The following is a 72089-nucleotide window of genomic DNA, read 5'->3' on the forward strand; positions in this document are numbered from 1 at the left end:
GTGTGGGCGGGACCCGTATCTCATTGGGCGGGGCCCATTATATGAGTGTGGGTGGGGCCCGTATCTCGTTGGACGGCGCTCGTTATCCGAGTGTGGGCGGGGCCCGTATCTCAATATTATTATCTGAGTGTGGGAGGGGCCCATAGAAAGGGTGTGGCGCGTGTCGCGATCTGGCACACACCTTTCTCCCCACGGCTTGCCACCAGATGCTAACAACTGGCTGCATTACGCCCAACGTAATTAGGAGTACGCCCAATGTACTGGCCTCCTGGAAGCCTATAAATAGAACACAAATTTCACCCATTTCTTCAGACCTCTTCATTCTAATCTCTCCCAAACCCTCAAGGTCCCTAGGCCTTGTTCTAGCACTTAATAAGGGTTAGTAGCGTAGCTACGGAGTGTCAGAAAGTCATGAGAAGAAGAGCTTTCAATTTAGAAGTTCTGCCCATGCAAGGTCTAATTTTTCGCTAAACCACATGTATGTTAAGTTAAACTTACCGTGCTTTAAGTATAACTTACGTTTAAGTTCATTATCGTTATTATGAACCTATAAACAAGATTTATCAGTGATTCCAAGTCGTTATACTGATTGATCTACTTATATGGATGATGACAAGGCTAGATTTAGTTAGGTATTTAAAGTGGGCTTTCCAAACAGTATACTTTGTATACCAAACGGACTCTACCTCCGATATGATCTTACATGGTTGTCCCTTATGAAATATAGATCAGTAGACTTTGAATTAATGATGAATCTAGACAAATAACTAGTCACAAGAAATATTAGACTAAGACTTAGTGATAATGATACTAGGTTACGTCAAAGGAACAAAGAGTTGCTAGAAGCGAAACGCTATCCAGGTTTCGAGTCGTCGCTTTAACAAGTGAGTGCATAGTTACTTTCATCTTACACATATATATGAAGTATTTAAGATAAATTACATGATATATGTGCCCGTTATCTGTGTTCCTGATATCTATGTTGGATGAACGATTTATACATGTTTTACTTGATTTAAACTGTATATGTATTTTTTACCTATAAATATGTTGGGTAATGATGGATAGATGAAAGATGATATAGATGATTAAAGATGAAAGATGAGATAAATGATGAGAGGCATTGACTTTAAAGATGATCTAGTCGTCTAGCGGAGTATAGATGACGACCACAGACTATTCTAGACACAACCTGTAGGTGTTTTTGAAATAGGTGTTCATTAGGTGCACTCCATCCTCCCCCCCCCCCCCCAATGGCTGCCTTACGGATATATATATATATATATATATATATATATATATATATATATATATATATATATATATATATATATATATATATATATATATATATATTGCTAAGCAATCCCTAAGCATTATTGTTTATACCAAAGATAATCCTTAGGATAGGTCCCATGAATTAGATGCTTTAGGGACATAAAGTAAGGATAACGGGAATGGGTAAACAGGTTGAATGATTTGATGAAAATAAAGAATTTAATTATTATGGTTGAAAACCCTATGTACTCACCAGGCTCCCAAGCCTGACCCACTGAATTTCTTGTATTTATAAGTAGTGGCACAAGAGCACCGGTGTGACGAACAAATGAGAGATTTATGGATTATAGGCCAGTAGAATAATAGATATTTGTAAGGCATGCAGTATTTCCGTTTATGCTTATGTATTGTATTGACGATAACATCCCAACGTTTTAATATAATTAAAATACATTTCTTTGGAAATGCTTTGATAATATCTTTATCATATTTTGGGAGCAAATTCCGCAATATTATTCTTCAATAGGATACTCTGATTTTAAATAAAGCATAAACAAATCGGTCTTTTCTTGCCGTGAAATTAGGGATGTCACCGTTGGTATCGGAGCATTAGTTTAAGCGAACTAGGAATTCAAAGGATTTCTAGACTTAAACTTAGAATGCTAAGAGATGATTGTGAGGTGAGTGTCTGCTATATTCGGGAAGTATTCCTGAATAGACACAAGCACTAGCTTATTTAGGGAAGATGCCTAAATTGATTTCATGTGATAAATGATTTATGCTATAAGATTCCTTATATGCTTTATGATGTTATCAGATCTATGGTCTATTACCGACCAGATCTGGAAATTTTATGTGTTCAGATTTCTAAACATTTAACTACGATATTAGAACTGGCATCTAACTTTTCAGAGTGATAAGGAGATTTATACGTATATCGTAAATAAAGCTTTCCCTATCTTAATTCTCGTCACTGTACACTAAACATATACGTTGGTGTATAGATCGACATGGTGATAACTCAAAGTGGATTGGGAAATGGTAATCAGTAGCCTGAGCCACGAGTGATTGAGTGTGTACCATAGGTAGCAGCTGCACCCGAGGGAATCACTTTGGCAGGAGTCCAAATAATGATTCGGATTATGATGGCCAAACAAAGGGAGGAAATGAGACAAATATTGCGTAATAATAGTGATAAACCTACTATACATGTTGTGCAACTTGAGTATAACGAAGGACAGTCTGAGGAGGGAAACTATAGCTATACTATTAGCCAAGCTGAGCCAAGAATGGTTAGAAGGAACCAACCAAATGAAGGAGATGATGGATGTGGATGCAAATACAAGGATTTCATGGAATCCAGTCCACCAAGTCTTTCTAGAAGCCAAACACCGGTGGAAATCATGGATTGGATCTCCAAGATGAAGATGAGGTTTGAGAGTTGTGACTATAGCAACAAGCAGAAGACTGTTATCGCGGTCAGACATTTGAATATTGGGGTATTAAGCCGACGGAAGTTACTAGCCGATACCATGCCCAAAGGAGAAGCTAGTAAGATGTCTTGGGAATACTTTTTGGTGCAACTGAAAATGTAGTTTTGCTCTGAGCAGGATCTTTTGGAGATCAACAACGAATTCCAGAACCTGATGAAAGGAAAAATGAGCATCAACGAGTCTGCTGCAAGTTTTACGGAGAAAATGAAGCTTGTTCCTTACTTGGTTCCAACTGAACTCTCCAAGGTTAACAAGTTTGCTAATGGATTTTCAATGGACTTTGTTCCAATGGTCAAATAAGAAACCACCTTGAAAGCCGCTATTTAGGCAGCTAAGAATGTTGAGACCCAATTAAGGGAATGGGAATAAAGTCTAAGAGGAATTGTTGCCCATTGAATTGAACAGTTTCGACATAGTATTAGGAATGGATTGGCTTAGTGAAAACGATGTCGAGATACTATGTATAAAGAAGACGATGAGAGAAAACCCACCCGGAAAAGAGTCGTTTATGGTGTGCGTGGACCAACGTAGAGTAAATTCTGGAATCATCTCCCTGATGAAAGCCAAAAACTGTTTGTCCAAAGGATGTACACCATACTTGGAATTTGTGATCGAAGCAAAGAAGGAGAAGAAGGAGATGCAAAGAATACCGGTGGTGTGTGACTATCTGGAAGTCTTTCTCGAAGATCTTCGTGGATTGCCCCCTGAAAGACAAGTATAGTTTTGATTAGACTTGCTGCCAGGATCCACACCGATAACGAAATCACCATACCGATTAGCACCGATAGAGATGAAGAAGATTATGATTTAACTTCAGGTTCTGTTGGACAAAGTTTTCATTAGACCTAGTTCTTCACCCTGGGGAGCTCCAATATTAGTCGTGAAGAATAAGGATGGGAATATGAGGATGAGCATAGACTATAGAGAGATAGACAAGGAAACAGTGAAGAACAAGTACCCATTTCAAAGGATTGACGAACTGTTTGATCAGTTGCAGGGTGCGCACTATTTCTCAAAGATCAATCTTAGGTCAGGATATCATCAGCTGAAGGTGAGAGAGAAAGATATCGAGAAGACCGCATTCAGAACGAAATATGGACACTGTGAGTTCTTGGTTATGTCATTTTTACTAACTAATGCTCCAACAGTATTTATGGATCTAAATAACAGGGTTGTAAACCATTCCTCGATAAATCTATAATAGTGTTCATAGATGACATTCCTCGATAAATCTATAATAGTGTTCAGGAGGACGCTTTGGAGAAAAGTGACCGAAAGGAAGAACGTTTAGGCAAAACGTTGGTATTCGGTACAAATAGTCAAGGATTGAAGGTATTCCAAAATAGGATTTGGGTACATAAGATGGGAGGATGAGAGATCTTCTCATGGAAGAAGCTCACAAGACCATGTACTCGATTCATACCAGCAGCACTAAAATGTATAGGGATCTGAAACCTTACTACTGGTGGCCGACGATGAAGCTCGATGTTGCAAAGTATGTGGCAAAGTGTATAACATGTGCAAGAGTTAAAGCACAACATTAAAAACCGTATGGGAGTTTGGAGCCCTTACATATACCCATGGGTATGTGGGAAGACAACACCATGGATTTTGTGACTAAACTACCCAAGACGAAAAATGGTCATGACATGATTTGGGTAATCGTGGATCGATTCACAAAGAGTGCACACTTTATAGCAACCAATGAGAGATGGTCTATGGATAAGATTGCAAATGCCTACGTAAAAGAAATAGTAAGACTTCACAGTGTTCCCTTAACTATTGTGTTGAATCGTGACAGTCGTTTCACATCCTGGTTTTGGAAGAGCCTACAAGAAGAAATGGGTAGGAAGTTGTATTTAAGTACAACCTACCATCAAAAGATTGATGGTCAGAGTGGAAGGACAACTCAAACACTGGATGATATGTTGAGAGCATGTACCTTATAACTCAAAGGTAACTGGGATGAGCATCTGCCCTTGGTAGAATTTTCCTACCACAATAGTTACCATTCGAGCATAAATATGGCACCTTAGAAAGCCTTCTACGGATAGATGTGTCGCACATCGTCTTGTTGGCTTGAGGCTGGAGAAAAGTAGTTTATGGGTATCAGAATAGTCCATCAGACCACTGAAAAGCTAAAGGTGATTAGAGAAAGGATGTTAGCAGCTCAAGATCGCCAAATGAGTTATGCTGACAAGAAGCGATGACCAATGGCTTTTGAAGTTATAGATTCGGTGTTGCTCAAAGTCTCACCGTGGAAGGGACTTATAAGATTTTGAAAGAGAGGAAAGTTGAGTCCAAGATTTATTGGGCCATTCAAGGTTCTTTGGAGGATTGGGAACCAAGCTTACAAGCTGGAATTGCCAGAAGAACTGGATGGTATTCATAATACTTTCCATGTGTGTTATTTGAGGAAGTTCATGGGAGAAGTTCCCGATATAATTACACTTTTGGAGTTAAGGATTGATAAAGATAAGAGGTTAATCGAAGAGCCCGAAGCGATTTTTGACCGTAAGATAAAGAAGATGCGACGTAAGATGGTCGAACTAGTGCTAGTGCGATGGAAACATTCGAATGGGATGAACCTCGCCTGGGAGACAAATAGTGACATAATGAGTTGCTATCCACATCTATTTGCTGCTGCATGATTCCGGGATGGAATCACCCTAAGGAGTAGAGAATTCTAACTCCTACGTTTCTCGCTAAACATTAATAAGATGATGTAATATTTAGGGTCAACAATTGTAACCTATTTGATGTAATGAAGGAAGAAATATTTGAGTACTATGTAATTTATGTGTAAATTATGTGCAATATACATGCTTATAACTATATAATAAAATAGGAATAAAATACACATCTAAAATAAAATAATAATTGGACCTAATATATTTGAAGAATGTTGAAGTAGTCGTATACACATCTAAAATAAAATAATAATTGGACCTAATATATTTGAAGAATGTTGAAGTAGTCGTGACAAGGATTCCAGAGATATAAGGAACGCTTTAATCCGACTTATAACGAAGAAGTTATGACACGTTGAAGGTTCGCGATTAAACCAGTACGGCTCTGCATATCGTAAAAGTAAATTTTTGATAAATTACTTTTTAGCCTTAGTGATCTAAACGAAAGTCGTAGTAGTCGTTAAACCGGGAGTGTGCATATAGAGAACGTCTAAATCTGAATTCATTATAGGAAGTTATGATTTTTATCTAATATTCAGTGTAACAATGTACATCTTAGAAATCGAATTTTAGATCAGTCGATTTTCAGCCGAAACAATCTAAAAAAATTTTATGATCTCGTTAATAGGAGTTCAACAATATAAAGACAGTCCAAAACGGACGTCGGATGACAAAGTCATGAATTTTTAATGGACTTTAACAGTCTAAGTGTGTTAAAATATAACTTTAAAAATAAAATCAAAATTAGCCAATGGAGTCTAAAGGAAAGTTTTAGATCTCATCGATAGCTATGCATTGATATATATAATGAACGTCAAAATTGGAGTTCGTATGCGAAAGTTATGAATTTTACAAGATAATTAACTTTTTGATTAACAAGGGTGCGACACGTGTCGCGATCTGGCACATACCTTTCTCCCCATGGCTTGCCACCAGATGCTGACACCTGGCCCCATTACACCCAACGTAATTAGGAGTACGCCCAGTGTACTGGCCTCCTGACATCCTATAAATAGAACACGAATTTCACCCATTTCTTCACACCTCTTGATTCCAATCTCTCCCAAACCCCCAAGGTCCCTAGGCCTTATTCTAGCACTTCCTAAGGGTTAGTAGCGAAGCTACAGAGTGCCAGAAAGGCCCTAGAAGTAGAGCTATTAGTCTAGAAGTTATGCCCATGCAAAGTCCGATTTTTCGCTACACCACCTGTAAGTTAAGTTATGCTTACCGTGCTTTAAGTATAACTTATGTTTAAGTTCATTATCGTTATTATGAACCTATAAACAAGATTTATCAGTGATCCAAGTCGTTATATATATTGATCTACCTATGGGGGCAATGATAAGGCTAGATTTAGTGAGGTGTTTAAAGTGGGTTTTCGAAACAGTATACTCTATATACCAAACGGACCTTACCTCTGATATGATCTTACCTTGTTGTCCCTTATTAGATATAGATCAATATACTTTGGATTAACTATGAATCTAGACTAATAATTAGTCGCAGGAAATATTAGACTAAGATTCAATGATAATGATACTAGGTTACGTCAAAGGAAAAGAGAGTTGCTAGAAGCGAAGTGTTATCCGAGTTTCGAGTCATCACTTTAGCAAGTGAGTGCATCGTTACTTTCATCTTACACATAGATATGAAGTATTTATGATAAATTACATGCTATGTGTGTCTATTCTCTGTGTTCCTGATATCTATGTTGGATGAACGATGTATACATGTTTTACTTGATTTAAAATATATATGTATTTTATACCTATAAATATGTTGGGTAAAGATGGGTAGACGAAAGATGAAAGATGAGACAAATGACGAGAGGCCTTGACTTTAAATATGATTCGGTCGTCTAGAAGAGTATAGATGATGACCACACTATTCTAGATAGTCTAGTGGAACGCTACCAGACTCGCAACCTATAGGTGTTTTTGAACTAAGTGTTAACTAGGTGTACTCCACCCACCGCCCATGTTTTCCTTATGAATTTATATCGACAAGGAATCCCCTAAGCATTATTTTCTATCCCAAAGATAATCCTTAGGATAGGTCCCTTGAATTAGATGCTTTAGGGACATAAAGTGAGGATAACGGGAATGGGTAATCGGGTTGAATGATTTGATGAAAATAAAGAATTTAATTATTGTGGGCTGAAAACCCTATGTGCTCAAGAGGCTCCCAAGCCTAACCCACTCAGTTTCTTGTATTACACGTAGTGGCACAAGAGCACAGGTGTGACGAACAAATGAGAGATTTATGGATTATAGGCAAGTAGAATAACAGATGGTTGTAAGACATGTACTATTTCCATTTATGCTTATGTACTGTATTGACGATGACATTCTAATGTTTTTTATATAATTAAAATACATTTCTTTGGAAATGCTTTGATAATATATTTATCATATCTTGGGAACACGTTCCGCAATATTATTCTTCAAAAGGATACTCTGATTTTAAATAAAACATAAACAAATTGGTCTTTTATGGCCGTGAAATTGGGGATGTCACACTCTATGATCCTGCGATTGAAAATGAAGCAAAAAGGTTAAATAAAGTAGCCAAACAAGAAAAACAACAACTTGTTTAAGCTTCTTCTTCTTCTCCATTAATCAACATAGAAGACCAAGTTCATACTTTAGGTGATACCGACACCGAGTTGAGTTCTCTAATTACTGGTCATTTCTTGAAGATGTTCCATTTGACAACTACATAGCCATGAATCACACTCCACCGCATCATCCCAACCTAAACCCAAACAATGAAGATGCCAATACCCCACCCGAACAACCAAGACAACAACAACACCAAGAACCTCTCATATATATGCCACCCTGGAATCAACCCCCTCCTCACACAAATCAACCCAATTATCAACAACCACAACCACAAAACCAAAACCTCCACCAAAACAACCAACCTAAAGCCAATGTTCTTCAAGTTTAACAACATAAATTCCAGCACCAACAACAACCCATTTACCAACAACCTCTAATGTACCAATATCCTATGTACCCATAACAACAATTTCTTTACAACCAATATCCTAACTATCAACCTTATCCACCATAAATGTACAATTACTAAAAATACCCATACCCACATTACCATCAACCTCACAGTTTCATGCAACAAAATCCCAATCCACCCAATCCCCCTCAAAAGTTGACACTTAGACAATTGATGAAGACGGATGTTACTCACACACCTTTTGGTATTGTTTATCCTGCAAACCGTTGAGGGATTAAGTTGAAGTCAAGTTTCATACATCAACTCACCAAGTTCCATGGTTTCGATAGAGAAGATCCTCAAAGGAATTTCAATGCTTTTCACATGATATGTGTTAGTGTGTTGCCCAAACATGTGACATTGGATGATTTCACGTTAAACACCTTCCCACTCAACTTGGAAGATAAAGCTAGAGAGTGGTTATTCAACTTACCACCGGGCTCTATTCACACATGAGAGGAGTTATTCATAGCCTTTAATAGAAAGTTCTATCCCACCTCTCAAATATCAAGTCAAAGGAGTAACATTTTGGGTATTTGTCAAGGGGAAAATGAGAATTTTCATGATTTTTTGTAGCGGTTCAATAGCTTGTGCACAAGCTGTCCTCAACACAATATACCTGAACAACTACTTCTTCAAAAGTTTTATGAGGATATGTGTTAAGGAAAACAGGCGATACTTGTCAAGACTCATAAACAATATAATGCCACTTGCCAAGTCCTTATGACCCTTGTTAGGAAGTAATGCGGATAACAAGAAAAACTATAAGCACACAAAGACACAGTATTTACAAGGTTCGGTCAAGGTGACCCATATCCAATGGGTAAGAAGGGAGTATTCTTTATTTCAGAGTTCTCAAACAGAGGTTACAAGTACAATTCACCAGAGATTCATCCTAATCACTAAGGATAAAAGATACAAGACACAATACACTTCAAATGACTCTGCATGCATCCCTATTTATACTTGAGGGGTCAGACCTAAAACCCTAATGGGCAAAGCCCATTGGCCAATAGGCCCATGAAAGGTGTCAACCAATCACAATCTGCCATGCATCATATTCTAGAACATTCTTCCATGTCATACAACCCATGAGCATTAGCAACACTCATGATGGAGCACCTTGTGCCATAGTGGAGCATCATGATTTACAAGTGGCGCATCAGGAACACTAATGGCCCAACATCCATCATGGTGGCACAACATGGTGTAATCCTTGAGAACTACCAACTTCTGAGCATCGTTGAAAGATCTTGAGAACCATAGAGGACTTCATAGAATACTTGGCTCATCAAGGACCAAGATGGTCTAATTTGCACCATGATGGCGGAACAAGTGTATGGATGGCGCAACAGGCTTCAAGTGTGGCACAAGAACATCAAGATTGGAGCAACAACACCACCTTAGCACATCATGAACATACATGGAGCAAAAAGGCCATGCATGGGGCAAGAGCATACTCCATGGCTCAAAAAGAGTAGCCCATGGTGAAAGAGGGATCCTCATGGAGCAAGAGGAACCCCTCATGGCGCAAGACGAAGCATAATGGCGCAAGAAGGAATGCGCTTGGCGCAACAACATCCTTCTTGGCCCATCCCTTCAACATATGGCGCAACAAGGTTCCTTTGGCACTTGATCCGTTTCTTTGTCAGATGATCCATTCCTTTCTCAGATAATTCGTTCCTTTGTCACGTGCTCCATGAATCCCAAGTGCTCCATTGAGATCCAAGTGCTCCAAATGCTCCATGAACATGATACAAATGCTCCATGAACATGATCCAAATGCTCGAGTCACATTTAACAATCTCCACCTTAATTTGAGCATCCTATGAACTCCACCTCAAACAAGAACTTCCTCTCCCATCCTGCCATCAAGCCCTAAAGGGTCTTACCTCCTGCAAACATCAATCAAGTCCAAACAAAGCTTGACCTTCTCTCTGGGAAACGTCCTTGTCACCATGTATTCCAGATTCTCATTGGCACCAGACTTTTGAATGCATAACCTGTCATAGAACATGATAGGTTTCTCCACCTTCAAAAGAAGAATCTGAACAAGACTAACTTCCAATGATCTTCTTATCTCCAAATCACTTTCATGGTACAAGTCTATCAATCCAACCAAGTCCATATGTCGTGCATTTGCACCATACACCAGAAAAACATCAAGCGTTCCCTTTAAGTGTCGCCATATCCACTTGATCACTTTCCAATGAGCTTTTCACCGATTTCTTCGAACCACCAAAGAAGAACCAACAAGTTTTGACTGATAAAAATAGAACAACCACAAGACTTTATCAAAGAAATAAGAAATGTATAAACATCCTGCTCTTCTATAACTCCGAATCTCCATCCTTATTATCTTCTTTTCAGATCCTAAATCATTCATCACAAACCCATTCTCCAGAAGATTCTTCAAGTTGACTTTATCGACATCAGCATCACCAGACAGTTCTATGTTGTTCCATGCCACCCTGTTGTCCCTCATTTATCACAAAACTATGTGGGGTTTCTGTTTCAAACTCCACCTTCTGGCTAGCATCCTGATCGTTCCCCGCTACACTTGTACCACCTCCTCTCTCGTTACACATAGCAGATTCAAAGGTCATATCTCTTCTAATAACAAATTTTGGAGTTTTTTTTTCTTCTATACACCACAGATGATGACCTTTCCCTCCAGATTCATATCCTAGAAATATGCACTTCATTTCCATGCACTCCAGTTTACCATCATTCACATGAACATAAGCAGAGCATCCAAACATTCGTAAACCAGTTTTCTCAGAGGGTTTCCCATACCACACCTCTTAAGGAATCTTACAATCAATAGTAGTTGATGGAGATCTATTCGCCAGATAGCAAGCAGTATTAACTGCTTCCGCCCAAAATTGCTCTGATAAATTAACAGATAATCGCATGCACTGAGCATGCTCTACCCGTGTTTGGTTAATCTGTTCCGCCACTCCGCTTTGCTGTGGTGTTCGTCGTACAGTGTAATGCCTCACTGTACCTTCTATTTTGCAGAAGTTTTCAAACAAATCCTTGTAGAACTCCAACCCATTTTTCATTCTAAGTGACTTGACATGGTTCCCGGTTTGTTTCTCAACCATCGTCTTCCACTCCTTGGACCTCCCAAACACTTCATCTTCATCCTTTGTCTTCAAATAATACACCCAAGTCTTCCTTGAGTAATCATCGATAAAAGTCACGAAGTATTGACATCCACCGTGAGAATTCACATAAGAGGGACCCCATAGATATGAGTGAACACACTCGAGAAGCTTCTTGCTTGAGTGTTGAACCGAACTGAACTTCACCCTGCTTTGTATCTCTTAAACACAAGCTTCATCAGGTTTAGCTTTTCTAGTTGCATCTCCACCAAACAAACCCTTCTTACTCACATGCCCCAACTTATGATGCCACAACTTCCTTTCTTCATCATACTGATCCAAGGATTGGGATACAGTCACCGTTCCCCAATCGTACAACCATCTAGAAGATAAATTCCATGAGGATTTATCCTTCCCTTCATAACTACAAGAGAACCCTTAGAGACTCTTAACCAGTCACCCTCTCCGGAATATTTCAGTTCATCCTTCGCCAAAGTTCCAAGAGAAATCAAATTCTTTCGAAGTTTTGGGACAAACCAACAATCCAGTTTCCTGACCATACCATTATGCATCTTGATCTGCATCGTGTCACTACCCTTGATACTACTCACCCAATCATCACCCATCTTGACTGTGCCATTCCACTCTTTGAAGGAGTTAAATCAGTCACGATTGCATGTCATATGATAGGATGCTCCAGAGTCCAAGACCCAAGAATCAGCAAAACTATATGTACAAACTGTCAAAACTTCACCGTCGTCCTCTTCATTAGAATTTCCTTGAACCACGACAACATTGTTGTTGCTTGGTCCAACACCATTATTCCCTTTCTTCAACAATGGACAATCCTTTCTGAAGTGCCTCTTTTCCTTGCACTTATAACATTTAATGTTGGCTTTAGATTTGGAAGTTGACTTCCCTTTGTTACCTCTACCTCTATCCGATGTTCTTCCTATGCCTACGAACAAACCGGAACGGGAAACTTCTTCTCCAACTGAAACGTTTCTTTTCAGTTCCTTGGATAACAAAGAATGCTTCACATCATTCACAGTGATCGTTGTCCTACCATACAACATGGTATCAACGAAATTCTCATAAGAATTCGGCAGTGAACATAAGAGGATAAGTGCTTGATCTTCATCTTCAATCTTTACATTCACACCTTGTAAGTCCAAGATGATCCTATTGAAGTTGTCCAGATGATCCTTCACTTGGGTGCTTTTCGACATCCGAAGAGTATATAAATGTTGCTTGTGGTATAGCTTGTGTAAGGTTCTGAAAAGGATCTTTACCAATGATCAAGCAGCAAACAATCACAATAGAAGTAGAAGAAGAAAAGAAATCAAGCTTGCACACGTTTATATCATAAAAACGTCAGGTACAACTCGATGGAATAATCTGTAAACACTATGGCATCAACAACTAGACAAATACCTACACCTCCACTATATATACCCGTCTGGGCCGCAAACTGGGTTTACGGCCGTAAACGTGTTTACGGCCGTAAACTCACTTCCTGACCGTAAACACCTATACAACTCACAAAATGCATTAAATACTCATAGTGAACTATTACAATGTAAGCCTAGACCAAACCATTAACTGGGCCCTTCAATCTCCCCCTTGGTTTGGTGCTAGCTTGGACTCAGTCTTTGTTGACCACCAGCACATCAGACTTTCCCATAGCTCCCTTCCACATCTCTTTCTCGATAATCTCAGCAACCATTGAAGTGTACTCCTTTGCAGCGGACTCAAAAAGGTCTTCAGCCACCATGATCTGATGAATGGAGAGCTGATGTATATCCCACTTACCAAATTGAAGCAAATCCCTCTTGTCATACAAGCGGATACAATCGTCTTTAAGCTTGATGACAGCAGAAGCTGTAGATTCATCAAACACCCAGTATAACATGGATGCGAGAGATCCATCTGGATAATTTTGAAGAACGGGAATCTGCTTTACTTGAGCAGTAGCGGGCCACATCACTGCCCGAAGGGGCTGACTTGTTTTGGGATCAAAGACGCTAGGGTAAATCTTGATGATAGACTCTGCAGTCTTCATTGAAGGGAAGCCCTTAGCCACTTGATCTTCCAAAAATGCCTTGAATTGAGTCGCCCTGGGATTGTTTGATGGATTTGAGAAAGGAGCATTAGACAGTTCCGTAAGATCAATCCTAGTGAAGGAGTGAAAATCGTGAGCATCTTTGTACATTTCAGTATTGCCGCTCTTTCTTCTCACCATCCACATGTTCATAGTGTCATGGAATCCCCACGAAATGATTCCTGACCTATCACCATAAACGTCTCTGAAACAATGTTCTCCCAGATCCGTAACGGTGATCTTTGATTGATCCAGGGAGCATTATGATCTGTGCTCCTTTTGAATAGAAGTTGACCCTTTTCAGCTGACTTGGCCAATATAGCACGTTTCAATGCCATTACACTCGGAGCCTGAGCCGGTTCCTTGTCAAAACGGTTAACAACGGTGGTTGTTCTTGTAGGTTGTGGAGCTATGGGAGTATCTTGATCAGGAAGATAGATCTTTGGCTCACCAACAGATGACTTGAATTTGTCGCCAAAATTTTCTTCCAGCTTCTTCTTAAGATCGTAGTAGCTGGCGGTTAACAAGCCGAAATGTGTCTGAAGATCAGTAATTTGCTTTGAATTTAGAGCTTTATGTTCGATGAGTTCGGCAACTTGAATATTGAGCTTTGCATTTTCGGTCTGAAGGTTTGCAACCTTGATATCCAGCTCAATATTTTTCTGATCTAAATCAATATTTTTCTGATTCAGAGCATCGATCTCCTTCTGAATTCCAAGTATTGAAGGATTCTCTTCTCCTGAGCTGCCACCCCCAATAGAAATTCCTTTGCCACGGGAGGGAGGCGTTGTGAATTGTTCTTCAGCAAAAAACCTGGCTAGCCTCACAGAAGCAGCATCATGGTCTGGCCTGGGAGGAGAGAAATCTGTGGGGAAGGAAGAGCCACCAACTTCATAGAAGGTACTAGGACCTTCACTGACGGGTTCAGATGAAACGATAACAGGAGTTATTGTTGGTGGAGTTGTAAAGCTTTGAATTACACCCGAAACAGGAATTCCATGTCTAGGGTCAAGTCTTCGCCTTTTTGTTGGAGGTTGAGAGGCTTGTGAAGTTGTGCGATCACTTTCCAATGGCTCAGATGTAGGTAAAACAACATCAAGGGGAGGAATCCCTGACACTGTCACCATAGGAATTGCTATTTCCGCCATTGGATTGGTAAGAGGAGGCGTAGCTTCGAGAACGTCTTTATTTTCCCTTATCTCCGTTGTCGGATGAGCAACTTCATCGATATTGTCAAGCAACGTGTTGAGGCTTTCCCCAGTCATGAAGTCTTCATTACTACCAAAATTCAAAGGAATTTCATCCTTGTCGAACCCTGTGAGATCGAGGTCTTCATACAAATCAGTCTCCGTTCCGCCTTTTGAAGACCCCTCATCATAATCTCCTTGGACCTGAACAAATGTCAGTTCATGTTCCTCAGCTACTTGTGCATTAGCAGCTGGAGTTTCTTCTTCATCAGCACGATCTGACACTGTAATAACATCATCTTCCGAAATGACTCTCTCAGAAGAAGTGGGCTCAGATGACATTTTTTCTGACGTTCCATGAGATTCGGAGGATTCATTTATCTCAGCAAATTTTCCGAATTTCACAAGAGGATGTAATCCTTGGAAGATGACCTTGCCCTTTCGATTCTGCTTAATGAGACCAATCGTGTGTGGGCCTAACGACTTTATATCCAGTGTGTCTCCATCTTTGACCATCTCCGAAAATTGGTTGTCAATGAACAGCTGAATAAACCTAGGATACAGTAAGAAAGAATCTCTGGTCTCCCGGCTTATAGCGTTGATGTTTACCAAGAACTCATCCAATATGAACTTCGAGAAGTTGAATTTGATGCCAGCAGCCAGTGAAACAATTGCCCCTGTGTTCCTGATTGAGATTTCATCAGCACCTGATCTTCTTCCCGAGATACAACTCACGAACACATGCGCCAAAAATCTCCAGTATTGTGGCAGAAGCTTTTTCACCGTGGGAGGGTAGATGCCTTCATACCCCATCTTCTTGAGAATCTTTTGCACATCTTCAATCCCGATTTCAGTAGGAAAATCGGGTTGATCATTGATCAGCAATGTTTATCTGATATACTGCTCAGTGATCATAATCTTGCATCCTTTAACCACAGCTTCAACGGTAATCTCTCCATTGACTTTTGACATCTTAGCAGTCTGCTAGAACTCCCTGATAATCTTCTGATAGATGACTGAATTCACAGTAACGGAAAGGGCCAGGCAGCATTCTCTCAGTCTGTATATCATCGACCTGAAATCTCCATGAGCAACAGGAGGGTCATCCAGTACAATTGCCAGGTTATGCATGTCAGCAAACTTAAGACTTGGCATTGATCTGCACTAAACCAGGCCAAGTAAGAAAACAAAGTATTTAAACAATTAAAGCTTTAAGTTTTCTTAATCAATTTTATTTTGGCCTTAAAAAGAATTTTGATCAAGATTTTGGAGTTTACGGTCAAACATGGTCAAAGTTGGGTTTACGGTCAAAATGGTCAAAATTGGGTTTATGGCCGTAAACCTTGCAGTGGTCTCCTGACCGTAAACTGAGTTTACGGTCGTAAGCTCAAAAGGGAGTTTACGGTCGTAAGCTCCAAAAGGAGTTTACGGTCGTAAGCTTCTAGACCATAAGCTCAGACCGTTTACGGTCGTAAGCCATCCCTAAACCGTAAACGCCGACGAACACAAAAACCTCGATTAATCCTCCAGTTTCAGTCGAATCGATGAACAAACCACATATCCTCAGTCGGTTTTAGCATACCTTTGCTGTGGACTAGACGATTTCGCAAAATCTCACAAAAAATTTCGAGGATGAGAGAGAGTGGAGAGAGTTTGCGACCGAAAAGATGAGAGAGAGTGTAGAAGGATGAACAGTGAGGTGGAAAGAGTTTACAGCAGTAAACCCCACCTTTTATACCCCATTAGAATTTTACCTGTCTCCCACACAGTATAAGGCACAGTCCAAATCCCGATTAAATTTTCAAAAATAAAACCTTTTGAGGATTTTAAAATTAAAGTAAAATTAAAATTAAACTAAAAAATAAAATAAAATAATTTCTAAAATTTAAGAATTTAAAAATTTAAAACAATTAAACTTTGACAATTATAAAAATAAAATAAAATAAAAATAAAAATAAAAATGAGATAAAATAAATACAGACAAAAATTTATTTCAAAAATCACTGAAAATAATCTTGTGATATTGGGATCAAAGTTGTTAGACAGCCTTACTCCACTTGTCGGTACCTTTTATCTTCATGTCTTTGTCTGGTCGATCGCGGGTATTGTGGTCCACTTAAACACGAAAAATTGTGACAGAATTAGGACATACCATTAGTTACAAGACAAAGTGATCTTAAGTTCCTAGATAATATTTCTTAAGGACCATTTAGCTGACGACGACCAGGGATATTGTTGTCCACCTAAATTGAGCAGCAAGATCTATAGACAATCTGTAAGTGTTCAATTTTTAATTGTACTAGAACATGGTTCCCGCTTCCTGATATGCTCCAGTAATCAAGGACTTCCAGAATACTCCTTACATCGGGTGAGCAAACAATTATTAAGAGAGAAGATAGATTTAGAATGCATATGCTATACACCCAGGTCGGATCTCTTCCAATCACACAGAGGGTGAAACATATGACTAACTGAAGTTTAAGAGGGATTGAGAAAAAGAATGATGCATATACTGTGTACCAGGTCGGATTGTGAGTCACGCAAAGGAGACAGTATATGGCTAACAGATAGAAAGAATTGCATAGATAGAGGATACAGAGAAATAGAGTTGCATATGTTGCAGTCCAGGTCGGATGTATTTCAATCACGCAGAGGAGGCAACATATGACTAACAGACAGATAGAGAGAAAACAATTTTCTACAGACCTAATTTATCGGAATTCACCAGTCGCCCCATCAATACCGGAATTAAGGACAGAATCTGCACATCGAGGAAAAGTTAATCCACGGTTCCAGATACAGGTTTTTTTAATGTGACTAGTAGATTCCCATATTTATCTCCCTGCTCAACCTATCCAAGCGTCATATTGTCAGGCTAAACGGATCTAACTAGGTCAAGATTTGTCAAGTCTATGAATTTCTTAAGTTCAACTCTGCCTAGTCAAGTCCTTTTAGAATCTTTCGTGCCTACCGGCGCATCAAACACAGAGCATAGACACTTTAATTTTGGGTACGTTACGTAGACTCAGATTGCCTGTTATCACTTGATAATATCACTTCCCAGTACTACCTCTACAAGCAAAACTGTAAGCGACAATATTTTTGATTTTTCTGAATTTTTAATGTTTTTGGATTTTTTTTTTGAATATTTTCTGAAAAAATAAAACAGAAACAAAATGTTTTTGGATTTTATTTTAATTTTTCAATTTTTGTTTGGTTTTTCTTTATTTCTCCCCCTAAATTTGTGCATGGGTGAGAATGAAATTACTAAAATGCGCAAATTTAAACTAATCTAACCAAAAAAAAAAATTTAATCCTCAAAACGAATCATTTTTAAAAATCCTACAAGCACATCGAATCGAGCTTTGTTAAAAGGCTTGGTGAACAGATCCGCCACATTATTGGCAGTGGGAACCTGTTCTAGCCATATGAGCGAGCGCTCATAACAATCTCTGATAAAATAAATTTTGATATCAATGTGCTTGGTTTTGGAATGTTGGACAGGATTTTTTGTAATCTGAATCGCGGCCTCATTATCACAGTGAATGGGGGTTTCTAGATAATTCAAATCGTAGTCCAACAGCTGATGTTGGATCCAGATAACTTGAGAACAGCAAGAAGATGCAGCAACGTATTCCGCTTCTACTGTTGAGGTAGAGACGGTATGCTGTTTCTTGCACTGCCACGACACCAGCCTATCTCCAAGGAATTGGCACCCTCCTGAAGTAGATTTCCTGTCAAGCTCACAACCTCCATAACTGTCAGCAAAAGCATATAAATCAAATTCAAAATTCTTCGGATACCAAAGACCCAATTTTGGGCTGCCTTTGATATACCGAAAAATCCTTTTGACAACAATAAGATGAGAAAGTTTAGGATTAGCCTGATAGCGAGCACATTGACAAATTGTAAACATGATGTCGGGACAGCTTGCAGTAAGATACATCAACGATCCGATCATCGATCTGTAGTGTGTCTGATCTACGGATTCGCCATCAATATCTGGATTCAGCAGGGGTCTTTCAGCCATTGGTGTCGATGCAGGTTTTGCGTCTTGAAGCCGGAACTTCTCAAGAATATCCTCCACATACTTAGTTTGATGCAGCAGGATTCCGGTTGAATTTTGTTTGACCTGAAGCCCCAGAAACATGGTCATTTCACCCAGTGAACTCATCTCAAACCGCTTTTTCATAACGCCTTCAAACTCCTTGCAAAGCTGTGGACTGGTAGATCCGAAGATAATGTCGTCAACGTAGATCTGAACTAGAATCTGATCATTACCAACATGCTTGATGAATAAAGTTTGATCAATAGTGCAGCGAGAGTATCCATGCTCGAGCAAGTGTTTTGTTAGAGTCGCATACCATGCTCGAGGAGCTTGATGTAACCCATACAACGCCTTGTCCAACTTGTAGACATGATTAGGAAACTATGAGTTAAAGAACCCAGGGGGCTGATCAACGTAGATTTCTTCCTTCACCTTGCCATACAAGAAGGCAGTCTTGACATCCATTTGGTAAACCGTGAATTTCATGTAGGAAGCATATGCAAGGAAGATACGAATAGCCTCCAAGCGAACCACCAACCTTGCTTTATTGCGCACTATTACACCAGAATCATCCTGCTTGTTTCGATAGACCCAGCGTGTGTCAAGAGACCTTTTACCCTTTGGTAACTCAACCAATTTCCAAACCCCGAGCTTTTCAAACTGATTTAGCTCTTCATGCATCGCATCTACCCAGCTGGGCTCATTCAAAGCCATTTCAACGTTCTTGGGTTCTGTTTGAGATATAAAGCAAGAATAGAGACATGCGTTGACATCTCCACTCTGACTTCTGGTTTTAACTCCATCACCCAGCTGGCCAATGACGTTATCGATCGGATGATCGCGTTGAATTCTTGAAGGTATGTCTTGGCTGATATCATTGAGTGAAACCGGAAGAGTGTGAATGTTGAAACCTCCATCATTTGCTGATTGAACCACATTAGATGAATCTGCTACAAACTCATTAGCAATTTCTTCAGGAAAGAGTAGTTCCATAAAAGTTGGAGTGACAGCGGAAGCATCTCTAGACATGAACTCTCTTTCAACAGGGGTAAAAGATGTAGCATCAGCATCAGGAGTTCCAGTTTGAACTTTAGACTCTGGACTATTAAGTCGATCAGATGACTCCCCCTCAGATGGAGCAGAGGACTCCCCCTCAGATGGAGCAGAGGACTCCCCATCAACCGTTGGAGGTCTGTAAACAACTTCTTCGTCTTCGTCTTCAGAAACAATCTTCGAACCAGAAGAGGATCCATTTGAGCCATCTGAAGACACATTTAAGGATTTGAAAAGCGATGTGTAATCAAATCACCAGTCAGGACCCACTCGAGCGTCTGTTTCATTCTCCTCCAACCAGCGCACGCCATAGGATTCGACAATCTGCTTAGTCTTCTTGTTGTAAACCCTATACGCGGTGCGCGCAACATATCCTATGAAATAACAATCATCGGCTTTGGCATTGAACTTAGGGTTGGATTCCAAGTGAAGAAGGGTGCAAGGGCAGCCAAATACACGGAAATGGCTGACTGAAGGCTTGTGTCCAAAGAGAATCTCGTACGGTGTCTTCATCTGTGCTTTGTTGATTAGAACACGATTATGCACGTAGCAAGCAGTGTTAATCGCCTCGGCCCAAAAGAAAACAGGTAATTTTGAATCACAAAGCATTGTCCTTGCAGCGTCTTTTAAAGTTCTATTTCTCCTTTCAGCAACACCGTTTTGTTGAGGTGTGTGAGCAGAGCTGTATTGACGCACGATCCCCCTTTCTGCGCAAAAATGGTCAAGAACCGCATTCTTGAACTCAGTGCCATTGTCAGTACGAAGCACCTTCACCTGGTTGTTGGTTTGTTTCTCAATCATCACAACGAACTTCTTTATCAGATCAGCAACCCCAACTTTGTTGGATAAGAAGAAGACCCACGTAAAATGAGAGAAATCATCGATCACAACTAGACAGTACGAACTTCTGTTGATGCTCAGGACGTTGACCGGACCAAATAAGTCCATATGCAATAATTGAAGCACCTGACTAATTGAGTTGACTTGCTTTGGCAGGTGTGGTTTTCTATGATGTTTTCCTTGGGCACAGGACACACACTTCTCAAATGTAATAAAGTCTCTGACAGGTAAGCCTCGGACCATTTCATTCTTAGCAAGGCGATTCAGGTTTTTCGCGTTAGCATGACCGAGTCGTCGGTGCCATAGCATTGCATTTTGTTCGGACACTTTTGAAAATAGGGAAGTGACTTGTTCAGGTATGTTACTATTCATGTCAATAATGTAAGCATTCCCATCCCGCTTAGATTTGACGAGAATCCACTCTTCCGGGATGATAATGCCTGGCTTGAGAATCATGCATTCTTTATCGGTAAAATGGGTAGAATAGCCTTTGTCGCAAATTTGGGAAACACTCAACAAGCTATGTTTTAACTCGGGAGCAAAGTTGACATTTTCAAAGCTTAGCACTCCATTTGTAACGGTTCCTCTCTGAGTGATCTTGCAACCATCTCCGCCCGCGAAGGAAACATACCCCCCATTAAAAGATTAAATGTCGCTCAATTGGGAGATGTCTCCTGTCATATGTCGGGAGCAGCCGCTGTCGACGTACCAAGGACGGACGACATTCCTCCGTAACTATCCCTGCAAAATGAGCGGGATCATTTAGATTTGGGAACTCAGGTCATCACTGTCCTGGGTTTCCTTTTCGCTTTCTCTGATTTATCTTTTAATGTTTTCAATTTAGGATCCTCATTTCTAATCACTTCAGAAGATGATGATGATGGATTGGAAATTGATTTGGGCATCCAATGATATTTAGGTTTAATAACATTCTCAGGTGGTTTTGAAATAGGTTTCTTATTAGTTTGCACTGAGCCTTTGGATGTTCTACTAGAAGTGGTTGAAGATCCAGAACTGCTTTTTGACGAAACCGATCTTGGCGGAGCCTTGTTCGGTTTTGGCAAACTATTTGGAGCTTTGTTATGAAAAACCTTTTTATTCTTTTGAAAAACAGCCCTTTTTCTGCTTCGATCATCTTTCCAATCATCATTTCGAGAACGAGTTCTTGAGGATTTTCTAATTAAAGACCTTCCTCGAGATTCGTTCTCTCCTCTTGGTGACATATAGTTCACAAAGATCCTATTTTGACAATTTCTAGCTATATGACCACCTACACCACAATTAAAACAAATCTGTTTATTGTTTGAACTTGTACTGCATTTCTCAGATTTATTTTCTTGACAGACACTCTTACTCTTCTCAGAAGAACATGCATGAAAAATAGGTTGTGAGATAAGTGAGGGTGCCTCAGATGGTGTGACTTGTGGAATTGATGGGTTTTCATGAGAATCACAAGCATCAGAATTACCAAACAATTCATCAAACATATCAAAGAAATTAAGTTCAACAGTAGCAGATGTGGAAACATCACACGAAACATTATCAGTCTTAACATCAGAAACAAAAACTTTTTCATTTGAAACAAAAATATCATAATCAGAAACAGAAACAGATTCTCCAACTTCACGCTTGGCCTGATCTAAAGGTTGATCTGCAGGGGAAGTAGAAATGTTAGTACTTTCAACATTAATAAATCCGCCTGAAACGAAACCAGATGGCTTGCCATAAACCATAAATGGTTCGTTGGCAATCTCATCCTTGGATAGGGGTTGATACTGATATGTATGATTATAAGGTAGAGGTACACTATCATATCCTAAACCCTTTGACTGATTTCGTTTGAACTGTATGCAGTGATCAATCATGTTGGCAACTACCTCGCTTGATCCATCAAATTTTTGAAAAGCAAAATTTGAAGTATCAAATTCTCTCTTTAATGTATCAAGCTCAGTAATTAACTGATCATTTTGTCTCTTAACATAATCATAAAGTTCACATTTTTCACTGTATTCTGTTTGAATTCTTTTAAAATCTTTTATTTTTGTTTCTAACTGGGCCTTAAGGGGTTTTTGTCCTTTCCTGAGTTGATAGCCCTCATATCTAAGGTCCTCTACTTCTCTACGTAATAATTGAATTTCATCATGGAGAAGTTTAACATATTCATTACATGCCTAAGAACAAGACTGTAGATTTACCTCACTCTTCCTGGGCTCGGAAGTAGAAGACACCATCAGAGCAAATTGCAGCTCCATCATTTCTGCTTCAGGATCAGCTGCATCATTCTTCAGAGAAGCATCATCAATTTGAGCTAGGTGAGCGTTTTCTGGCCCTGAAATGTTCAAAGCCAGAATCTGGTCCTCCCAGTCGAAAGACTGAGCGACCATAGCAGTCTCACCATTAACCGTAGCACCTGCACGGTTGTTTCCCACTGCAACCATTGTCCTGTTGTTGTTCGTCCTACGATCTGGTTTTGGACACTCACGAGCAAAGTGACATGGCTCGTGGCAGTTGAAACATCGCAACATGCCCTTGTTGAATCCCACCTTCTTGTCAGCATTCATGCCCCAGTTGCTCTTCCCTGTCTTCTTAGCAAACTGATTGGCCCTAAAAACAGCCACATCAATCTTCCATGTAATGTCCATCTCTTCCACGTCTTCTGGATGAATCTGATCCAGGTCAGCAAATGACAGCAGAGGTGGAAGCTCTCCAGCTACAAAGGCATTGTAGCAGTTAACAAGCCCAGTGGCTAGAGCCAGATTTTCATCAGTGTCTTTCGTGTTTGAGGAAAAGGCTACAACTAACACATTTGGAGGGGGAACAACTTGTGGAGTGACAAATGGCTGGCTTTGAGAATAAGGAATGGATGATGCAGCAGCGAAGGTCTGAATCTGAGGTTGTTGAGCAGCAAAAGCTTGACCTGAGGAAGACATGATTGAGGAGAGAGCATTGTTGGATGAAATTCCAAGATTTGCAGTAGAGTACGAGTTCACATGGTTAATTTCTCTCTGTTTGTCATCAATGTCACAAGCTTTGATGATCGCCATGATTTCAGCAAGAGTGAGGCGATTTAGATCCTTGGTATTCTTAATCACAGCAACATTCATATCCCATGATCTGGGAAGAGCATTCAGAAGCTTCTTGTTAATCTCTGACTTGGTCAAGAAAATTCCATATATATTCATGTCAGTGGTGAGAGTTGTGAACCGTTGCAGCTGTGCCTCAAGAGTCTCTCCGGGAATGTAGTTGAACATATTGAACTTTTGTCTCAACATGTCCTGGCGACTCTCCTTCATATCTTCATTGCCCTCATATACCTCAATTAGGTCTTCCCACAAATCTTTAGCTGAAGTATACTCTCGGAAACCTTGAGCAATATCAGGAGATAATGCCATGGTTAGAGTGGCTAAAGCCCTTTCCTGTTCTTCCACCTTTTCAAACTCTTCATCTGTGTAGTTTTCAACAGCCTTGTCAATCACTTGTCCTCCAACTGTCATAGTGATTCCAACTAGGCCTCTAAGAATGCTTCTCCAAACCTTAAAGTCCTTCATTTTAATGCATTTTTCAATTCTGTACTTCCACTCAGGAAAACCATCTGCAGACATTAATCTTGGAATACGCGTAGTTGTGCCCATGACAGTATCAAGTTCGTGAAAATGAGTTTGACTTTGATATTCCATTTGAAATTAAAGCATATTAAATTCAGAAAAGATTTTACGGTTGATGATGATGAAATTACGACCGTAAACTGTGTTTACGGTTAATGAGTTTACGACCGTAAGCTTGGTTTACGGTTGAAGTGTTCACGACCGTAAACTGGGTTTACGGTTGAGGTGTTTATGACCGTAAACTATGTTTACGGTTTGGATGATTACGGTTTGTACGTTTACGGTTTAAGCGTTTACGGTTATTGAAGCTTAGATTACGGTTAATGAAGATTCATAGTTTACGGTTGTTCAAGTTCTTGAGTTTACAACCGTAAACAGGGTTTACGGTCAACAGTAAGCTCCCAGAAGTTCTTCAAAAACGCGTTTTTGCAGTAGATTCAGTCCCTTTAACCACGAAAACACTAAAATCAAACTCGAACAATGAAGAATGTCAGTCTGAACAGCCGAAAACTCGATTGAATGAAGCTTTGACACCGGTTTTTTGCTCCGATACCAATTGTAAGGTCCTGAAAAGGATCTTTACCAATGATCAAGCAACAAACAATCACAATAGAAGTAGAAGAAGAAAAGAAATCAAGCTTGCACACGTTTATATCATAAAAACGTCAGGTACAACTCGATGGAATAATCTGTAAACACTATGGCATCAACAACTACACAAAGACCTACACCTCCACTATATATACCTGCCTGGGCCGCAAACTAGGTTTACGGCTGTAAACGTGTTTGCGGCCGTAAACTCACTTCCTGACCGTAAACACCTAAACAACTCACAAAATGCATTAAAGACTCATACTGAACTATTACAATGTAAGCCTAGACCAAACCATTAACTGGACCCTTCAGCTTGTTCGTCATAGAATTGTTCTGATACTTGGCACACAATTTCTCCCAAATCCCAGATGCACTCGTTTGATCCACGACCTCTCTCAGTACTTCGTCTATCAAACTCAATAGAAAAACGTTCTGTGCTCTTGCAAGAATATCCACCTTCCTTTAAGCCGCCATGTCTTTTGGCAGTTTTGTTTCTCCTTCCAGTGCAGTTGCACATCTTTGTTGAACTAGAAGAGCCTTCATCTTCACCTTCCACAAAGTGAAATCATTCGAACCATTGAACTTCGCCAAATCGAACTTCTAAGATGTCATCTTCAATCGTCAGAACACCAACCGCAGCTCTGATACCACTTGTTAAGGAAAACAAGTGATACTTGTCAAGACTCAGAAAAAATCTTATGTCATTTGCCAAGTTCTGATAACCCTTGTTAGGAAGTAATGTTGTCACAACTGGCATTTTAGCCAGGAAATTCTGTGATCATGTAAATGTCATCTATGATAATATTTGTAACTCTAACTTGTTATCATACACTATGTTCATTCTATGACAACAAACTTAGTCAGGATCCACAATTGTAGTTCAAAACTTTATGCAAAACATTTCAGAAAGTCAATTGGGAGTTGAAAACCCTAAAAATCCCGGTTCAAGTTCTTTATGGACTAGGATTTTCGTATTGGGCCTAATGGACCAATAAGCATTCAATTCGACTATATTGGGCTTAGAAACCCTATTTGGATTCTAAATGGACCAAATTCATAAATCCATAACATTTTGGACCATTTGGGCCTAGAATGATACATTCTAACCCTAATAGGCCTTATTGGGCCATAAATGGATTAATTAGCCCTAATAGACCATAAATCCATTCCTTTATACCACAATGGGCCGTGAACCACCTTAAGAGCCCAATGGACCGAAAAATATTATTGTGCCTAGGCAATTCGAACAAAGCCAAGAAATTGAGCCCAACACCATTTTTATTCATTCCATTATGCCCATTCTCGGCCCATAGAAAAAACAATATAATAAAAGCCATAAAAGGGGATGAATTAGAATGGTGACAACACATAATTATCTAGCAAACATCTAGACAATCACATGTATCAATGAGATTATTACCCTCCATGCAAAACTTTCCCTCCATTTCTCTTTATCACTCTCGGCCGAGAACACACACACCACCACCATCTTCATTTTTCCTCAAACTCTTACAAGAAATCTCTCAAGAACTCTCCTCATTCTCTCTAAATTTTCGAGATTTGGTGTGTGTCTTCAAGAGGTTCTCATCTAGATCATCTTTGTTGGTAAGTTATCATCATGCACTACTTGTTATCCTCCATTCCTATGCTAAAACTTCATACTTACAAAGCTTCATTTCGTGGTCATGTTTCCTAGAAACATTCAAGTTCGAAAACTTCTTCAAGGAAGCAACCAAGGCCAAAAACACCTTCAAACTTCCTTCATCTCTTCATCAAAACCGATCCAAACCCCAAAGTGAGTTCATACCCCCTTGTTTTCGGTTTTACATGTTTGTGGGGGGGGGGGGGAGAATACAAGTGTTTATGTGTAGATCTATGTATTTATGCATTGTATGTGTGATTTTCTTGGTTTATGTTGTGATTATGTGATAAAACTTGGTGAATCTCGAATACTCTAACAAAATGGGTGAGATTCATAAACTAAAACACTCTAAACATCATACTACAAGGATAAAAGTGTTATACATGCCTAAGATGTGAAAAACAAAACAAAAATCTTGTATAAGGATCATTTTTGACAAATAAACAAAAGATTGGGAAAATGTTGCCACTTACGATTTTGTAAGGATCAAAAGGGTCAAATTTGTATAAAAATGAGTTTTTATAACAACTATACCTTCCAAAGGACCAAAAGTGTAATATTTTGCATTATGGGCCTTAATTTGGGCCTTACGGCTTTTTGGGCCCAAATTGCAAAAATATAAATTTTTATGGACAAAATTGTTATTTGATCAAAACTTGAGTCAAAAATGAAAACTTACAAAGTTAGGGGTTGAAAATGACACTTATTTCAAAATTGGGCTAAAAATGTAAATTTTATAAAGTTTGGGCCGAAAACGTCATTTTATTCAAATAAGGGCTGAAAATGTAAATTTTCTGCAAAGATGGGCTGAAAATGTCAATAAATGTATTTTTGGGCCAAACCCGTCAATTACTAAACATTTGGGGTGAAAATATAAATTTTTATAAATTTATGGGCTAAAATGTTATTTTTAATTAAAATAGACCAAAAATGACATTTTATGTAAAAATAAGCCTTTAAATGTTCAAATTAGTTCTTAAGGGACCTAAAATGTAATTTTTAACAAACACGGGTTCAAATTATAAAATTTTGACGTATGGAACTAAAAATATCGTTATAACAAAACACTAGACTTTTTATAACATTATGGATAAATGTTTCGACTAAATTAATACTATCACAAACAAACGAAATACAACAACGGTACGACTATTGGGCCTAGTACTCACTATACATGCTTATTGGGTCTTCGTGATCCATATGCATGTTTATTGAGCCCAATATAATCATTTCATGTCGATTGGGCCTTCGTGATCCAATTAAATGCTTTATGGGCGTAAATTAGCCTTTACATGTTATTGGGCCTTAGTGGCCCATTTACATGCTAATTTAGCCTGAAATAATTCATCATATGCTTAATGGGCTTTTGTATGTCCATTGCATACTTAACAAGCCTGGAAATAACTTACATGTCTAATGGGCCACAGTTGTCTTTTCTTCATGTTTGTTGGTCCTTATCCTTTCACGTTCATGTATCATCTGGTGTTCGTAATTTTAAATACATATAACATTATACATATTCATGTGGCAATAATTGGGATCTAGTGAGACTTGTCGGCTGACACCATTAAGTGTATGGTCGTAGCCTGTAGTTATAATCAGAGTCTCCTGGCGGGAGAGCGAGAGTTTGTGTATAGATCTATACGGGGGTGACACCCACACACCTGAACTGTTCGCTACAGTTAGACTAGGCCAGTCTAGGGGTGACAAAACCTTGATCAAAATCCGGCGTTTGGAAAAATGCCAAGACAGGCGAATCAGTCACTATCATGCATGGTTATAACGACTCATACAGAGATTCATTACCATAACAACATTACGGAAATCAAAACTCGTAAATCATATTGATACCAAACAAGTCATACGATAATGCAAGGACTGCAACATTTTTATAAATCAGAAAATATCAGATTTTCTGGAGAAACACTATTATTCAATTACCTTCTACTTACAATAGAAAGAATACAAAGAAATTTTGACTGCATATTTATACATGCTTTTACTATGAAATTCACACATGCAACTATACTCGATTTTCACATCATTTTTCAGACTTTTTACAGAAAATATCGGATTTTCTGGGTTTTACAAACAATACAAAATCTTTCATTCAAACATGCTTACGAACTCACCAACATTATATATGTTGACCGTTTTCAAAATAACTTGTATTCTCAGGTAACCGTTAAGCAGAAGAACCTTCAAGTGTGTGGATTTATTTTGTGTAATGTCGATCACCGTACAATTAATATTTTGAGAACAAGTAATCTAAGACAATGTACTTGATGTGAACAATACCAGTTGTAATATGTAATGTTTGGTGATGATTGTGTTATGTTTCATGTATATTCATTGTGATGATAATTCAATTGATAGTCACATGAGCCCCCGGACGATTCCGCCGTCTGGTTCGGGGGCGTGACAGATTAGTATCAGAGCATTGTTTATTGTGAACTGGCATATCTAACCATACTTGATATGCAACTATAAATACAATGAGACTAAAACACTCTGAATAAAGTTCATACATTAAAAACTATAACATTAAAAGACTTTAGAGGAAATGGAACACTGTGATTAAACCCGGGCAGTTATGTAGTTATATTGGGGGTAAATATAGTCTGATCAACTATATTTATTCAACATATGACCAACATGTGTTTGGGGGGTAATCATGGCGGGAAATCGACCTAGAAACTTACCTCATATCCAAAACTTCTCAGGAATTCAAACATAAATAATTAAAATACTATAGGAGTATTTTGAAATTTTATACACACCCCCCTTTACAACTTCTCACATCCAGTTTCTCACACAGTCGCCATGGACGAAGCACAACAGGGCATTCTTTTCTACCAGAACCTAGTGGCCCACGGAGTAGTTGAGGAAGACCCCGTGGTGGAGGCGGCCCCCGGTGTCGGGCCCGAAGAATACGTGGAGACGGATTATGAGTTTGGGGAATACGATGAGATCACAAGGGAGAATGGAAACATGAATGAAGAACCTAGCGAACCTCCTACTTCTGAGACAGTGCAGGATCACCCCATAGCACCACGGGATCCCGTAGGTAGGAATCCCTCCCTATAGGAGGAGGTTGCCACTCTTCGGCAACAACTTTTAGCGACGGAGGCCCGAGCGGTTCAGGCCGAGCACGAGAGAGACGAAGTGGTCAGAGAGATGACCGAGATGGATAATCTAGTCGCACGACATTTCGGCATATGATATTGTTGGCAGACCCATCCCATCGTAGTTAGCACATGTTCACGTACTCCCGTTACGATTTCCTTCTCTATGTTTTACTCTATGTACTATCGACCATATGTTTAAGTGATTACACTACTCATAGGGTCGTCATACTGTCGGATCATATGGTTTTCCCATGTACTGGATGCCTTTTTGGAAAATTTTCATGTATTAAAAACAATTACTATTAATGGAAATGCTTTATGTTTCTATCGTGATGTTGTTATCTGCTATGTGTTTTATTTCCTTGTTTTATGTTAATGCATGGAATCACTTAAATGCAGACTCGATTCGCCGAGTCTATGGAATTCTAAACTCGGAATACGATATGTACTCAACATCTTTCCATTCTTTGACAGAAAGATGCCTCAAAGACCCAACCGTGGAACAACGCAACATCGACCCCACCTGAAAAAAAACTCAGTTGCATTCCAAGTAGCAGTGTCCGCTGCGGTCACTGCAGCGCTTGCGCAAATTCGCAACGGAAACAACGGAGAAGGCAACAGACAGGGAACCGGAAGCACAAATCAAGGAACAAACCACGGAACCACACGAACCTGCACCTACAAGAACTTGACCAACGCCAAACCTCGAACCTTCAATGGAACAGGAGGCGTAATAGCCCTGAAGCGATGGATTGAGAAGGTGGAATCAGATTCTGAAATTTGCGGGTATCCGGATGGGTGCAAGGTCAAGTTTGCGGCCTGCACATTTATTGATCAAGCTCTCTCCTGGTGGAATGGCCACGTAGAGGCCATGACACTCCCGGTGGCGAATGCGATGCCATGGGAAGAGCTTAAGGAAATGATGTTGGCTGAATATTGTTCAAGAGGCGAAATTCAGAAGATGGGACAAGAACTGTGGAACCTCACAGTTCAAAATTCTGACATCGACGCATACATATCCAGGTTTAGCGAGCTATCTCTCTTGTGTCCCAGAAAGATCACCTCAGAAGGGAAGAAGATTGAGAGGTTTATCTGGGGATTGACCGCACCTATCCAAGGGAACGTCATTGCGGCAAACCCTGGGACGTATGATAGTTCAAAGAGGTTGGCCAAGAAATTGTATGATCATGGCAACAAAAAGGGTGTCAAAACAGGAGAAGCGGAGGTTAAGAAAGAAGGTGAGAGCAAGAAAGGGAAAAACAACAAGCGAAAGGGAAAACAAAACTCTAAATCATCAAAGAAACAACAAACTGTGACTGTCCATGCTGCAACTCAAGCTACCACCACACCACATGCTCCAGCCTCATCCACACCAAATAATCCCAAGCAATACTCAGGGACCCTACCTAAGTGCAGCAAATGCAATTTTCACCACCAGGGAGAATGTAGAGAGATGCACTGCACGAGCTGCAACCGAAAGGGTCACAGTGCCAGATTATGTAGAGCTTATCCGCAACAAAACCAACAGTCAAACAACAACAACAACAACAACAATCGCAACAACAACAACAACAACCGCAACAACAACAACGACAGCAATGTTGGGGCCAGTTACATCTGCTATGGGTGTGGAGAAACCGGCCATTTCCGGCGCAACTGCCCCAAAGCAAACAATCAAGGGGCATGAGTAGCAGGGAGACTGTTGAAAATGGGACAAGGTGAAGCAGTGCGGGACCCAGTAGTTGTTACTGGTACGTTCCTACTTAACAACTCGTACGCATGCATCTTATTTGATAGTGGGGCGGAGCGAAGTTTCGTTAGTAATAAATTCAAACACTTACTAAATCAACAACCCTAGAAGCTCAACAAAGCCTTCATGGTGGAAATGGATTATGGGAAAACTGAAACAACCAAAGATATCTATGTAGGGTGCACATTAACGCTAAACAATCATTCATTTCAAATAGACTTGATGCCAGTAAATATTAGGAGTTTTGATGTGATAATCGACATGGATTGGTTAAGCCCCCAGCATGCTGATATAATGTTTTGCGAGAAGGTCGTTCGCCTTCATCTCCCTGATCACAAAACCCTAATAATCTATGGCGATAAACCTGGTGCCAACCTTCGCCTTATCTCGTGTATCAAGGCACAAAAGTGTCTATACAAGAAGAACTACGCATTCCTTGCTCATGTGGTGGATAAGACCAAAGAGGAAGTGAACATTCAAGACATTCCAGTGGCATGTGATTTCCCGGATGTATTTCCAGAAGATCTTCCGGGAATACCCCCGGAAAGACAAGTCAAATTCCGAATCGACCTCGTGCCTGGAGCCACACCGATCGCCAAATCACCCTATAGGTTGGCTCCCGCTGAAATGCAAGAATTATCAAGCCAACTGAGTGAACTCCTGGATAAAGGATTCATAGGACCAAGCTTCTCTCCATGGGGAGCTCCGGTTCTTTTCGTTAAAAAGTAAGACGGATCCTTCAGGATGTGCATTGACTATAAGGAAATAAGCTCACCATCAAAAACCGGTATCCACTTCCACGAATCGACGATCTATTTGACCAGCTTCAAGGGGCTAGTTACTTTTCGAAGATAGATCTGAGATCCAGTTATCATCAACTCAAAGTTTGAGATGAGGACATTCCTTAGACTACTTTTCGAACTCGCTACGGTCATTACCAATTCATCGTGATGCCCTTCGGTCTAACAAATGCCCCCGCTGTATTTATGGACCTCGTGAATCGAGTCGTCCGCCCATTCCTTAAAGATTTCCTAATTGTTCTCATCGATGATATTCTTATTTATTCTCGAAGCGAAGAAGAGCATAGTCAACATCTCCGTCAAATCTTGGAAACCCTCAGAACTAAAAGACTTTATGCGAAGCTATCCAAATGCGAATTCTGGATCCGCAGTGTAAACTTTTTGGGTCATGTAGTCAGCAAGGAAGGGATTCACGTAGATCCTTCCAAGACAAAGGCCATTGGAGGCTGGGCTATCCCGAGAACCCCGACAGAAATCCGTCAATTCTTGGGTCTCGCAGGCTACTACCGAAGGTTTATCCAGAATTTTTCTAAGATCGCCAAACCCCTTACAGCCTTGACACAAAAGGGTGTGTCTTTCAACTGGACAGAAAAGCAAGAAGCCGCCTTCCAAACCCTTATGCGAGCCCTTTGTAGCGCGCCAGTACTATCATTACCAGAGGGAACCGAAGATTTTGTGGTCTACTGCGATGCTTCGAACCAAGGGTTAGGTTGTGGCCTCATGCAGCGTGGGAAGGTGATAGCTTATGCAACCAGGCAACTAAAGATGCACGAAGTAAATTACACCACACATGATCTCGAACTGGGAGCGGTGGTCTTCGCCCTTAAGATTTGGAGGCACTACCTCTATGGTACAAAGTGAACCATTTTTACCGACCACGAAAGCCTCCAGCACATTCTGAATCAGAAAGAGTTAAACATGAGGCAGCGAAGATGGGTTGAGCTGCTAAATGATTACGAGTGCGAGATCAGGTACCACCCGGGGAAGGCTAATGTGGTAGCCGATGCTTTGAGCAGGAAGGAATATTCAGGTCACCGGGTGAAAACCTTAACCATAACAATCAAATCCCACCTAACCTCTCAAATCAAGGAAGCCCAAACAGATGCGTTGAAGTCGGAAAACATCGCAAATGAAATGCTGCATGGGATGGATAAAAGTCTGGAAGCCAAGGAGGACGGAGCATACTATTTCATGAATAGAATCTGGGTCCCTAGACTTGGAGGATTCAGAGAAGTGGTTATGAATGAGGCCCACAAGACGCGATACTCTATTCATCCTGGGCCAGATAAGATGTATCTGGATATCAAACAACATTATTGGTGGCCAAATATGAAGGCAGAGATAGCCACTTACGTGGGCAAGTGTCTTACTTGCGCCAAGGTGAAAGTGGAATACCAAAAGCCCTCAGGATTATTGCAGCAGCCAGCGATACCCGAGTGGAAATGGGAACGGATTACTATGGACTTTGTAACCAAATTACCCAAGACAGCCAATAGATTGGATGCTATCTGGGTAATCGTCGATAGGTTAACAAAATCCGCTCATTTCCTGCCAATAAAAGAATCCTACAAGATGGAAAAGCTAGCCCGAATCTACATCAAGGAGATCGTGAGACTCCATGGAGTGCCAATATCTATTATCTCGGATCAGGATAGTAGTTTCACTTCAAGATTTTAGCAATCTCTTCAGAAGGCAATGAGAACGCAGCTAGATATGAGCACTGCTTACCACCCTCAAACGGATGGCCAAAGCGAACCATCCAAACACTCGAAGAATATGCTACGATCATGTGTGATAGAGTTAGGCAAGTCATGGGATACCCACTTACCGCTAATCGAGTTCTCATACAACAATAGTTATCATACAAGCATCAAGGTTTCTCCTTTCGAGGCGTTATATGGTCGCAGATGCAGATCACCTCTATGCTGGGCTGAGGTGGGTGACACCCAACTAGCAAAAGGGAAATCACCGAACAGTACTTTAACAGGGCCAGAGATTATTCGTAAGACGATAGAGAAGATAATCCAAATCAAAGCTCGACTTCAAGCATCGCGAGACCGACAGAAGAGCTATGTCGACAAGCGGCGAAAGCCATTAGAATTTCAAGTCGGGTGATCGAGTGTTATTGAAGGTCTCTCCCTGGAAGGGGATGATCCGCTTTGGGAAACAGGGAAAAATGAACCCGCGATACATTGGACCGTTCGAGATTCTTGCCCGGATTGGTCCAGTGACTTACAAGATGCAGCTACCTGCCGAGCTCAGCAACGTACACCCCGTGTTCCACGTCTCAAATCTGAAAAAGTGCCTATCAGATGAAACTCTTGCCATTCCTCTAGAAGAGATCGAGATCAACAAGAATGTCTTGTTCGTCGAAGAACCAGTCGAGATATTGGATAGGGAAGTGAAGCGTACGAAGTAGAGCCACATTCCGATTGTGAAGGTTCGATGGAACGCTAAGCGTGGACTGGAATTCACATGGGAACGCGAAGACCAAATGAAGCAAAATTACCCTCACTTATTCTCTCCTTCATAATCCTAGTTTTCAAAAGAATTTCGGCACGAAATTCCCTCTAATGGGGGGATGATGTCACAACTGGCATTTTAGCCAGGAAATTCTGTGATCATGTAAATGTCATCTATGATAATATTTGTAACTCTAACTTGTTATGATACGCTATGTTCATTCTATGACAACAAACTTAGTCAGGATCCACACTTGTAGTTCAAAACTCTATGCAAAACATTTCAGAAAGTCAATTGGGAGTTGAAAACCCTAAAAATTCTGGTTCAAGTTCTTTATGGAGTAGGATTTTCTTATTGGGCCTAATGGACCAATAAGCATTCAATTCGACTATATTGGGCTTAGAAACCCTATTTGGATTCTAAATGGACCAAATTCATAAATCCATAACATTTTGGACCATTTGGGCCTAGAATGATACATTCTAACCCTAATAGGCCTTATTGGGCCATAAATGGATTAACTAGCCCTAATAGACCATAAACCCATTCCTTTATACCACAATGGGTTGTGAACCACCTTAAGAGCCCAATGGACCGAAAAATATTATTGGGCCTAGGAAATTCGAACAAAGCCAAGAAATTGAGCACAACACCATTTTTCTTCATTCCATTAGACCCATTCTCGGTCCATAGAAAAAAAATATAATAAAAGCCATAAAAAGGGATGAATTAGAATGGTGACAACACATAATTATCTAGCAAACATCTAAATAATTACATGTATCAATGAGATTATTACCCTCCATGCAAAACTTTCCCTCCCTCTCTCTTTATCACTCTCGGCCGAGAACACACACACACCACCACCATCTTCATTTTTCCTCAAACTCTTACAAGAAATCTCTCAAGAACTCTCCTCATTCTCTCTAAATTTTCGAGATTTGGTGTGTGTCTTCAAGAGGTTCTCATCTAGATCATCTTTGTTGGTAAGTTATCATCATGCACTACTTGTTATCCTCCATTCCTATGCTAAAACTTCATACTTACAAAGCTTCATTTCGTGGTCATGTTTCCTAGAAACATTCAAGTTCAAAAATTTCTTCAAGGAAGCAACCAAGGCCGAAAACACCTTCAAACTTCCTTCATCTCTTCATCAAAACCGATCCAAACCCCAAAGTGAGTTCATACCCCCTTGTTTTCGGTTTTACATGTTTGTGTGGGGGGGGGGGGGAGAATACAAGTGTTTATGTGTAGATCTATGTATTTATGCATGTTATGTGTGATTTTCTTGGTTTATGTTGTGATTATGTGATAAAACTTGGTGAATCTCGAATACTCTAACAAAATGGGTGAGATTCATAAACTAAAACACTCTAAACATCAGACTACAAGGATAAAAGTGTTATACATGCCTAAGATGTGAAATACAAAACAAAAATCTTGTATAAGGATCATTTTTGACAAATAAACAAAAGATTGGGAAAATTTTGCCACTTACGGTTTTGTAAGGATCAAAAGGGTCAAATTTGTATAAAAATGAGTTTTTATAACAACTATACCTTCCAAAGGACCAAAAGTGTAATATTTTGCATTATGGGCCTTAATTTGGGCCTTACGGCTTTTTGGGCCCAAATTGCAAAAATATAAATTTTTATGGACAAAATTGTTATTTGATCAAAACTTGAGTCAAAAATGAAAACTTACAAAGTTAGGGGCTGAAAATGACACTTATTTCAAAATTGGGCCAAAAATGTAAATTTTATAAAGTTTGCCAGAAAATGTCATTTTATTCAAATAAGGGCTGAAAATGTAAATTTTCTGCAAAGATGGGCTGAAAATGTCAATATATGTATTTGTGGGCCAAACCCGTCAATTACTAAACATTTGGGGCGAAAATATAAATTTTTATAAATTTATGGGCTAAAATGTTATTTTTAATTAAAATAGACCAAAAATGACATTTTATGTAAAAATAAGCCTTTAAATGTTCAAATTAGTTCTTAAGGGACCTAAAATGTAATTTTTTAACAAACACGGGTTCAAATTATAAAATTTTGACGTATGGAACTAAAAATATCGTTATAACAAAACACTAGACTTTTTATAACATTATGGATAAATGTTTCGACTAAATTAATACTATCACAAACAAACGAAATACAACAACGGTACGACTATTGGGCCTAGTACTCACTATACATGCTTATTGGGTCTTCGTGATCCATATGCATGTTTATTGAGCCCAATATAATCATTTCATGTCGATTGGGCCTTCGTGATCCAATTACATGCTTTATGGGCCTAAATTAGCCTTTACATGTTATTGGGCCTTAGTGGCCCATTTACATGCTAATTTAGCCTGGAATAATTCATCATATGCTTAATGGGCTTTTGTGTGTCCATTGCATACTTAACAAGCCTGGAAATAACTTACATGTCTAATGGGCCACAGTTGTCTTTTCTTCATGTTTGTTGGTCCTTATCCTTTCACGTTCATGTATCATCTGGTGTTCGTAATTTTAAATACATATAACATTATACATATTCATGTGGCAATAATTGGGATCTAGTGAGACTTGTCGGCTGACACCATTAAGTGTATGGTCGTAGCCTGTAGTTATAATCAGAGTCTCCTGGCGGGAGAGCGAGAGTTTGTGTATAGATCTATACGGGGGTGACACCCACACACCTGAACTGTTCGCTACAGTTAGACTAGGCCAGTCTAGGGGTGACAAAACCTTGATCAAAATCCGGCGTTTGGAAAAATGCCAAGACAGGCGAATCAGTCACTATCATGCATGGTTATAACGACTCATACAGAGATTCATTACCATAACAACATTACGGAAATCAAAACTCGTAAATCATATTGATACCAAACAAGTCATACGATAATGCAAGGACTGCAACATTTTTATAAATCAGAAAATATCAGATTTTCTGGAGAAACACTATTATTCAATTACCTTCTACTTACAATAGAAAGAATACAAAGAAATTTTGACTGCATATTTATACATGCTTTTACTATGAAATTCACACATGCAACTATACTCGATTTTCACATCATTTTTCAGACTTTTTACAGAAAATATCGGATTTTCTGGGTTTTACAAACAATACAAAATCTTTCATTCAAACATGCTTATGAACTCACCAACATTATATATGTTGACCGTTTTCAAAATAACTTGTATTCTCAGGTAACCGTTAAGCAGAAGAACCTTCAAGTGTGTGGATTTATTTTGTGTAATGTCGATCACCGTACAATTAATATTTTGAGAACAAGTAATCTAAGACAATGTACTTGATGTGAACAATACCAGTTGTAATATGTAATGTTTGGTGATGATTGTGTTATGTTTCATGTATATTCATTGTGATGATAATTCAATTGATAGTCACACGAGCCCCCGGACGATTCTGCCGTCTGGTTCGGGGGTGTGACAAATGTGGATAACAAGCAAAACTATACGCAAACAAAGACACAGTATTTACGTGGTTCGGTCAAGGTGACCTACGTCCACGGGCAGGAGGGGAGTATTCTTTATTTCAGAGTTCTCAAATATAGGTTACAAGTACAATTCACTAGAGATTCATCCTACTCACTAAGGATACAAGATACAAGACACAAGACACTTCAAATGACTCTGCATGCATCCCTATTTATACTTGAGGGATCAGACCTAAAACCATAATGGGCCAACCCCATTGGCCCGTAGGCCCATGAAAGGTGTCAACCAATCATAATTTGTCATGCAACATCTTCTAGAGCATTATTCCATGTCATACAACCCATGATCATGAGCAACACACTTGATGGAGCACCTTGTGTCATAGTGGAGCATCATGATGTACATGTGGCGCATCATGAACACTAATGGCCCAACATCCATTATGGTGGCACAACATGGTGTAATCCTTGAGCAATACCAACTTCTGAGCATGCTTGAACGATCTTGAGCATCATAGAGGACTTCATATCATACTTGGCTCATCAAGGACTAAGATGGTCCAATTTGCACCATGATGGCGCAACAAGTGTATGGATGGCGCAACAGGCTTCAAGTGTGGCACAATAACATTAAGATTGGAGCAACAACACCGCCTTGGCGCAACAGGAACATACATGGGGCAACAAGGCCATGCATGGCGTAAGAGCATACTCCATGGCTCAACAAGAGTACCCCATGGCTCAAGAGGGATCCTCTCGGTGCAAGAGGAACCCTTCAGGGTGCAAGAGGGAGCATAACGGCGCAAGAAGGAATGTCCTTGGCGCAACAACATCCTTCTTGGCCCATCCCTTCAACATACGGCGCAACAAGGTTCCCTTGTTGCTCCATATCACTCCCAAGTGCTCCAAACCTCTTCCAGGTGTTCCAAACCCCCTTCTATATGATACGTTCCTTTGGGACTTGATTCATTCCTTTTTCAGACGATCCACTCCTTTCTCAGATGATACGTTCCTTTTTCACATGCTCCATGAACCCCAAGTGCTCCATTGAGTTCGAAGTGCTCCAAATGCTCCATGAACATGATCCAAATGCTCGAGTCACATTTAATAGTATGAATGAAAAAGATAGGAGGATGATTGATGCTTCAAGTGGTGGTGACATAATCCACAAGACACCTTAAGAAATAAGATCTCTTTTTGGTACCATTTCTAAAAATCAAAGAAACTTTGGGCCTTGAAATGACATGAAGAGAAGTTCTCCACAAGTTGTTGGTGAAGTTAGAAACACCTAACATTTGGAATCAAAACTCTTGGATTTGACTAATGTGTTGAGTCAAATGGTGGTGGGAAGTGGTCAACAATTAATGGTTTGCGGCCTTTGTGTAGTGACTGGGCATTATACAGATAAGTGTCCCACACTTGGAAGTGAACCAGAAGATGTTAATGCAATGGGAGGATATTAAGGTCAACCAATACCCATGGAATTTTAAAATACTTATAATTCCAATTGGAGGAATAACCCAAACAACCAATACCTACAAAGAAAAAACCACCACATACTTTGATCAGACCCCAATAGCCAAAATATTCATCACAAAGTCCTCCTTTTCCACAATAAACCCAATCGTAATATGCAACTCCACAAACATCTCACCCCTCTCCAAATTACCAACTACCTCAAAAACAAGGCCAATCAAGTGGTAACCATCAAATGAGTCTTCAAGAACTCGTTACTTCTCTTGCTCAAAGTCAAACACAATTTCAACAAGAGACAAAGAACACCTATTCCAATATTCAAGCTTAAATTGGAAACTAGGCCACCGCTCTCAACAAGATAGAATAATGGGGTAAGCTTCCATCTCAAACCAAGAAAAATCCAAACATGAGTGCAATAACTTTGAGAAGTGGGAAAAACCTTGGAGGAAGCAACGTCAAAAGAGATTTAAGAGAAGAAGAAGATGAGTTTATTGTTGTTGAACCTTCAAAGGTTGTAGTTCCTCCAAAGGAACCGGTTGTTCCAACCCTTGATCAACCTGAATCATTCAAAATCCTATCAAGCCATTGGTTATACCATCACCCTTACCGTCCCGGTTAACCGTCTCGAAGAAGACAGAGGAAGAGAAAGAGTTTCTTGAAACTGTCCGTAAGGTCCAAATCAACACTCCACTCTTGGATGCTATTAAGCAAATTCTAAGTTATGCAAAATTTCTCAAGGATTTGTGCACCAACAAGAAGAATTCAAGGCAAACGAAAAGATTCAAGTCAATACAGACGTGTCAGCAATTATCAAAAAGTAGTTACCTCCCAAATGCAAGGATCTGGGAATGTTTTATATCCCTTGTACCTTTAGTGATTTGCATGCTGAAAGTGACATGTTAGACCTTGTAGCCTTAGTCAATGTGACACCATACTTGGTTTTTCAATCTCTTAATTTTGGACCCCTAGAAGAAACCGGAGTAATCATCCAATTAGCGGACAAGTCAAGTGTGTTTCCAAGAGAAGTGTTGGAGGACGTGCTAGTACAAGTTAATCAACTTGTCTTTCCCGTGAATTTCTATGCCATTGATCTTGAAGAGAAGACTCCCTCCAAATCATCTATGATCCTCCTTGGAAGACCCTTCATGAATACCGCTTACATGATCATTGATGTTTATAACGGGAAAATCACCATGGGTTTTGATGGAGAGACCATTCACTTCAACATCTTTGAAGCAATGAGGTACCCTTATGTCATTTCTCCATTATATCATGTTGATATGATTGATCCAATAACACAAGAAGTGTTTGATTTATCTCATGGAGATATCTTGAAGATGGTACTCAATATAAGTCTTGATTGTGAGAGTTTGAAGGAAAAGTTGAACATGTACAACTTGGAATTGGAAATTGAAGAGACTGTGAAAAATTTAGAAGTAAGCAAGTCAACAAAGAAATATGTCTCTCAAGTTTCCTTATCTCATTATCCCAATAAGATGGCCCCTTCCATTATCCACCTACCCACACCTTGGATTTCATTTGGTGATTTAATACAACCATTTCACCGTGGATCGATCCCCTTTTTATACTATATTACGTTTTATTTGCAAGCAAAAATGGTGTAATTTTCTTGTTGGAGTTGACATCCTACCAGAGAGATAAAAGTAGAATATGAGGTGCAGGTAGAGGTGATCAAATTCATGTGTAATATCAAATGCATAATTTAGATTGAGTTTTATTAAACTTGCACCTATTTGTTTCTTTACAATGTCTTTAACCATGTTTCATAAAAATGATCTAAGTAGGTGAATTTTCTCATATAATCTTAATGTCTATGTTGCTTAGTACATTTTTATAGCCTAACATTGTATATCTTCTTGACATGTGTATTTAAGATTCAAAAACACATTGTTGTTTGTACTTTGTTTTGAAATATATAATGCACACAACACAAGTGTATACCGAATCTGGTTTCCACCATTATTTTGTTGGGTCAAGATGTTGATCAAAATAATGTTAAGAGGAGTAATCATCAATTTTAATGTTAAGAGGAGTTGTGAGGAAAAATAAGAAAGATGGAGATGTAGGTTAGTGTCTTGATTTATTAAGCTAGTTTTTATAACTTAAATTGTTAAGTCATTTTTATATAAATTAAGTAAAAAAAGACAGTGTCATGTACACATTCATATTAAGTGATTATTAAGCACATTAAGTCAAAGAGAAACAACTTCACATGGATTGATGCGTAATCATATTAAGCAAAACGTAAATGTAAAGATGAAATAAATCATAAGTTTAAACATACCTCCAAAAAAATAGGAGTACATAATCTAGAAAAAAAATTATGTGCAACTCTTTTTCCTTGTCCAAACTCTATTATCTCTTTTGCTTGCATATATTATGTAAAATAATTAGATTTTTGGAATGTTTTTTACGTATTTCATAATGAAGTAAAGCCTAAATATTTATAAAAACAACAACCGATAATGGGGAAAAACAGACTTCCTCCATCTCGTTTTTTTGAGCTGCTTTTGAATCTGATCTCCAAGCAATATAGAGCATATTAAGCAGTCATAGAGAACTACATTGTAGAAAAATAATTTTGATGTATTGTAATCTTCATATTTTATATGAAAGTTTATTTTTATATAAAAATTAATAAAAAAATGTCAATACTAAATACATGCTTGTGCAACACTAAATTTGGGTTTTCTTGATATCAGATTTGGAATAATCCTACCACGTCTTTTAGAAAGTATCTACATGCAAAAGTAAAACCAATGTAAACTTAGAAACAAAAATATTGATATTTCATTGTTGCAACTAATATGTAACGTCCTAAATTTCAAACCAAAAATTTTCTTTCTCAGAATAAAATATAATGCCAAACTGTGTTTTGAAATTAATATAAAAACCCATTTTGTTCAATCATTAAAAAACATAATTGTCAAAATAGAATAGCATCATAAAATTAGTGGAATTCTAATTCATAATTCAATAGCGATGTGTGTGTGGTATAGTCAAGTTGGGCCCTCCCTTTCGACAACATAACTTCCTGAAAACATATAATCCACAATTGTAAGCATAAAACTGAGTGAGTTACCGAAAATACCACATACAAAAATGCACATATTATGCATACAAGTAATAGCCTTCAACTTATATCTGGTTCGCCCTTTGCCTTCAACTTATGGCTGGTCCACCCTTAGCCTTCAAATATAATATGTCGAAATATATAAACAAACAAATAAACAATCCAACAACAACAAGAAAACGACTAAGATAGTCTAGGTTCCTAACAACACACTACAACATATCTACATCCTAACATACAGAGGATAAAAACTATAACATATAGTATGGTGAGAAAACTAACTTGAATCTAGCAACATAATCTCAAGAGCAACCTCTTCAACAAGACAGTTGGCACAAAACACGTAATACCAATCAGGGACTAATCCTTAGTCTAATACTTAATTCCATAAATGTTTGACCAAAAGTCAATCTGGTTCAAAAGTTAACGGTCAACGGTCCACGACCAGCCCTTAGATGCGTCTCTATCACTAGGTGACAAAATAGTCGCAGTTTCTTCCCTGTGAGCGTCACGACCCTCCAAAAGGCCGCGTCGCGATTCTTGTCTGATCAGATGCATTCCTTGATATTTAATTCTTTTAACTAAGAGCTATAACTCTCAAATTTGAAAACAAATATGAAGGTCTCGATGGATAAAGTTTCCAACTTTATCCATGCATTTGCCTCAAACAAATCCAATATGAAACCCTAACTCTAAAGGAGCCCAAAACACTATCCAATCATGGAATGACTCAAAGAGAAGATCAAAACTCACATCCTTACACAACAATGGGTCTAGAATATTGCCTTAAACAACCTTTGGGAACATGGAGTTTCCAACTCCATAGAAATGTGACAAAAAGGACCAAAATAAGCACACCTTCATCTAATCACAAGATCTAAGAAAGAAACACATGACGATTGAAACTTCAATACTTACAATGGTCCAGATAATGTAAAGAAGGTTGCATCTAGCTTCTTATGCACAAACACCACTTGCTTATTCTTCAAGTTTCTCCCAAAAACATCAAGAATACCTAAAAATAGAGGAGATGGGATAAGGTTCTGAATATCATGGTTATGGAGGTGGAGGCTGGTTAAATCTTGGAACCCTAAAACTTAGAGCCCTTACATAGGGTCCAAAACCATAGATTCAGGGTTTTGTGAAAATAGCGGTGTCATGCTACAAATATCATTTAGGTCCGCGCCCTACTAAGGGATCTTAAACGCGTGATGGCCTCAGCTAGTTCGCTTCGCACTTTAGCTTCCTACAGAAAACCTTGAATCCTTAAATACATGGATTAAATATACCTGGTATAAACATACCTAAAAATAAAGCATTACGATTCTCCCCCAGCTTGAATGAAATTTAGTCCTCGAAATCCGCCTTGGAGAATTTGTAGAAGACAACCATTAAGCAATACCTTATGACTTCTTCAAACCATTCACTACTTCGATGCATCAACAAAAGGGTTACTGTGGCCACTCGGAACCTAGATGACGCCACTATAACAAACTCAAACATCGGTACTTACACAAACCGCATTAACAACTTCTCTCACCACCGACAGCCCGATCAATCTCCTAGTGTAACCGATCAAAACTAGGAATTCCATTACCACAACATCAAAAGTCAATGCTAACTTCGGAAGACCAAAAACCCATCGGTCTGCAACCCTGGAAATCACGCCCTAAGGCTGATGATAACATTATGATATATGCAATTAGGAACACCACCATCCTATTATGAAGCAAGAACCAGAACACTCTGTCCATAACAATTCAATTAATATCTGATATAGAAAACTATGCCATAAAGGGCTTTTGAGGCCACTCGATTTCCTAACAAGCGATCATTATCCCACCATTCCGACGAGTTTACCAATGAAAGAATCATAATATCACATGTATCTAAACTCTCATTCTGACTCAGGCATGACATCATATCTCTGTGGGTTCTCCACCCCACTCACCGTTGTACCTAAACTGACATTGTCCCAAGTCTAAACATCATCGCCCAACATATCATAACTATAAAACTTTAAGCACGAAAATAAAACTTAGATCCTTGGAATCGTGACTAATCTTGAGAACCTAGTCGAATTCTCTTGGCTACCATGCACTACAACCTTTCCAATTCCCAACATGCATCTGATACATAGCCTCTTAAGGCTACAAATGACCCAAGGCATATGATCCATACAATGATGGACGCCAAAGTCCAACAGTCACCCTACATCAACCTATGCAAGCTACAGACCAATCATAGACAAGCATCAACATACAAGTTTTGTGGGGAAACCATAGTCTTACATCAACGATAGGAATGCTATGGGGGCAACCATAGTCTTATATCAACGAAATGAATGCTATGTGACAACTATAGCCTTATAACAATACACAATTACACGAATAACAAACAAAAGACCATTCTAGCCGGAACACAACACGAATTCTAGAAAGCTAACTCCATCAGGTGTTTAGATCGTGTCTCAAATCCTCAAGATTTTTCAAACAATAACATGCATAGAGATTTACATCAAAATCCTTGAACCGAGCCTAACCAAATATCCTTAACACATACGTCGATGCTGATATCTTCAGTTCTTCAACCAATAAAAATGGAGATCTACATAATCGCACTCTTGTGATCCTCAAAATGATTGTTGAACATCAACCTGTTAACATTAACATCCTTCATAATTTAATGAATTAAGGGCACCCAAAACTTAGAAAACCTGAAAATATCCCTGATGATACCCTATTATCCCGCTAAAACTCCTAATCCTATAGGGAGTCTTCGGAACCTCTAACTGCAGTGCAAACTGAAGTTGTTAAATAGTAACCAAAGAACCTAGAGTTAGATTTAGAACTACAGTTGTGTGACACATGAGATTTTCAGGCCACTAACTCTATTTGAATAGCATCCATCTTATTTGTGATATCACCTACAAACTTCTCAACATTGTTAGTAAATGTTGTAATGGCAGCCGGAATGGATTGCCTAATAATTAGTGATGTTGTTTATGGTGTATCGCCTTCATTTTGTTTTTGTAGCTTAGGATCAAGGTCAACAAAATATGGAACATGTATCACATGATGTTCTAAATCTGAGACATTGGTGGTTTGTGCAAGATGTGTAGGATAATTTTGATGGATGTAGGTTTGCAAAATATTAGGTTTCAGTCAAGGAAATAACAACTTTCCCCCTGGTTAAGAGTATATTTTAAGCTATTTTTGTGGTGTCCTAGAATACAACCCCGCCCTATTAAAAGGATAAAGAGGGTTCATGTCGAACAATAGTATTAGTAGTATTATCTTGGGATAAAAACATTCTTTAAATTTTTCTCCTTGTATAGATCCTCTAGTTATGTGGTTTCACTTATTAATAGGAGTATGATGTTGAGAGAATACCCCATAGCATGGGTTATATTGAATATGGGTCATATCTATGTTTCTCAAAGGGTAGTTCAATGATGGTGGTGGAGAAAATACATGATAAGTATAACTAGAATGATGATGAGGGAGTAGCAGAGACTCACCAACATCCCTTAGGTGTTGATGGGGGTATGAGGATGGAAAATAAATGTAAGATTGTAAGGATGAGTTGGGTTGAATTAGTGATTAAACAAACTTTTCCTCTATTGGTGATGGAGATGTAAGATGGGGTCTTGATCCCATAAATTGAGAGGACTGTTTAGATTCCATAACATAGGGTAAAATGGATGTGTATCGAGCTGATGAGTTAGTATCTATGGAAGTGCTTTTAATTGACGTAGACTAAAATCTTACATGTCTTGACGAATTCGAAGAGGAGGTAGTTTGGCATTGAATGTGAGTGTTTGGAGTGGGGTAGGTTTTAGAGAAGTCTGATTAAGATGTGTATGGAAATAGTAGCATGTTGTTGTTGAGATGGTGGTGAATGTGGTTCTGAAGCTTCTTGTGTAGTTTTACCAACATCAGTTTCATCATCATCATCTCCATTTGGTTGTTGATTTGAAGTTGTATAAGCCACTTCACTAGTATCAATGTGACTGTTATATGCCTTAGCTTGGCTTTTTGAGGATGAAATAGAGACCATATGTGTGAGAGTCTGTGTGACAATAACAAACTGTAGCTGAAAATTCTAATTTAAGCAATATACTTTCTAATTATAAATATAATCTTAATTCACCATAACCATAAGATCTCTACCACTCATATGATTAGTTATCTATTCATTTTAAGTACTAAATAAGTTTTTTGACCCACTTTTACTTTATAATCAAATATTTAAGTTCTAATCACATCATCTAAGCTTAACTATTTGATAATCATGCCCAAGATTTTATTATCTCACCTTATCTCACATATGTAACATCATTACTGAATTTTGGTGTTCATTTTATGAAGATTTTTACAATAGAAAGGAATGTAATGTATTAGTACCTTCCAGTCTCAAGTTTGATGGTGAAAACCCCTTGATTTTTCTCTTGGTTATGTTTTCACACACTAGTATCACCTTGATCATTAACACTTATTTATGTAGAATTTTAGTTTCTAAATGCTAAGAGAATATGTGATTTGCTAATTCGTGGTTAACAAGGTCAACCCAAAGTCAAAGTTGATCAACTTGTTTGACAACACACCAAATGGATATGTAAGTATGTAATCAACTTCAAAGCTTCATAATTTTTGCATGTTAGTTACGAATAAGCTGATTCTTTTTTCCATGTATTCCTTATTGCATTTTATACATCATAAAATCAAGAACAGACTTTGGTGCATTATTGACTGGACTTCATAGCCATTTATAAAGTATTTTTTCTTATATAAATTGTTAGGAACATGTTTATAACTAATTTTGAAGTATCAAACCTTGTCTTTAAGAGACTGTCATCCATTTTTAGCTTTTGTCCCACTTTAGTACTAAACAAAAACCGAAATTGCTATTTCATCACATTCATGTTTATGTACATAACTTTATACACTATTTTTCTTCTAACACATACTACAACATGTATAAAGATAATTTCTATCATAACATAATACCTAGAACATATTTAGCATCATTTCTCATATGTTGTTCCATTAATTTCACCTTTCAAGATTCTTGTATGTAACCATTTATGGTTATATCATTGTAGGACTCCAAGTTTCTATTGTACTTGATATACTTTCAAATGCTATCTAAATCTCATATCACTTGTTTTCTTATTTATTTTACCATTATGTAGTTTCCCCCTTTTATTCCACATTAAGTCTAACGAAAGCATACTTTGTAATTTCCTATTCCATTTTATTAATCATTACTTCAAACATATCAACCCTATTCTCAAACATAAAATTTCACTTAATTTTAGTCACTAGAACATTATGGTAAAATACTTACTTTTGTACCTGTTTTACACAACATGATGTTTTTGACCTTTCTAATAACATGCACAAGCACAAACCATTACATTAACATATTTTAAGGATGTTATGGCACTAGATTGGTGCTATATGGGTATGATAGTAAAGGTACCTCCAAGGTCAGAAATCCTTGGTATACTAGATGAGGATTCGATTGCTTCACCATCCGAGTGATCCCGCCTAACATATTCTCTTTAAACTTGTACAATATGCTTCAGTACTTTGTTGGGAGTGGGGAGATATGGATTATTTTTGTCGTGGATTGAAAAAGATGGAAATGAAACAAGAGAGAAAAATTGATGTGACATCTAGGAGGCAAGTGGGTTGGAAGGGTTGAGAGAGAATGACTCTCTTCACCCTTGCTATATAAACTAAAATCTAAAGGATGATACAATAAATGTGGTATATTATGCTTGTTGGATCTCTACATTATCAAGTTACTGTACAAAAATACATCAATGCCCGCTAAATGACATAAGAAATTTAATTTTGTTAATTCTATTTATATAGTAGATCACCTTGGAATAAGTGTGGCATGCCTTAAGTAAAGCATAAATATAATGTCGATAAGACTATTTGTGTAGTATATCACCTTGGAATAAAGTATATCACCTTGGAATAAGTGTGCATGCCCTAAGTAAAACATGATGGTTATAATTGGTAATTTCTACATAATAACATGTTTTAACTAGTATGAATGTTGTAGAAAAAAATTAGATTTTTTAAAACAGTCAATATAAATACATTTTAAATCCTATTAATTTATCCACCATAGTACTTGAACCTTTAACCTTAAGAGATGGAGACATTTTCAAGCACTTGGTTTTGCTATACGAAATATTTGATTAAAAAAGAAAAGACAAAATTGCAAGAATGGTCGCTATTTTATGTCAAAACTCGCCAGTTTGGTCCAAAAAGGTTTGGACTCGCACCAATGGTCCAAACGTTTCATTTTGTTGCGAGTTTTGTCCAATTTTATTTGAACTTTTTTATAATGACGATTTTGCCCTTACTTTTTGTTTTTTTCAGGTTTTTTACTTATTTAAATAAATTTTACAATTTACATAATTAAAAAAATACTACCCTTACCCCTATCCCTACCCCACCCCTCCCCCCTCTCTAGCATACAACTACCTGTTATGTTATCACCACCACAGTTAGTAACGAGCATCACCACTACCACCACTGTTGTTCCTCCAAGAAACGCTAGCAACGTCCTCTTGTTTCAGCAGAGCTGCACCTCCAATAAACCCTTCTCGTTTCCGCTTTGGCTTAAACGTCGTTGGAGTCGCCTGATCTAGAACGTCGTTGGAGCCAGAGTTGCCACGAACACAGAATCGTCGCCCGTATGGAGGTGACGGTAGCTGTTACACTTCAGGATTCGCAATAACATGGGTATAAGAAACCCTAATACAATCGCTACCCTAAACCTTAATCTAGCCGCCACTATATAAATCAGAGGAAAAGAAGCACAAACCAACGAAACCTTAATTATGCCGCAATGATGAGACACCGATGAAGCAGATCTGAAAAACCTTGCAACCATTGTCGTTTGGGATAGAGGATAGCAACGACGACGACACTCCATATATGTGACGGTGACGACGATGTTCGTCCAGAAGCCTCAGTCGATAGAACCCTCTTCGTTGGAAGCCTCTTCACCATAAGCCTCAGTCGACAACAGAACCCTCTTCGTTGAAAGCCTCTTCTCCGAACAAATGAGATGCGTTTTGTGTGTGTGTGTGTGTGAGAGAGAGAGAGAAATGGGAGGGAGGGTGGGTAGTGGTGGGGTGGTCTTTTTGTCTTTTTTTTTAATTATAAAAATAGCAAAGTAATTTAAAAAATAGGAAAAGGGAAAATACCATGGGCAAATCTGTCTTTATAATAAGTTGTGAAAATTTTAGACCAAACTCCCAACAAAATAAAAAGTTTGGACCACTGGTGTGAGTCCAAACCTTTTGACCAAACTTGTGAGTTTTAACATAACACATGGACAATTCTTGCAATTTTGTCAAAAGAAAATTAGATTTTAACTTGGTAACAAAGTTATTTAAAATGTTGGTACATTAAAAAAAAGACAAATTTCCATTAAATTCCCAATATTTTACCATAATTTATGAATAAATTTCAAACTAAAATTTATTTACGAAAAAACATGAACTACCAGTAAAAATGACGATTTGACTATTTTTTCCTAGTTTACTGGTTTTATTGTTGACGTGGACTCCTAGTCATTAAATGAGTTGGAAAAATCTTCATTAAAGTCTCATTATTTTACTCTAATTTATGAATAAGTGACAAACTAAAATTTATTTACTATTTGGCCATTGTCTCCTTATAACATACATTTTATCAGTTTCATTTGTTAATGCCTACTCATTAAATAAGATAATCAAATAGATATGGTGGCTTATATAATGCTACGATTACTGAAAAACTTGATATCCTACTGCATTATATATTTTTTGGAATATGAAATGCATCAAACGAATACAACAATAATTACATTAATTACCAACTTTATTATTTTTGAGTTTTATAAGAAATTTTAAATTGTCTATCTAATTTTATGTAATCTATCATATACATCTCATCAATTCACTTCACGTATTTTTTCCCGGTAAAACACATTTTATTGGTTTCATTGCTGATTTCGACGTCTAATCATTAAATGAGTTGGTGAGATGGATATCATTATCCATTTCATCAACTCATTTAATGGTTAGACGTCCGTGTCAACAATTTAACCGATAAATATGTTATAGAGAGAAAATGGTCAAATCATAAATAAATTTTAGTTTGAGACTTTAATTGGTCGTAAATAACTGTAAAATAATGAGACTTTAATGAAGGTTATCAGGTTCATTTAATGACCAAACATCTACGTCAGCAATAAAACTAGTAAATCGGAAAAAAAAATGATAAAATCATCAATTTTATCGGTAATTTATGTTTTTTTGTAAATAAATTATAATTTAGAAATTGTTCGTGAATTTTGATAAAATAATAAAACTTTAATGAAGATTTTCTATAAACAAAATGAATAAAATTAAAAACTTTAAAATAATAATTAAAAAAATTAAATTCGCAAAAATAAAATGGAGGTGCTCACTCAAGAAAAGCGGCTTTTTCTATGAGCTTTGTTGTTTGGTTGAATTGAATTTGGCATTCAGGAAATGGGAAATCAGAAGAAAAAAAAATGTTTGAAATGGGGTTTTGGTTACTCATTCACTTTGCCCTTCCATGATACATTTTCTGACATCTTTGCGGCGTGTCAAAGCCCCCTCTGAGGCCATTTGTTGGGTTGTTGGCCTAAACATGTATACAAATTGCTTCTTCTTGCTTTTTTGTTTTTTATTTAAAAACTATTTCTAGTTAGGTTTGTTGGCCTAAAATGGTATAGTAACACAATCATTTAACTAAAGTTTTACAGTATACAGTCGTTAAAAAAATTAAATTATACGATAAAATAATGGAGACTTATTTAACAAAATTAAATTCTTTGCTAATGTATAATGAAAATTCAGGTTTCTGATCTTTTTATTTTAAATTAACTTTTTATGTAGTTTAAATCCAATTACAAAAAAATGTGATAACAGACGACCATTTTATTAGGTCTGTCAGGATGTTACGCCAATTTGTATGTTAAAATAGGCTATAAACCCATAGAAAACAGTAATATGTGTCATAATAAACCATTTCATGCTTAAACACTTTAAGAAGCATGCATTCAAGTAATTATACACTTAATAATAGCATATATATATATATATATATATATATATATATATATATATATATATATATATATATATATATATATATATATATATATATATATATATATATATATATGCTATTATTAAGTGTATAATTACTTGAATAAAATATATATATATATATATATATATATATATATATATATATAATTATGTATATATATACATATATATATATGCTATTATTAAGTGTATAATTATTAAGTATATATATATATATATATATATATATATATATATATATATATATATATATATATATATATATATATATATATAACACCGTACTTTTAAACAGTATTTTATTTTAAATAAAATGTATTTGTACAAAATCTTTCCAATAATTATCAGAGTTCACAACTTTTTGGTGTTACAAACAATATCAACTGTAGTAAAAAAGAAAAGGGATAATGACTTAAAAAGGATATATTTTTCGATTTGTACACATTTGGTCACTGAGTTTTTTTTTCGTCCACATTTACCCTTCAACTTGTTAAACTGTACACATTCAGTCCTTATGACCGGTTATTTCAGGTTAGCCGGGAAAAATGACTTAATAGGGTAATATATTTCTCATTTTGTACACATTTAGTCATTAATACTTTTGTACACATTTAGTCCTTAATATTTTTTTTGTTTCAAAATAAGTCATTTTTGTTTTTGTACTCATTCGGTACTTATGAATGATTTCTTTAGGTTTTTCTCACGACATATTACGTGGGACAATCATTGATGAAGTGCGTGGGGCTGTTGATGATTATGTGTAACGTCTCATTTTCACAACCAAAGCTTTTCATTTTTAAATAAGGCAAAAGTCTCTAATTATAAATCCATTATTAAGAAAAAACGTTTATTCCAAAATACATTTATCAAAAATCAGAGTAATATAAGAAACGTGGAATCCTCAATATTGTTGATGAGTGTGTACAGTCATGCATTCCCCTTCCCACAATCAATGATAGAACCGGAAAACATAAACAACTGGGTAAGCACAAAGTTTAGTGAGCTTCCCCCAAAAATATTCGATACAACAAACGTATTATCATGCATAACGAACCCACACTCATCAGATTGGAATACCTTGGCCCAATCAGTCATCGGACTGGAATGCCAACATGCAACAGGTCCAATCAGTCATCGGACTGCTCAGGGTTTGTCGGCATGCCGCCTTAACCGAACCGCTCTTCTCGAGCCTCCGTGCCTACGGCTTACAGCCGTCCTGCACCAGGTATCTTGTCCTACAGCATATATCAGGACCACCTCAACCTATCTCACCACTATATGGCTATCCCACGTAAGATGTCGTGAGAAAAACCTAAAGAAATCATTCATAAGTACTGAATGAGTACAAAAACAAAAATGACTTATTTTGCAACAAAAAAATATATTAAGGACTAAATGTGTACAAAATATTAAGGACTATGCGATTCTATCTGTGCAGATTTCCCAGCAGCACCATATGTGTACAAAGTGAGAAATATATTACTCTATTAAGTCATTTTTACCGGCTAACTTGGAGTAGCCGGTCATAAGGACTAAATGTGTACAGTTTAACAAGTTGAATGAGTAAATGTGGATGAAAAAAAAACCAGTGACTAAATGTGTACAAATCAAAAAATACATTACCCTTTTAAGTCATTATCCCAAAAGAAAATGAATATATAACCATCTCTATTCATTTCGTCATCTTCATTGGTCATAGACTCCTTCCATGCCTAAGGTGCATACCAAAAACTACGTAAGTTGAAAGACTCGTGAGTACATGGGTTTTTTACTCTATTTATAATTCATCAAGTTTATGAACTTTGTTTGATACCAATAGATTGTTATCCAAAACAAAACAAATTATTAATAAAACTCAAGTAAGTCGATCATAATCGTCAAGGCTCAAACTCATAGCAATCTGCATAGAGGGTTATATTCCCAAAACCAGAAAATGAAATCATACAGATTCCTTACGCACGAAAACATGAAATCGTTAGTCTCCCGAGCCCACGAGTGAACCGATCAACCCATAGACCCTTGGTAACCTCAAAATTCATGACTAAACCAAACCAACCTATGAGGAACCTGAAACCTCCGCAACATATGGAGACTCAATACTTTTGCGTATGTATGCCCCGCTGGCTACCCAACAATACTACTTCACGACGAGTGATTTCTTCCCAGTAGTACTTCCCAACCGTGTCTGGACCTATATCGCAAAACTATGAATGCATTCATTTCAACACGATAAAGCTCATCAAGAGAAACCAAATCAAATCAAATAATCCCACTCTTCATCTTTGATCAAAACATTTTCCAAATTGAATATCTCAAAGAATCAAATGTGAAAAATCATCATGATTAATCAATGTCAAAACCCAATTCAGTTATCTATAACTCAATAAAACAAAAACTAGCAACACCATTCTTTTCCTAACAATTATATTCTAAATTGTTAAACACTTGGAAAATTGTTATTTCAACCACCGATGTTCCCTATTTAAAACATATATAAATCAATGAGAACTCCTCGGTTCATAATCAAATTGTTGTTTTATAATACTTGCTTGTTCACATAAAATACATCATAAAGTATAATGTCCCAACACTGCAAAGTGTAAAAGCTTGACTTGGGAAATGTTTCGTTATGAAGGACAAGGGAGATGTCGCGTATATACATGGTATAAAGATCTATAGGGTTAGATCTAATCGATTAATTGGATTAGGCCAAAGTGCATACTTATATAAGACCTTTAAGAAATTTACGATGCAGTATTCTAAGAGAGGCCTTATGCCTGTGAAACATGGCACGGTGTCCCAGTATTAGTGAAGAACTGGATAAGATAAGTTGAGTCTCATATGCTTCTACTATAGGATCGATCATGTATGTCATGATATGTATCAGACTTGATGTATCGTGTGCCTTGAGCATAGCATGTCGTTATCAGGTAAACCCAAGCGGAAGTCATTGGATTGGTGCCAAGAACATTCTAAAGTATCTTACGAGGATTAAAGATATATTCATGGTCTATGGTGGTATGGAAGAGATAAGCATAAAAGGTTATGTAGATGCAAGTTTCTAAACTGATAGAGACGATTCCCAATGATAATGCCTTATGTTGGGAGCAACATAAGCAGATGATGGTTGAGGAATATTGTCCTTGGGAAGAAATGCATCAATTGAAGCAAGAGTTGTGGAACCTGACAATGAACGATGCCGACATCTCGACCTATACCAATAGGTTCAATGATCTTGCGACCCTTTGTCTAAGCTTCGTGAATCCAGAGTACAAGAAGGTTGAAAGATACATATGTGTATTGGTTCAAACCATCCAAGGGTTGGTCACGACATCTCGACCTACGACATACAACAATGCCAAGAGGTTAGCATAAAACTTAAACAACCAAGAGATAAGACGAGGCACTTTGGTCCAAAGAGCTGACCTCCCAAAATCAGGCAAAAACAAGCGCAAATCTGGAAGCGGATTTAAGGGAACCTCCAAACAAGCTCCAAGGAAGAGACATGAAACTGTCTGGGCATACGCCATCAGTCCAACCCCAACACCGACTACAACCCCCACACCTCAAGGACAGTACGTGAGTAAACATCCGAAATGCAACTTGTACCACTTCCACCACTCCACAAATTGCATGCACTGTACCGGGTTTAATTTAAGGGGGCACACTATTAAGTATTGCAGAAAGCCCGCAGTTGCACCTGCCGCCAGAACTAACTTAGGGGTGGCTATGCCAGACAATCGAGCATGTTTTGAGTGTAGGATTATGGGTAATATCAAGAGGAACTGCCCGAAGCTAAGGAACAATGGAGGAAACGCCCGGGGAATAACATTTGTGATTGGCGCAAGGGTTTCCCTCCAGGACCCACCGTTGTGACAGGTACATTTTTTGTTAATAGTTTATACACATCTATACTCTTTAATTTTGGTGTTGAAAGAAGCTTTATGACACCTTAGTTTAGAGTACTTTTAAACCATAAATCTAGGAACCTAGATGAGCCTTATGTAGTAGAAATGGCCAATGGAGAATTTGGTAGTACTTAGGAAATAGTAGAAAACAACCTTCTAACTCTCAACAACCACACCTTTTACGTCAACCTCATGCCTATGATCATCGAAAGTTTCGATGTCTTAATTGGCATGTATTGGTTATTGCCACACCGAGCATAGATCTAATGCTACAAGAAAGCAATATGATTACCTTTACCTAACAAGGAATCCTTAGTGATCTATGGAGATAAGCCAAGAAAAAACCTTAGAATTATCTCTTGCATGAAGGCGCAAAAATACATTCACAAGAAATATCACACTTTCTTAGCCCACATCGTAGATAAGAGGGGAAAGAAGAAGGAAATTAAAGACATACCTCAAGTATGTGATTTTCCTGATGTATTTGTGGAGGACTTACCCGGACTACCGCCAATTCACGAGGTCGAATTCCGAATTGACCTAGTTCCAGGGGCAGCACTAGTGGCAAATTCTCCTTACCGAATATCCCCTTCAGAAATGCAAGAGTTGTCTGGACAACTTCAAGATCTTTTGGATAAAGGATTCATAAGACCAAACTTCTCACCTTGGGGAGCCCCGGTGCTATTCATCAAGAAGAAGTACATAACCTTCAGAATGTGCATCGATTATCCAGAGCTGAATAAAAAGATGATCAAGAATAGATATCCACTCCCAAGGATCGACGATCTATTTGATCAACTACAAGGATCCAACTTCTACTCAAAGATTGATTTAAGGTAAGGGTACCATCAACGTCGAGTACAAGAGGAAGACATCCCAAAGACAACATTTAGGACTCGCTACAGCCATTATGAGTTTCTAGTTATGCCTTTTGGTCTAACCAATGCTCTAGCATTCTTCATGGATCTAATGAACCGTGTATGTAAACCTTACTTGGACAAATTCGTGATCGTGTTTATCGATGATATATTGATATACTCACGAACTGAGGAAGAACATGGTCAATATCTTCGAATCATTCTGGAGTTGTTAAGAAGAGATAAATTGTACAAAAAATTCTCAAAGTGTGAATTTTGGATCAGGAAGTACATTTTCTAGGACACGTAGTCAGCAACAAAGGCATCCACATGGACCCATCCAAGATCAAGGAAATAAAGAATTTGGAAGCACCCACAACGTCAACTGAGGAGCGTCTATTTCTAGGATTGGCAGGCTACTATAGGATATTAATAGAGAATTTCTCAAAAATAGCCAAACCTCTCACAACAGTTACACAGAGGGACACGAAGTTCGAACGGAAAGAACAACAAGAATATACGTTTCAGAAATTGAAACAAATGTTGTGTAGTGTGCCAATTTTCTCACTTCTAGAAGGAACTAAAGACTTTGTCGTCTATTGAGACGCATCACACCAGGGAATGGGATGTGTAATTATGTAGAGAGACAAAGTGATCGCTTATGCTTCATGCCAACTTAAAAATCACAAGAATCATTACACCACCCATGACATGGAATTGGGAGCTGTAATTTTCGCCATAAAGATCTGGTGACACTACTTGTAGGGCACGAAGTGTATCTTATACCCCGACCACAAAAGTCTCCAGCACATCTTCAACCAAAACGAACTAAACATGAGATTACCGAGATGGATAGAACTGCTGAACAACTACGAATATGAGATTCGATACCACCCAGACAAGGCTAATAAAGTAGATTAGTAGCCGATGCCCAAACGGGCCAAACCTCACGAAGTGAAAGCACTCACTTTAACAATTCAGTCAAACCATCCTACCCAAATCCAAGAAGAACAATTAAAGGCTCTTAAGGAAGAAAACCATGAGAATGAATGCCTATGAGGAATGGAGAAACAATTCGAACCGAAGGAAGATGGAACTTTACGTTTCATGGACCGAATATGGGTACCAAAATATGGTGACATCAGGAGTCTATTTCTGGACGAATCTCACACGACAAGGTACTCAGTTCACCTAGGAGCTGATAAGATGTATCTTAACTTAAAGAATAGGTATCAGTGGCCGAAATTGAAAGCATAAATCACCAGCTACGTGAGCAAATGATTGACGTGCGCTAAGGTCCTGGTGGAATACCAAAAACCCTCAGGTATTTTGCAACAACCCAAATACCTGAATGGAAATAGGAGTAAGTCGCTATGGAGTTCATCACTCAACTACCCAAGACGCCTAGTGGTTACAACATGATTTGGGTAGTAATCGATCTTCTGAGTAAGTCTGCCCATTTCCTACCCATCAAAGAGACGGAAAAAATAGAAAAGCTAGCCAGGACTTACATCAAAGAGATAGTCCGGCTACACGCTATACCGAAATCTATCATCTCGGACAGAGATATCAGATTTACGTCTCGGTTCTAGAAAATAATACAACGGGCATCAGGAACCCGACTCGATATGAACACAACCCACCACCCACGGACAGATGGTCAAAGAAAAAGGACCATACAAATGCTTGAGGATATGCTCAGAGTATTTGTGATAGTCTTTGGATATGCTTGGGATACTCACCTACATTTGGTTAAATTCTCTTACAACAACAACTATCACACAAGCATAAAGGTTGCACCCTTTGAAGCACTTTATGGCAGAAAGTGGCGTTCACTAATAGTTTGGTTGAAGTCGGTGATACTCAACAAGCAAAGCGACTCACATGGAATACTTTTCTAAACAGACCAAAAATTATTCACGAAACTACCAAGAAGATTGTACAAATCAGGGAACAATTGAGAACAGCTCGGGATCGTCAAAAGAAATATGCAAACATTCGACAAAAACCAATCGAATTTCAAGTTGGAGATAGATTCAAGCTAAGAGTATCTCCTTGGAAAGGAGTTATAATATTTGGAAAACGGGGCAAACTCAACCCGAGATACATAGGACCATTTGAGATCCTTGCTAAAATAGGCTCGGTAGCCTACCGACTCATGTTGCCCCAAGAACTCGGCAGCATACACAATGTTTTCTATGTATCGAACCTCAAGAAAAGTCTCTTTGAGGATACACTAGTTATACCTCTCGACGAAATCTAGATTAGCAGAAAACTCAACTTCGTCGAAGAGCCAATCGAGATCATGGGTCGCGATGTCAAGAGACTTACTAGAAGATAACAACACCGATCATAGATCTAAAAACGAACACTACATGTCACCTACATAGAAAACAGGGACCACATCTCAAACTACATCCTGAAACCCTAAATTTTACCTAAACTCAAAGTAGGTAAAAAGTCAACGGTAAAAGTCAAAGTCACAATCAAGATTCATACAATCGATCGCCACATCGTGACCACCTGTTGGTCACGTCGTGGCAGAATGAAGACAAAACAATCGTGAAAAATGCCATCGCCATGTTGTGATGACCAAACCATCATGCCATGGAGAACGCTCTAAACAACTTAATTCCTTAAGCTCTTAATCCTTCAAGCCAAGCAACCAAACTTTCCAGAAGGTTTTCTTCATCTCAAAATACCATAAAAACCATAGCTTTTAGACATCCAAGTCCAATGCATGTCTTTAACACCAACTAGGTCAAAATGAAAGGAAAATGCAAATCCCATGCATGGAACCCAATAAATCACTAATATTCCAGATCTGGGATAAAGGGATACAAGGGAGTCACACGAACTCATAAAGTTGCCAAGTTTATGAGTTTTCAACACTCAAACTCCCTCAAAAGTTGAGAAAAGTGAATCAAACCCTAGATCTAACATGATTGAACTAAAAAGTGTTGGATTAGTTGTCTAAGCCATAACTATAATTGGTATAAACTTGAATTGATAGTAGTATAGTCCTTTTGGGTTGCCCTCAAACCTAGCAATTAGACAGGATGATTTTTGGAGAGAAAGGTTGATTTATTATTTGATTAATAAATTAAAATAAATAATTTATTAATATATTATGAGACTTATATAATAATTAGAAATAGTAATATTTAATTAATATTTAATCATAAATTAATTGGAATTAATTTTGTGATTAAAAGAATTAATTAAAAGTGTAGGGACTAAATTGCAATTGTTTAATAGTTGAGTAAAAGGCTCCAGAACCTTCCACACATAGGTTGGAAGGTTTCTAGAGGCTTTAGGGTTTCTAAAATTATCCTTGGAGGATAATTTGTAAGCTGGATAATTACCAATTCAAAGTAATATTATTATATTGGTTTTAGGGTTATCTAGGGTTTCCTTGCTGCACTATATAAAGGCCCTTATGCCTTTGATTTTGGGCACTCATTCTTCCCCAAGGGCTGGCCGAAATTTTGACCTCCTACCTCCTCTATCCTCAATATCCTTCTTGCTTGTGTTTGGTCTGAACCACTAGAGGCACGACGCTTGTGGTGCTTGCTTCCAAAAGATCAACAAAAGGATTCTTGGTTGTTTACTTCAACAATCAACAAGGTATGTATTCATACTCATGAATTCATATTTTAATAGGAAAATGTTGTAGTTTGATAGTTCATAGTATGTTGCCTTTATATGAAAGATATAGATCCTTCTTAGGTTGCATGTGCCCTAATCATTTAATTGTTAAATGTTTTTTTTCGCTTAGAGCAATGTTTTTGTAACCTACGTTTTCCATCAGTGGTATCAGATCCTATGGCTATCTTTCATGTAATTGCACATTTGTGAATCGATTAAACTAAATTTTTCGAATTTGTTGCATCTCACGACGTGAGCACAGATGCTCACGACGTGAGATCAGAACATATCCAAATTTTTTGAGATTATCTGCCTAATCTGTTTTATTTGGTAATTATTTGCTTGAAATATCTTCCAAATCCGAATTTTCTGAATATTTGATGATAAAATAAAAGCCTATAAGTTAAGAGATAAATCTTTGACTTGATTAATTATTTTATTGATTAATATGATTATTTTTTTTAAGTGTGTAAATAATTGATTTAGATATTAGTTAATCCAAATAATTAATGTCAAATAAGAGGAGTTTAGGGAAGTGGCCTATAAAATGACCGTCATTGGGTATCCATTCTTACCCACCGCTCTCTTGTATGGTGGAGGGTCGTTAGCCGAACGGGTTTGATAGGACAATTAATTCTCATTAATAAGTATAATGTGATTAAAAGTAACTAAAATTCTTTTATTAAAAAATCTCAATCTTAGTTACTTTAGGAAAAATATGAATTTGTATGCTTACCCATGAAATTGCACATTATACTTTATAGTAGTTAGTAGAGCGCGTGTGGTTAACCGACACACTAATAGTGACTATAAAGAGTAATAATGGGCATCTCGAAAATTATCATTGATTAATGGAGCGCGTGTGGTTACCCGACACATTAAAATGAGATGATATATGACATAGAGAGTGCCAAGCTAATTTGCATGGTTATTCACATCTTGTTTGTGATCCTCGGTATCCCAGTCACAAATGGAAGAGCATAATCAGAGATTAAACATATCATTGAAAATTTTCAAGGAGTCTCAAAAGATCAAGGACTTTCACTTAACTTAATTTCTTTCAAATTTCGTTTTCTAATGGTAGAATTGGTAAATCGTCATTTACCTACCTTTATAAAATTTACAATTAGATTACAGCATCCCCTTTCTAAGTTGTGAATTATATAGTTGGATCCTAGCCTTAAAATTTCATTTTGGTTTGCTATATTAAGGATTATCCTTATCTAACTAAAATTACCTTCTTTTTACAGATGTCTACTTCAAATCATGCTTCTGGTTCCTCCTCCTCCAATCAAAACTTCTCGTTGTTGAACATCTGCTCAAGGGTGACATTGGATGGCACCAATTACAATGATTGGATGCGCAACATCAAAACGGCCCTTCGTTTCGAGGACAAGGAGTATGTCCTTGAGAAAAAATTGAATGAAACTGAAGAAGAGAAGGTCACTGCTGAAGAACTAGCCGCCTACAAGAAGCACTACAATGATGCAACAAAAGTTGCTTGCATCATGGTAGCCACCATGACTCCTGAGCTGCAAAGATTCTATGAGGATTAATGGTCGTACAAGATGAACAAGGACCTTATGGAAAAGTACCATAAGCAATCTCATCAAGAAACAGTACGAGGTGGTAAAGTCCCTCATAGCAAGAAAAATGAACGAGGGAGAATCTATTAGCAGCCACGTGCAAAGGATGCAACGGTATGTGGATCGCCTTGTTAGGATAAGTGTGCATTTTGATGAGGAGTTGGCTATCGACATAGTCTTAAACTCCTTACCTGGTTGTTATAATTATTTCATCTTGACCTATCATCTGAACAACAATGAGACCGCTTTGGCTCAATTGCACAACCTCCTGGGAACAACTGAAGCAGGGATGAAGGAAAAAAGTATTGCCTCCACTCCTGCTAGTGCTCCCGTTCTGGCCATTGGTCAAGGGAAGGGGAAGAAGAGGAAAGGTCCTCTAAAATAGAACTAGAAGGGAATGTCTCAAGTTTGGTCGTCAAGCAATGGACCCAAAGGTAAGTCCAGTTCTGATGCTCCTCCTGTATCTGATCCCAAAGAGGCCACTTGCTTTTATTGCAACGAAAAAGGGCATTGGAAACGAAGTTGCCCAAAGTATCTGCTAGATATCAAAGATGGCAAGGTGAAGCCGACTTCTTCAGGTATATACACTATATTATCTAATAGCTCATCATCTTTTTTTCTTGGGTCCTTGATGCAGGATGTGGATTTCACATTTATCTGATTTGCAGGGGCTAAGAAGAAGTGAGGAGGTGGAGCACGGTAGAATAGACTTGGTCATGGGGAATAGGCGATCTTCACCAGTCACCAAGATTAGAGTTTATAGTCTAGTGCTTAGTGATGGTGTTAGTTTATATTTGTTGAATTGTTGCTACTCGTCAGAAATGACACGAAATATTATTTCTTTTCATGCATTGTTTAAACAAGGTTTTAGATATTCTTTTAATGATGAGAACGGTTATATTTCTGCTTATAAAAATCGTATTTTTTATTTTGAAGCTTTACCTTGTGATGGTGTGTATGAAACTGTGATGTGTGTAGACAGTTTAGTCAATAGTGTATTTCAAATTGGTTCGTCTAATGGTATAGACAAAGCATGCTCGTGACATTGTCGTCTTGGACATGTTAACAAGAAACGCATTCCCCAACTCCAAAAGGATGGAGTATTGGAATCTTTTGACCTAAGGTCAGATGATACATCCGAATCTTGTGTTTTAGGTAAGATGACAAAATCACCTTTAACTGGATCTTGTAAATGAAGGGTTTTGAGCATTCTAACACTCCTATGGTGTACATGCAACCCTAGATGCTTTGGATCTATGTTTTCTTTAATATACATGCAAACTTTGTTTTTCCAAAGTATCATCCTAACTAGCATACAAGGGAGTATCTTTACTAAAAAAATTCTAGTTAGATGCCATACCTTTTGTTGTAGTTGGAACCCTTGGACGTTTAAGAACTTAGCACCAATAGTATGAATGCCTCAAATGGAATCACAACACACCTTGGACAAAAGGTGACTTTTGAGAGAGAATTCCTTGCTCTAAAAAACGCCTCATATGAACTCCAAGAACATAGGTCACAATTTTAGCTATGGAGCAACACACACACACACACACACACACACACATATATATATATATATATATATATATATATATATATATATATATATATATATATATATATTGTAGGATTCCAAGGGTCATGGGTAAACCCTAATCCATACCCAGTGGGTTTATGATCCATGGTTCATGTGACCCAACTCTTTATGTATCCATACATAAACTTAGTCCAACATGGATCATAAGCCCAAAACATATATATATATATATATATATATATATATATATATATATATATATATATTATATATATATATATATATATATATATATATATATATATATATATATATATATATATATATAATTTACACAATTAGTCCCCATTGATTTAATTAGTCTCTTTTGATCACTAAATTAATTCCAAATTAATTCTTGATCAATACTAATTAAATCATATGATTTCATATTAATATATTAGAACTTATAATATATTAATAAATCGTAAATAACCTCTTCTCAAAAGTCCATCCTATCAAATTGTCCTGATGATATGCAACCCAAATGGACCATGCTACTCTCGGGTCAAGTACATATCAATTATAGTTATGGGCTTAGACACCTAATCCAATAGTCTCCCACTTGGATAAGTCTAATAACTATTATTGCAAGTACGACTACAAAATCCCGACTAGCAATCGTAGCTCTTAAAAGCCGTTGTCGAACTCCGACCTAGTCAATGACACGTCCATTAGATAAGGGATAATATATTCCTCCATTCTACAAGATATCATATGGACGGAGACATGGATTATAATCATTCTCTCTATCCATCTGTTGTTTCCCGATTTCCGGTTTATGACGACCGACTAATTGAACAAATCAAATCAGTCCAGGCTCGGCCGAACACTTAGGGTTGTCATCACTAAATCATCGAGGGGCCCACAGATATCGCTTTTATCCCTCTAAGGGTAAAAGGAATGGATAAACTTCGACTCAAATGCTCGTTTTCACTTACTCATCAATTCACACACAACAATATGTTTTATAACACCAAGTTACTGGTGCGTTTACATACGTCAATGTGCAACCGACTTGCAACTACAACTCACATGTCTCTGTTTCAAGAATATAAGATATTATTGTCTCATAATCACTCGTGATAAAATCCATGAAGTGATTCAGATGAGCGTGGGTTGAATCCAATACTCGAATATTATTCCAGGAGTACTCATGAACACTGCAGTTATGTCTAAGACAAACTACAGACCCATTCATGACAGTCTTGCTTCAATACCTACTTCCAAAGTATGATCGACTGTGGATGGTTTGAATAACGTAGTTATTCGGGAATTCAAAACATGCAAAGTAAAACACAATAATGATACTAATCCTATATGGCCCAAAAAACTTTTGAGTCATATTGATTACTCATTATTCATTGTATAATGTTTCGAATAATCAACTTAATACTTGAATTAAAACAATAGCTATGCTATGCTCCAAGCATGCACACTATGTCTGTCTAAAAAATAGTTATGCCATGCTCCAAGAATGCACACTATGTTTGTCTATGGTCCTTACTTTATGAAATAAATCAATTGAACACATCTTCATTGAAACTCATTTCACAATTCCAAATCTTTATCACCAGTGTAAGAATTCCAAATTCTTGTCACTGCTAGAATGTGTTAGATTCTAAACTATCATGCAATGATTCATTTGTAAGGTCTAGGTACCAAAAGTCACAGAGACTTGACCAACGATATTACAAAGTATTCATTTGGAGATTGTTACAAGACAATTCCATGGAAGCGAAGTCTCAAATTCAAAGTACATTCCTTTGAACATCCTTCTTGCATAAAAAGTTTCTAACCACAGGTTCTTAATATTCAACACCCAATATGAAAACATTCCATATTTGCCATATGACAACTCATTATTAATAGAATGCTTTTTATTTATAATAATGTCGATATTGTCCATCCATTACTCTACTTCCAACTGCCCTTAAGTGACCAATCCTCGGTGAACCTTAGATTGTCCTTTAACAGTTGTTTAACAACTTTAGTCATATCCGGTTCTATCTCTTTTTTTCCCTCTTAATGCCCTAGGGATTTGGAAAATATTTAGAACAGATGAATATTATAACACATGTAATCGATCCTATACCTGAAGCATATAGGACACGATTCTTGATGTCTTACATAAAGACATGATACTTGACTAGTCTTTTGCTATAATATTTCTATTTGCCATGTTATCATCATTCGAATTATGAAAAGGGATGCCGTAATCATAGTGAATTTTGAGAGCGCGATTAACACATCCATATATAGAATTTCCTTATGTTGAACCATTCCAACATAACATTCATATATATATATATATATATATATATATATATATATATATATATATATATATATATAACACATGTAATCGATCCTATACCCGAAGCATATAGGACACGATTCATGATGTCTTACATAAAGACATGATATTTGACCAGTCTTTTGCTATAATATTTCTATTTGCCATGTTCTCATCATTCGAATTATGAAAAGGGATGCCGTAATCATAGTGAATTTTGAGAACGCAATTAACACATCCATATATACAATTTCCTTATGTTGAACCATTCCAACGTAACATTCATATATATATATATATATATATATATATATATATATATTTGACTAAATCTGATTAAAATCTCAATCTAAGGTTTTAGATTTGAAATGAAGTATGAATTCCTCTCCCATAATTATAGCAAAACAACTTTTCAAACCCTGCAACTTGCGAATTGAAACTTTTGTTTTCTATAATTAACTTTGCTAAATTGCAACATTCATCATGATTGATTATGCTCCCACTAGCATAATAATCATTACTTTTACTAGCATAACATTTTACACTCCCACTAGCTTTGACATGTACCCAGAAATTAGCTGGACTTCTAGAAATCAATACTTATTGACTTTCATGACCAAAGTTCAGATTTCTGATACGAGATGCTTTGATAAGACTTTATCTAGGCTTCTCAAAATCATACACATTTCCTTAAATAGCTCACATGTGTGTCTAAACATTTTAAGAACTTTCAACAATAAGTCTCAAATGTTTAGACTTTTTGCCATTCCTCACAATTTGAATTATGAAAAGGTATGCCGTAATCATAATCAAATTTGAGAATGGAAATACGATAATTGCTATCTTCTTAAAATCTACTTAGTGAAAGCGTTTCCTCACATTCATTTTCTTGAATTGGAGAGAAACCTTATGGCACTTAGATTTTATGGTATATGTGTTCCTATCCATGTGAATTTGTCAAAACCATAATCACAAGACAAGGTTAGTGACAAATCCAAACTCATATGGACTGAACTTGTTCAATCTTAATTTCTTGCCTCCTGGCAGCACAAGGGCCTACCATTGCTTCCTAGGTTGTTATGCAAACAACTAAGAACTCATAGAACTCACATGCACAGTCAACTTAACTGGATTGGGCACATAAACAAGAATATGTCAACACGATAAGTTAGAAACCTCAAGTCGTGTGCTAGTGTTTGACAATAGGTTTATTCTTGATTAGTTCTTGAAACTTGTCAAGATCTTTAAGACTCCCACTGACCTCTTGACATATAAGATTCTCTTGTCATGAACCATTCCTATTCAAGAGTTAGTGCGGATTCTAATCAAGACTAACACTTCACACAATTGGTCTTAGTTGGTCTTTGTCCTTACCAAGACATCACAACTTACCAATTTCAAATGTACAAGAGCAGAAAACATTTTACTCTACATTTGACAAGTGTTATAAAACTTTCTTAGGATTATGTCACTCAAGGCTAAATCTTGGAGTATGACTCTAAGACTCGATTTGGAACGACGTATGACTCATCTTCTTGATTTAACCATTTCAACAATTACTATTCCTCTTCTTAGCCATAGAAATGCACTAAGATGACCTTAGAGGATCAATTGCGAAATGGTTTTCATAATCATTAAGATGATCATAAAACATGATACTAAACTTTTATCTTTCTGCCTAATTTGATTCTTCTCATTTGTTATGCCATACATTGAAAATTTTCCAATGTTCCAGAATTATACTTAAACTTGTAAGCATAACCATATTTACTTAACTTTAGTAAATCACGACGAATATTCTTATCGTTCTTTGTTGTAGACCTGATCTGTGCACACCCAGTGTACCCGATCCCCTAGTCCTTCACTTGACTCACGTATACATCTGAACAAGGAATTAGTCTTAATTTCCCAAAGATAGAGGTTCTCATTCATCACACACTACAAGTTGCATGATTCCAAGTTTCTATCCAACTGAAACTTGGATGATGAGAATCTTTCCTTATTTGGCAAATTCTCGACACTACCACAAACGAAGGAATCAAATTCATATTCCAATATTGCTATCAACTATAAGCAACAAATTTTCACAAATGCCATTGTAAGGGAATTTTAAAAATAAGATAAATTTCAAAATTTTCTTTATTTATAAATATTGCGGAAAACTTATCCTTACAATGCAAATACAAGTGAAAATATGTTGTTATCTATTCCTAAGCAATCTATCATAACTCTTAAGCAACAGCTCAAAAATCTGATCATCGAACCATGCGATCGAAATCCATCTCTTCGCGATCAGACTCAGCATACTCTTCCTTTAAGCTTCCTTTCATTTCTTCGATTCTTCAAAACATCAAAATGTAATTACATTACATCATGTGTTAAGAATCTCCAAATAGGAACTTAATAGAGTTAGATGGTGGACTTACCTGAAGTAGAGTCATATACTCTGACTTTACCATCCTTCTGTTCCTTCATGTAGATACGACAGCTTCACAACCAATGCCCCTTTCTCTTGGCAATAGAAACATATGGACTCTTTGGAATGGTACAAGGGACTATCTCAGACTTAGCCTTTCTCCTTACCATTTGGTCAAATGACTTAACCATGGCCGATCCCTTTACATTGGGAAGAGAAAGCTTTTCTGGACTTCCAATGTTACTATTGTCACTGTCCATGGAAGTTTAGAGAGTAGATATTCCAATCAAATTGCTTTACCAGTGCACCAAATCATTGTTGATTCAGCAGCAACAAGCAAATTTGTTAGATCAATAAGGGTCATGTCGTGATCTCCCATATAGTAGTCCTTAAAGAACCCGCTATATGACTTAGGAAGTGATTGAAGAACCCAGTCAACAGCCAACTTCCTTGAGACTTTGACACCCAACTCTCCCAGCTTGTCAATATGTAACTTCATCTCCAAGACGTGATCACATACAAACTTTCCTTCCTGCCAATAGGGCTTTGGGTGACCTGGAACTTGTGGGTTAGGGAGAATTATTGGAGGAGGTGAAGGAAGTGAAGTTCCACTAAAGCACGAAGAAGGGATTAATCTTTCACCTTGATCGCCTTGTGGAAAATCATCTTTATAAAGAAGGCTTTTTTCAAAAGTTTCGGGAATACCATAGTTGTCTGAACTAGACATCTATAAAGGGAGAAATTCAAGTTTAGTTGATTTTAGTCCTTAATATAACACCCAAATAAAATATTAAGGCTAGGACCCAACACAATATTTTACAATTCGGAAGAGGGATGCCGTAATCCGAATGCAAAATATTTGAAGGTAAATGACGATTTACCAATTTCCACCATGAAAAATGAAATTTATCATTAGGTTTTAAATGGATTGAAACTCCTAGATCCTTTGAGATTCATTGAACAATTCAATGGCATGTTTAAATATCGATTGTGCCCTTCAAGTTTGTGAATGGGATGCCGAGGATCACAAACAAGGTGTGAATAACCATGAAAATTAGCTTGGTACACCCAATGTTACAACCACCTAAACAATGTGTCGGTTAACCACACACGCTCCATTGATTTAAGATAAACATCAAGCTACCCTTTGCCACACACTGTCGGTCCCAGGTTAGTGTGCCGGTTAACCACACACGCTCCACTAACGACTTAACAAGGTGCAAAGTGCAATTTCATGGGTTAGCACCAAATTTACATTTTTCCTAAGTAACTAAGATTGGGAATTTATAAGTGTTTAGTTACTTAGTATTTCATTATACTTTTAAAGAGAATTTAAATGTCCTGTCAAACCGTTCGGCTAACGACCCTCCACCATTCAAGGAAGCGGTAGGTGAGAGTGGACACCCATTAAACTGCCATTTTATAGGTAGTAACCTTATACCCCCCTTATAGACCGGCTTCGTGAATGAGTCCTACTAACGGTAAGACTGACTTTACTCTTATACATACATATATATATATATATATATATATATATATATATATATATATATATATATATATTAAACATATAATATTATAATAGTATAAGGGTTGAATTTTAAACTTTTAAAATTCCAGGGTTTGGAACTAAAGTATTCAAAAGGTGAAACTTTACAAATTCCAAAACTTGAGGGCAAGTTTTGAAACTTGTCAAAACATTTCAAATTCATAACTTATGAGTTTAATATAGGTTTTAATGAAAAGACTCTTGAAAATCCATAACTTAAGGACAAGTTGTGGAGTTCGTAAAACCATTTATGGGAAAAAGAATCTTCAAGTTCATAACCTATGATTTTAATGATCTCTTTAAAAGAAAAACCTTTCATTTTCCATATCTTGAGGACAAGTTATGGAATTCATCAAAACCATTTAGATCAAAAAATTCTAACAAGAAAATCAAAAAAAAATTGTCTATGATCTAAATTAAACTCATAAGAACAAGACAATTCATATCAAACAAATTTCATGTAATTAGCCTAACCATATAAACTAATACAAAACATGAAACTTTGAAAATTATCTTTTAAATTGGATAATCATGATCATTACCACATCAAAAATGGGTGTATAAGTTCAAAAGCAGTTTAGGGTAATGATCCTAGTTCAATTCCAGCCTTAGAACTGGAAAATCTGCATCCAGGAGCACCAACTCGTCGAGTGCATGATCTGACTCGGCGAGTTGGTCAGATTATAGGGTGGACTCGTCGAGTTCCCCAGTGGACTCGGCAAGTCCACTGTCCAGATAGCAGAAAATCGATTTTTTTAGCTTTTGAAAGCAAGTAGCATCAAGTATATTGGAAAACAACCCTAGGCTCTAATACCACTGATGGTTTTGAGCATTCTAACACTCCTATGGTGTACATGAAACCCTAGATGCTTTGGATCTATGTTTTCTCTAATATACATGCAAACTTTGTTTTTCCAAAGTATCATCCTAACTAGCATACAAGGGAGTATCTTTAATACAAAATTCTAGTTAGATGACATACCTTTTGTTGTAGCTGGAACCCTTGGACCTTTAAGAACTTAGCATCAATAGTATGAATGCCTAAAATGGAATCACAACACACCTTGGAAAAAAAGTGACTTTTGAGAGAGAATTCCTTGCTCTAAAAAATGCCTCATATGAACTCCAAGAACATAGGTCAGAATTTTAGCTATGGAGCAACATATATATATATATATATATATATATATATATATATATATATATATATATATATATATATATATATATATATATATATATATATATATATATATTGTAGGATTTCAAGGGTCATGGGTAAACCCTAATCCATACCCATGGGTTTATGATCCATGGTTCATGTGGCCCAACTCTTTATGTATCCATACATAAACTTAGTCCAACATGGATCATAAGCCCAAAACATATATATATATATATATATATATATATATATATATATATATATATATATATATATATATATAATTTACACAATTAGTCCCCATTGATTTAATTAGTCTCTTTTGATCACTAAATTAATTCCAAATTAATTTTTTGATCAACACTAATTAAATCATATGATTTCATATTAATATATTAGAACTTATAATATATTAATACATCATAAATAACCTCTTCTCAACAGTCCATCCTATCAAATTGCCCTGATGATATGCAACCCAAATGGACCATGCTACTCTCGGGTCAAGTACATACCAATTATGGTTATGGGCTTAGACACCTAATCCAATAGTAAAAGAGGTGAAGGTTTGTTCGACCTCATACACACAAATGTGTGTAAGCGCTTTAGATCCACCACAAGGGATGCTAATCGATTCTATGTGAATTTTACTGATGATTATAGCAGATATGGTTATACCTACTTAATCAAGCACAAGTCAGAAACCTTTGAAAAATTCAATGAGTTTAAACATGAAGTCGAGAATTAATTGGGTAGGAAGATAAAGATGCTCCGATCAGATAGGGGCGGAGAGTATCTTAGTATCAAGTTCCACGACTACCTAAAGGTATGTGGAATATTTTCACAATTGACACCTCCTAGGACACCACAACTTAATGGTGTGGCTGAGAGGCACAATTGAACCTTGTTAGACGTGGTTCGTTCCATGATGAGTCAATATTCTCTTCCAATTTTGTTCTTGGGGTATGCCTTAGAGACTGCCGCCCACATTCTTAATATTGTCCCAACTAAGAAGGTTGCCAAAACACCTATAGAGATGTGAACATGGAAGGTTCCCTTGTTAGCACATATCAAAGTTTGGGGTTATGAAGCTTTCGTTAGACGAGAGACTCA

Source organism: Lactuca virosa, chromosome 4 (assembly GCF_052849685.1).
Source record: "Lactuca virosa cultivar CGN04683 chromosome 4, Lactuca_virosa_CGN04683_v6, whole genome shotgun sequence".
NCBI lineage: Eukaryota > Viridiplantae > Streptophyta > Magnoliopsida > Asterales > Asteraceae > Lactuca > Lactuca virosa.